Genomic DNA, 60,948 nt, shown 5'->3' on the forward strand with positions numbered 1-60,948 from the left:
TCTTCCTGCTTATACAAACGCTGTGTCCTTAATCTCATTTTACATATTGCTTCTTACAAAATCAACAATCAAAGCTTAAAAATAGGAATTTGTCATATTAAAAAAAAGCAACCCCAGTAAGCCAATAACTCTAAAAAGATCAAGAAAAAACGTTAATGTGTTCAAACTCTACACAAGGTTAGTTTATTAAATAAAAACATATCTGCCACATTTTAGGAGAATAAAACATATGGAATAACCTCATAATTTTTCTTATATGTACTTCTCAGTATCTGACATAAAACTCTAAGATAATGTTTTGACCCGTCTCAGTCTATCAATAACCAGTGTTGTGGTTGGACCAGCCCTGGCAGTTCTTATGATTGCAAGACGCCCTTCAGCAATAACCATCAGGAAACTTTGAAAAAGTAAAGGTTTATTCTACAAGACCTGGAAATTACACAGCACATCTGAAGCCCCACAGTGAAGTTGTGGGGAGAGGGAGACAGAGACACAGAGAGAGAGCCCCCTGGGGTTCTGCTTTTGTTAGAGTTGAGGGTGGGGGCCTAGGGTTTCACAGGCTCACTATTGGTGAATTTGAAACACAAGAGTTGGAATTTGAAGCCAGGGAAGAGAAAAAACAAATGGCCCAAATGGTTAGTTATTGAAATCAACCAAGACCTCTAAAACAAAGAAGCCTCAGGAGGGGAGGTGCCCTGGCTTTTTATCTAGTCCTGTGGCTGACAATGTGTTTATTTGAGATAGCTGTCTTTGAATTGGATGCCTCTTTGAAATGGATGACTCAGCAATCAAAGCTTAAGTCAGGCACTGGTGTTACCAAAAAAAAAAAAAAAACCAAAAAACTCTCAGGGCTTGCATTACAGATAGTTTCCCAACTTTGACCATTCTTTCACTGTATAATGATGACATACATGTATCTCTGAGAGAAATGAAGTAGTTGCTTGTCAGTCAGTTCCTGAAGCAGAGGGTTCTAGTAAGTGAGTATAATAGAAAGCAGCCTTTGGGTAGGAGTATGAAGAGGCATTAAACTGGATTTATACAAGCCAACACTATAGGCTGATCTGTATTAAGCTGACACAACGTCCCTAGTAGAGAAGTCATTTCCAAGGTAGAAGTTAGGATGATAATTCAGGTTCGGGGAGTCACAAGATCTACAATTGAAAGATTGGAAGACATTGACTTTATCATCTCTGGAAAAGAATGGTTTCTGGCTGCTGGTGGGCTTACAGCAGCTGTTTTGAGAGTCACAGCAGAGAGACCTGTCTTGGTGGTGACTGGGATAACAGAGGTCAGTGGGTAGTCAAAGTAGCAGCTGAGGTAAGAGGAGCCACAGGATAAGAGTGGATAGACTAGAACTTCTATAAGAGAACAGGAAGAGACATTTCCAGCCCAGCAGGAGTAACATGTTACTATATCTAATTCATCTGTTATCAACATCAGAGTGTGTCTGAATGTTCCCTGACGGCCTAGAGTGCTTATGTGCTCACCGGGTGAGTGTGATGTTCTTGACAGCCAACTTCAGTATCCTTCTACACTACAATTTGCATAAGAACACCTCCTTTGTGTGTTGTCTGATTCCAATCAAATAGATTAACACCATCATAAGTATGCTTACTTTTATTTTATAGCTAAAAGCCAGTTTTCAGTTTTGCCTTAGACGTCAGATAATTGTTGAATACTCAGAACAGTTGGTCATCATTGCCGGCTTAATTTGTGACTCAGAGGGTCATCTCTAGGATGCTGAGCTATAACTCTTTTCTTTCCTCCATACTAACAGTATTATATTTTATTGCAATTCTTTTCTCAGTCATTCCTAATGTGCTTTGCCATATTATAAAGCACATACTTACGTTCGGTAACAACTAATATGTGTGATATAAATGGTGCATAAAAGACAAAGATATCATTGCATGATCATGATACTCCATAGAATCAAATGAGTTTTCAAGAAAAATAATTTCTCTTGGCTCTCTTTACCAGTTGAATGAATATATGCTTCATGTAAGTGGACTTAAATTATATTAGCTAAGAAGATGGAAATTTCAGCCCAAATACTTTTTAAAAAGTCATCTGCTATCAAATTTATAGTGTGTAAATTTTTAATGGCCCCTTAGGGGCTGTTTATAAGCAGTAAAGCAAATACTAAATTATTTTCTTCAAGCATATTGAAAATTGCTGAACAAATAAAAAGTGGCAGAGCAGTGTTACAGATAGTCACATTTCCATATTATGTGAGGGTGGGTTTTACATCTAAAAGTCCTCAGCTAACATAGATATAGCAGTGTAGTGGCTCGCAGAGCAGATGGACAGCACGGAGGCCAAGAGTTAAAGGCAGTGAGAGAAGACCATCCAGAAGAATCAAAGTATAAAAGAAACATTCAAGGGGCTGGCCCCGTGGCCAAGTGGTTAAGTTCACGTGCTCCACTGCAGGCGGCCCAGTGTTTCGTTGGTTCGAATCCTGGGCGCGGACATGGCACTGCTCATCAAACCACGCTGAGGCAGCGTCCCACATGCCACAACTAGAAGGACCCACAACGAAGAATATACAACTATGTACTGGGGGGCTTTGGGGAGAAAAAGGAAAAAAATAAAATCTTTAAAAAAAAAATACACATTTAAAAAAAAAAAAGAAACATTCAAAAGAACATGAATACCCACAACGAGAAGGACCTGCAACTAAGATATACAACTATGTATCAAGGGGGTTTGGGAAATAAAGCAGGAAAAAAAAAAAAGGAACATGAGTAGAAAAAGCATTAAGGAAATGCTGACTTAGCTTACACTCAAGATAAAAAAATTATAAAGGAAGTTGATTAAAACATGTTCATTTGCATATTTATGATGTTTAAGGGGGGAATGGAATATACTATTGTATAGTTTACTGGATATTCAAAATGTTTAGGAATTGAGAGGATAAATATTTAATTTTAGGTTATATGAAAGAACATGATGTTTATGGCTCATCCAACCAAAGAGTTAGGTTAAGGGACCCATATGCATTTATTTTTTGAACATAGTTGCATATGTTTGTGGTGTAATAATAGTTAAAATATTTATAGAATGCTTTCTATATTCAAGAAACTCTTCTAGTTGCCTCACATATCTTATCATGTGCTCCTCATTGTAACCTTGTGATAAAAATACTATCATTATCTCTCTTTTACATTAAAGGAGATTGAATTTTTGAGAGGTCCTACAATATGTACAAGACAAATAGCCAAGAAGTGTTCAAGCTTGAGATTCAAATATACATAGTGTTTCTTCAGGTGTCATATGTGATGAGGATTTTAGGCTGGTTAATTTTAAAACTGCAGATGAGAAGCAGGCTCCGAGGAGTGGAATTTGCTTGCCCTTTGATCAGAGACAGCTGCATTTGTGAAGGAATTCTCCATGCCTCCCTCTCTGTGCCAGGAGGAAGGGGGGATGGCCTTATCTCTGGAAACTCTTAATGGGGAAGGCAAGAACTTAAGTTGTTTACTGTCTGGCAACCTCATGTAACTGACCCCCCACCCCAAAATCCTCCTTTGTCTTTAGCTGAAGATGATATTTGAGCAGTGACTTCTGCCATTTACTCAATCAGGTTTGATTCTTATCTAAAAGTTGTGGGACCGCCAAATGGCCGGACCCTACAGGCATTGATACCATTTTAACTTTTTTACATATCCTTTGTCTTGTAAAGAGATAACTCACATACCTATGCCTTAAATTTAGCTCTAACCCTCAACTTGGGGCAGCAGCAGAAGCAGCAGCAGCAGCGGCTCCTCCTGCCCATGGGTCCTTGTCCCCACGCAGCAGCTCTGACTGCCCAAGGGTCCTGTCCCCATGCTGGCAGCGGCAGCGGCAGCGGCAGCAGCAGCAGCTCCCCATGCCAGCAGCATCTCTGACTGCCCGTGGGTCCTGTCCCCACACAGCAGCTCTGACTGCCCATGGGTCGTGTCCCCATGGCAGCAGCAGAAGCTCTGACTGCCCATGGGTCCTGTCCCCATGCTATTCTATACTATTCTCTAAATAAAAGAGCACTACTGCCAGATCTTAAGAGTCTAAGAAACCTTTCTTTCGACTCCTCGGCTTACCGACCCCGCATCAATATGCACAGGTAAAAAAAAAAATTCTTAAGTACTCTAAGGAATGATCCTGAAGGGCAAAAACTCAGAAGATCCTCTAGGTGGAGAAACCAAAGTGGGGACCCAGAGTGTGACATTCTGATGGCCAAGTGATACTGTTACCTGAAGGACAGCGTGGGAGCCCAGGCACAGGTTGGGATGTCAGTTGGTTAACAGGACAGCCCTGACTCCTCTGTCTTCTTAATGGGCTTGATCCTTTCCCACTCTGTACCTACTAGAGAGGAGCTATCCTAGCTCTAGTTGCCTTATGGGAAGAAGGAGTTACTGCCAACAATCAAGTAATGACTTATCAAAGAGGCCCAGCCATTGAGGAATCATGTGCCTGTGAACAAGCAGAAGCTCTTTGGACAATATCAGTTCAACAGAGTTTCAGCAGCTTGAAGGTGATGTGCCTTCATTCTCTACTCATATTGGCAAGACTTCAACATTCAACAGACAAAGATAATACCTTTCAGTGCTCATTCATTTTGAGTTTCAAGACCATGAATAAGCAATTTTGTTTGACATTCCCAAGAGAGTCATGATAAAGCAATGATTGATACTGCTACCCCCAAGAGTAGGATCTGATGGGCTAATGGGTGCTAGGTGGCACTTTGCTTTCATATCATGTTTTTCTAACTTTTCAGTGGCTCTCATCATATGCTGCAGTGATTTATAGGGGTTTATCCAAAGCAGTGGCTCAGCAAGCAAGGACTCCTTTGAGGAAAGTTTGCACATTTTTTTGCCTGTTTTACTCTGACATGATATAGAATCAGTGAAAATTTAGGCAAGAAAATATATTAAATTAGATTTAAGTAAACTTTGGAAAACAAAATTTATTTTTCTCTATGTTTGAAAGAGCACCGGTTGTTTTGCTTATGCTTCAAATAGTGATGCCCTTTGCATAAGTTTGGAATCTCAGTAACGCAGACCAAAGGTTATTCTATGCTCCTCCTACTCTCTAAAAGGAGATTAACAGGTGAACAGTAATTGCCGAAGGTATGATAATTACATCGTACATCAAAGGACTGTGATCAGAAGGACAAAGATGTCTGACGCATAGTACCTTCAATAAATTCAAATGCTAAAAGCTCCACTCTATATTACATAATGCTCATATGCATTTATCATAATAGCCTTATGAATTGACTATTTTCAATTTTCAGATAAAAAATGTAGTGAAGTGTTAAAAATTATTTTAATACAAACTTTACAAAGCCAGAAAGTGAGACTAAGTCTGTTTGTCTCCAGATATTTCGTTACCCAACCCTACCTTTTGTGTTTGTCAAGCTACAATATAAAATTCAAAAAATGCTGAGGACCAAAGGTGTGATGTAGATGAAGTGAAGTTTCATTAGTAAGTTCTTTAGCATTTAAAATCCCTCAGAATATAGCATTAAAATGGAGGGAAGGAGGGGAATATTTCAGGCAAAGTATTAAACCACAGGACAAAAGATACGAGGCAGGAAAGTAAAAGGCAAGTCATTTTAGAATTCACAACCATACGCTTTTTCTGTCTAGAATTTGAAAATGAAGAATTTGCTGATTAGAATTTCGTCTCATGACTCCAGTAAATGTAGGCTGCCGGTCCAAGGCCTCCCTCTACACATGTTGACCATCGACTAAGAGAACATTTCCACGTCATTCTCTCAGAATGAAGTCTGCAGCTCCGGACGATGGACTAAATGTGGTTTGACTGTTTTTTTCTGCTTTTCCTGGTACAATAATAGACCATGAAAAATCACCCCAAAATTATTGAAGCTAAAGCTTTTTTCCAGTTTGGTTTATAAGCTGGAGAAGATGAGCAATCAATGATACCTCTTCACCTTGCAATATCCAGAGGACACAGAAAGTGAAGTCCCCTGAATCAATTTTATAGTCAAGATATTAACCTCTGTGGTCCTTTGCCCAGCAGAAAGAGTAAGCTGTTAAAAACACCGAATCAGCCACTACTCACTTTTTTTATGATTATGAGTGTGGTAACAGCTTCTCCTTCAGTTACATGACTGGGGTTATTTTGCTGTTAAAGTGCCAGACAGGGAGTATACCCAAGACAAATTTAGGTATTATCCCTTTGCAGAAATTCCCTGAAATAAGGGCAATAACTTATTATGTGGAGTATAGATTTCAACTAAAATTGATTTCGAATAAAAATTTCAATATTATCTGGCCTAAAGAATTTGGAAAAAATCATGCTCTGCCTCTGTGAACTCCACTGCAGAGAAAGGGGGGCGGGTAACTGTAATCTTCTTTTCTCCTTTTGGAAATTCGCAATATGCTTAAGCATATTTAAAAACTGTGAAAGGGGGGAGAAAGCAAATCTGACTAATTTGGTTAGTCCAATATTCCTTGGGTAAATATAAACTTTGTATCTAATCTGTTTATATCTCTTAAGACCAGGAATTCCATATCAACCCTTAGCAGGTTAAGAGATCCCATACATCAGTGATAACTATATGTTGTCACTTTGAGAGACTCTACTGTGCCTATATGAATCTTCCAGAAATGCCCATTTTAAACCTTATCTCACATCTTATCAATCAATAGTCTACTCATGTTCTTAACATATGGTTAATTTTCATTAATCATTTTTTGAGATAATTATCGACTCACAGATAGTTGCGGAGATAGCACAAGAAATATTTCTTTGAAACTCAGAACATCCAAAAGATACACCAGAATACATGCATTAATGAAAAATAATAGAGTACACAATTTTGGTGCCAGTAAGTTAAATCACTACAACTCTCATTTTTCTCTGTTTTTTTTCTACTTGCTTATAAGAATCTACTTCATTACAAAGGTAATCCTTGAACTGAAACATTACTCAGATTAAAGAAGTTTTTAGTGAATTGATCAAATGGAAGAGTTAATGGAAAAAGGCTACGTTTCTCTAAGTAGATGGTTGTTCATCCTATTATAAGGGGTATCTTAAAACAAGTACAATTGATCCAGGGAAAGACCACCATCCAATAATGGAATACCCATATTTGACAATAGTGTATCGTGTAGAGAAGGTTCAACATCACTAGAAGCTTGTATACTCTTGGCACTAAAAATTTGATCATGTAGCAGTTTGATGAGTAATCCATATATGCAGACTGCTTGGTGAGACATACAATTTACAGAAGAAAGTAGGTTGGGTGGCAGAAACAGGGTCTACAACCCAGGAGTGGCAACATGTCAGCAGTTTGGTGGGGGCTAGAGAAGGCAGCCATTCTTGGGTGGCGTGCCTCAGTCAACATAGGGGGTAATTGGAGAGTAGGGGTATATACAATACAGGACCAGGGCCAGAGTGAGGTGAGTTGGAGCCTAGGGTCCAACATTTAAGGAGACAATCACTTACACAACCCTGACAGTGAGTGTCCTCTGAAGAATAAGACATTAGAGTAAACCAAATTGATGGGATGAGAACAGACATAGCAGGACACTAGGAAATCAGAAGGTTCCTAAGGGGACAGTAAGGGGAATTCCCAGAGCAGCAGTATGTAAGACACGGTAAGACATGTGACTTCCTGTTGAATAGCTGAACAAAGTATTTTGAACTTGAATGACAACTCACATTGCCTTAATTTAGAGTGCAGTACCTCTCAAATTATAGTCTGCATTCCTGAACTCTGCCCTGTGTATCCCAGCATTTTATTAAATTGTTAATTGCAACTGAATGAGTCCCCAGTCACATAAATAAACACCTTAATTTTTCTACCCAAGAATAAAACAAGCCCAAAGAACCATTCCCGCATATTAAGTGGGAAGGTTATTTTTTAACATTGGCATCTTGTCACTCCTGACACAGAGCTCAGGCTTTCTCAAGCATCTCAAGCTTCTGTCTCTATTTCTGGATCTGTAGAGTTGGACAATCTCACTTTTAATTATAATTTTATTTAATTATTATGTAATCTCTTACCTCTCGCTGCCCAGATATTGTAGTTTAATAAAAAAAGAACTTGTAGTTTCCCTCTCCAAACTCCACACTATATTCTTCCAACCAATTGTGCCATTGTTTCTGTGGTTACCTCTTCCTGAAGCTCCCTTCACACCCACCATTCACACTGAGATAATGGGAGAAAATTTGAGGCTCTCATTAGATGTGGACTAACTCTTTAACAGCAAAGGTCTTGGTCTTTTCTAAGCTGCCAGTATTTTTCACCAAAGAACTCTAATGCAAAGTTAAAGCTCAAGACATATTTAGTGAGCTGAATTCAGAAAGTTGATACTTAGTTATGACTGAGCAGACTGACAGAGCTTGAGAGGCAAGTGCCCCATGTCACTCTCAGCTTTTTCTTGCTCAATTATAGAACCCAGCCTTCTCTGACAGTCTCTGTCACCGTCATCCAACTTGGTCATCAACCTGCTGTTACCTGGTGCCCAAACTCAACAGGACGCTAGAGTGTGGATGTAAAGAAGAACAGAGTATACATCAGAGGTGAAAAGTCACAGAGAGAGACAGAGACAGAGACAAAGGGAGAATAAAGAAAAGCAAAGAGAGGTGAGAAGAAAAATGAAAAAACAGTTGGAAATTAGCAGTGATGAGATAGTAAGAAAAGATTACTATGCAGAGAATGAAGGATGCAAAGGGTATTCCTCTTGTCTGATCCCTGAAATCAAAATCTTGACATAATACTAGTAAAAGTTTAAATATTGAATGTATTCTAACGTATTCGTTTCCTGTTCTACCCTTTGCTTCTTTGTTCCAATTTTTAGCCTCTCATCTCAAAGATTCCATTAGAAAGGGGGAAATTCTCCTAGTCGTTCTAGAACTAGATTCTTTGTCACTGAATACTCCTTCCTTCCATCTTGGGATTGTTCTCTGTTTTAAACAGTTGTCTCTACTCATCACTCCTTGTAGGACCTGGTGCCTTCCTTGCTTGAGGTCAGAAGCTTCTAGTTCTATTAGATTTGCTGAATGCATTCTCCAGACTTTCTCACTGGCCATGCTACCATGATCCCTTTGAATTCGTTTTCCCAATGGTTTCTTTAGTTTACATTTTACTCATTCCACATTATTTTAAGAAGAATTAGCAGTCCTCTCTCAATGCTAATAGCAATAATTCAGACTCATAGGCTCTTTTTGTCTTACTAAAAAATTTTAAATGCCTATTTACACCAAAGTCAACGAGTAACTCTGCATGTAGATAATGCATTTTTATTAATTATAACTTGTTGGACATGAGTGACAGATATTTTATTTTAATTATTTTAAACCAAAAGAAGACTTTATTGGTTCATATAAGCAAAGCGCCTGAAGGACTAGTAAAGCTGGCTTAAGATATGATGGGAACCAGAGGCTCCTGTGTCGCCAGGAACTTCTATGCCTCTCTTCCCTGTTCCTCTGCTTTCTATCTCTTGGGCAGGTTTCTGGACACAGAGGACCTGGTTCTCACACTTGCATGCTTACCTCTTTCTTGTCTTGAGTATAAGAGAAAAGAGGCCCTCTTTTCTCAGATTCATTTAGAAAAACTTGAGGAAAAGGGATCCAGGAAGACAAATCAATAAACACTCGTAGCACATGATTGGAGTAAATGATAATCTTTGATAGTTATCCTCTGATTCATGGAGAGTTATTACTAAATATGTTATGGAAAATTTTAACTGAATTCTGACACTACCTTTAGTCTCTGAGACAAATAACTTGCTCAAGTTAAAAATAAACACAAAATGTGTCTTGTCTCAGTACTGAATAATATAAAAGCACGAGATTCAGAACACTGAAAATAATCTAATCTTATCTCCAATTCAATGCAGAAGTCACTAAAAAATGGATGATTCATCTTCTACTTGTCAAGGGACTTAATAACTTAAAAAAATTACCCTTGTCATAATAATCCTATAAATTTATAATTCACAAATATATATTTCTTTATTAACAAGGCAACATATTTCTTCCTATAACTCTTTCCATTCCTCACAATTTTAAACTTTAAAACTCGTCTATCTGTCTCTCTCTCACACACATGCACAAACACACACACTGAATAACCCATTTTCCCGTGTATTTGAAGAACACCATAATGCCCTCCAACTTCTAACACTTAATATTTTCTTGCCTATATATTGGATTTATTCAAATATCTTATATAATAGATTTAATTAGTATTTTTAACCTAGCTGACATCTTCTGGACAAACTCTAATTCAATATTGTTTTGAAAACGTAAACTCAAAATCAAACACGATTGTCAGCATAAGATGTTCCCATTGAAAACACAATGAGAATATTGACTCCATTGTGGGCATATTCTCAATAATACTGTTAAGCCTCCTACCAGCTTTTTTGGTGGAAGACATGTACATTTGTTAGCTCTTAGGCAGTGGAAGTGCCCAGTGGTTTCCCTACACACCAGGCCAGAAGCCATTGCCTAGGGAAATGGATTTCCTTGGGAAATCCAAACCCCTTTCCTAAGGAAAGTACTCCAAAAGGCTGTAGCCCCAAAGATAAATCACAAATCAAACTCAGAGAACCAATAAAGAGCAATGAGAACATATCAGATGCAAGAGTGCATAAGTTTATTAGGTCAAGCAAAACTGAACTTCCATACATTTTGTAAGAATTTATGAAATTCTGAATCAGTTGTTTCAAAATTACAGACATTGGACTCTATATTTTGGTGATTTAATAATTTCACTATCTGAAAGAAGTAGTCCATAAGCCAGCGCTTGATACCAGAGAAAAGTTGGTGGTGAGAGGGCTTAACTAAGATTATTGAAAATCCCTATGATAGTAGCTCTAAGCAGAGGCTAAAACATTGTGCTTAAAAGGTCTGAAAACTCAACAAGTTGATCTACAGAAGGCTGATCTATAGCTTGGCCTATAACAAGAAAGCTGGCAGCTTCTAGAAGGCAAGTAGGCTGGGCTGGAGAATCTAGATCCATAGGCCAGGGAAGGGAAGCCACAGACTCCATAACCCAGAGGTCTGAAGACATTGGATCCACAGCCCAGTGAGGAGGAAATTCTCAATCCATAGCCCAAGAAACAGCCTCTGCTGGATCCAAAGCTCAGAGATGCAGCATAAGTTGACCGGCAGGGACTGCAGAGACTGGAGGTCCTTGGGCGGTAGCAGGATCTCTGGCAGCAGCTGGACACCACACAGGACATCTGGTGTCTGGCAGGCTCCCATCAGGTCTCCCCATAGCCACTGTAGAGAGAGGAGCCCGGCTAGCAGGTGCTGGGAGAGCGGACGTCAGTGCTGTAGACCAGGTTGCTGGGGTAGGACAAGCCACAAGAGATGCCTGGGTTCTGCAGGTAGCTCCTAAGGAAGCAGGAGAAGTTTCCAGAGCAGCAGCTGTAGGACATGGTGACAGGAGAGGTGAGTTCAGCTGAGTTACAGTGAGAAGATTCTCTGAGTAACAATGTCATGGTTTCGACTCCAAGTTATATGCACTCTTAGACCTGGATGTGTCATTGTCCAGATGCTCCCTCTTCTTGCTCACCATTTTATACAAGAATACCTGTCTAGGTTATTGCTTAAGTTCACCTTATCACAACTTCACGTACTTAATTTTACTTTAATCACTCTGATACACTTAAGAGAAGTTTCTCAGTTTCTTTCCCCAGGAATTCTTTTTTGTTTGACCTTCAAAGTTATACGTCATCACATTTACAAATATCCTCCACCTTATTATTCATGTGTACAATGTGCCCTTGTCCTACTAATGGAATTACATAAACTTTTTCTGCCTTTCCTTTAAATTATTAGCAACATCAGAGGTTACTATTCAGAATAGTTTGTCCTTTTTTCCACAAGCATATTAGAATGGATTTCTCCAAATACCTGTGTTCAATAGTCTTAACAATCCATCAGTTGAAACTTTTACTCTTTTTCTTTTTGAAATAATCCACGCAATTCCTGATATCCATGAATTTAGCTTAATTAAATTGTGGATTCATTGGCAAAGCACTCAGCCTGCCTTTTCTGTGATGTGTGTGACTTTCTCATGTCTTGATCTCATGATCAGAATTAAGGAGTACAGACATCGTCTTTGGTATTCATGCCAATGGCTTCTTTAAAGGGAATAGAAGCCTAAAAAGCTTCCCAGGAGGCTATTCATTTAGGAAACAATAACTACAACCCTTTGAGTGGGACTTTAATGAGAAGTCTTTGCTAGAATGAATTTCTCTGCATGTTTTCTGATGAGCCTTTCTTTCAGTAGGCATTATTCTCTGTTTATGCCCTAAATAAGCTCATAATTTTTTGTTTTGTTTTGTTTTTTAATGGAAGGACAGATTCTTAACTTCAATTATTAACTTATACCTAAAATAATACTTTGGTAATAGTGAACATTTTTTAAAGCAACTAACTTGAAGTATTAGAGCTATATGGGTCTTTAAAATCCTCTGGTCAATCAATACATAGAAAAATTATGTTTCAGAGAGGTTCAATAAATTTCTCCTAATTTCTCAGTAGGATAGAAGCAAAACTGAAGTTGGACCATGGTCTCCTTATGCAGTCAAGATTCAGACACTCAAATACAAGAAAGAAAATTCAGTTTTAATTTGTCTCCTAAAAGAATCTATTAAGCTTATTTATACTAAGATACAAAAGCCTAATAAAGGCTTGTTTACTTCTCTTTGGAATATTTGCATTGAACAGTGTTCAAGAGGAGAATTCCATACATCACTGATCTTTATATATTTAAAGTCTGTTTTCCTTTCACAGCCCAAAAAAGAGAAAAGAACCTGGATAATCTATACTTAGATTAATGGAAAAAAGAAGACAAAGAAGTTCTTCCTATCTGGTTGTACCCATTTGTCTTCTTTGGAATATGACGTTTTATTTGGCAAAACTAAGGGAAATGGCATTCACAATGGTCATTGAAGACAGAGCTCCTTAACTACCTGAAAATTAACTTGCTTTATTTCAAAGCACACTGCTTCAGAGCACTTAGCTACTTTGTTTTATGATTATCTCTCCCATGCAGAATCCAAAGTGTGGTATGCATAACATGAAGTGCCCTTGTGCAATACTTAAACCATCGCTCTGTTTCACTGAAGTAAAGTAAGCTATGCTTTATGAATAGACACCTATTAAATTTACTGAAGAAGTATGTGCCATCCCCAACACATGGGACTTCTTATGATGCCAGTCTTTAACTCCTTTAGAATGGGTGGTACTTCTCTCTTCCTATTAGAAGTTGATTCTGTTAAAAAAAAAAGACTTTCTCACATCTACAAGTTCTGGCTTTTCCTGGCCAGCTCCCTATGTCTGGAAATTAATATTAAAATAACTTGGGAACAAGTCAATTCCAATTAACACTCCCCCAGTCCATTCCTAATGAGGTGAACACTTTTCATTAGAGTGCATTTGTGCACTTTGTACAAATGCTAATGAATAACTCATCAATGCTAATAAATGTTTCCCTCTGAAGGGAAGAAAAAGCACAACAAAACTAGAGTCGCTGTAATAGTCCAGAAGTGGATCCTGGAACTAATAAAATATTCTGTGTGCTCTATATACACAGTCAACGTGTTATAAGGAAAAAAAAAAATCACTCTCTGGATATGTCAGAGGAAAAATGTGATTTGGGATAACTTTTTTTTTTTATTTTAGAAATTGAGGAATACCCACACTACTGCATTTGAGGACCCACTAAACACAACTAGTTTATGATCTGAATTCCTTGAGTAGTGGTTGTTTTTCCAGGTCACCTTATTCTTGCAGCTCAGTCTTCAAGGTGACAGTCTCTTTTTGCAATGTTTGTGGAGATATTTAAATACCTTTCATATTAGGCAAATATTTTAGGGAGTAATCAAAACAGTAGAAGTCCATATGCTCCAGGCTAGATATTTTTTCCTTCCTGTTCACTTTTCTTTACATCCTCAAAACTATCTTCTCTAGACCTACCAGGGTCTTCTACTGCCCCGTCCCCAAAGATGCTTCTTTATAACGACTGTTCTTTGGTAAGATTTTACTTTTCAAATTCTCTTACCCAGGGGGTGATCTGTCTGTTAAACATTGTTGCTAATCGTGGGCTGAAAGACTCATTTGTGGGTAAAGGACTTAAGGGAAACCACTCTACCCGTCTGCTCTGGCCTCTCTCCCAGGCACTGGTGCAAGTCAGCCTGGGCTGCTGTTCCCCAGAGGTCACCTGTCCATTGTTAGAGATTCATCTGGGCACTGACATTCCTTTGGTATCCCTGCAGCTTTTCCTTGCTTCAAACTCACCCATGTTATGCTTACAGAACCGCATCATCCATAATTTTTATTTTAAATGAAAAGGCTGGTGTAGCTGATTTCTAAAGGACTCTGCTTACAGACCTCTCTGATCTTCTTACACTTGCATTTACCCAATTCATTTCAAAAATGGAAAAAATAAAGAAAACTATATAGAGTAATAAAGCAAACTCTAGGGTGTTTTTGTGGAATGCCTAAATTCACAATTATTACCATTTCATCATATTTGCTTCATCTCTCTCTCTCTCCTTCCTCTCTCTCTCACTCTCAGTTAAAGAAATAAAACGTTACAGATATAATCCTTTTGTGGGCCAACCTCAGTCTCATTCTCCTTCCTATCTTTCTAAAGACATAATAGTAACGCATTCAGTTTTGAATGGCGTTCCAGGGAACTTTCTTGATGCATATTTATAGATTTATACAGTTTATTGTTTTGTTGTTATTGTTTTAAGTTATAAGAATGCAATCTGATTGCACATATATTTGTAATTTGCTTTTGACTTAAAAATTATTTAAAAAATAAATCTATGTTGATATTTATACATTTGTGCATTTTTTTAATCATTACTTTAGTAGCACTTTTAAGTGCCGGGTAATTTTCTAGCACTTTATTACAAATAGTAGCTCATTTAATCTTCCTAATTGTCCTACTCTGTTATTCTTCTTATTTCATGGATGATGAAGCTGTGACAATGACAGGTTGAGTTCATTGCCCAAGGTCATTCATGTAGTAAGTAGCAGAGATGGGAGTTGAACCCAAATACTAACACCATTGTCAGAGTTTGTGGAAATAACCACTTTATTATCATATAAAGCTTCTTCTCTATTACAACTTTATAGAATTCTACCAAACAAAAATACCACATTTCATTTATCTGTTTCCTTACTATTTCTGATTTCTTTTCTTATTTTTTTTAAAGATTGACACCTGAGCTAACAACTATTGCCAATCTTCTTTTCTTTTCTCCCCCAAACCCCCAATACATAGTTGTATATTCTGGTTGTGCTATGTGGGATGCCACCTCAGCATGGCCTGCTGAGTGGTGCCATGTTCATGCCCAAGATCTGAACTGGCAAAACCATGGGCTGCAGAAGTAGAGTGTGCAAACTTAACCACTCTGCCATGGGGCCGGCCCTATTTCTGATTTCTCACTATCACAAACTGTGTGACAAGGAACATTCTTGAGCATCTGTCCATATCTAGAGTTTCTCTCAGGTATACATTTAGAGGTAAAACTGCTAGGGATGTGCAATTTCAATTTTAGTGTAGTAATTCGAATCATGGCTTTTGGATTCAGACTGGCTGGATTTGAATCCTGACTACTGGTTGTAGAACCTGGACCCATTCGAGTTTATTCTTTTATAATTATCTTTTCGCTATGATTCTATAGAGTCATTTCTCCTTTTAATTTTATTTTTAGGGCTTCTTTGTGTATTCTTTATCTTAGGCCTTTGTCTCCCATATGTTTCAAATACACTTCTCCAGTTGGTTGACTATTTTTTTTTAAGTTAACTTTATCAAGGTACAATTCACACATAATGAAATTCATCTCTTTCAGGTGTACAGTTCAATGAGTTTTGACAAATGTACACAGTCATGTAACTACCAACACAATTGAAATACAGAACATTTCCTTTGCCACCCAAAGTTTCCTCGTGCCCTCTTGTGTCAGTCTCCTCCCACCTCATATCTGAATTTCTGTCCCTGTAGTCTTTTCTTTTCTGAAATGCACTGTAAATGGAACTTTACATTATATAGCTTTTTGTGCCTAGTTTCCTTCACAGAGCAAACTGCTTTCGAGACTCATCTATGTTGTATATTTCAGTAGTCCACTCCTTTTTATTGTTAAGTGGCATTTCACTGTATGGATGTTATCATTCACCAGGTAACAAACATTTAAATGATTTCTAGTTTCGATGATTATGGATAAGTCTGCTATAAACATTTACATGCAAATCTTTTTGTAGACATATGTTTTCATTTTTTCTTAGATAAATACTTGGGAGTGGGATGACTGGTTCATATGGTAACTGCATGTTTAGCATTATAAGCAGCTGCTCAACTGTTTTCCACAGTGGCTGTACCATTTTGTATCCCCAACAGCAGTGTATGAAAGTTTCAGTTGTTCTACATCCTCAACAGCACTGTGCGTTTATTATTATTATCATTTTGCCTACTCTGGTAGGCATGTAGTGGTATCCCATGTAATTTCAATTTTCATTTCCCTAATGATTAATAATATTGAACATCTTTTCCTGTGTTATTTGCCTTCCATATCTCTCCTTCAGTGGTATCTGTTCAAATCTTTGGATCATTTTTAAGTTGCTTCTCTTTTTACATTTGATTTGTAAGAGCCCTTTACACAGCCTAGATTCAAGTCCTCTATCAAATATGGGTTTTTCAACTATTATCCCCAAGCTTGGGGCTTGCCATTTCATTTTCTTATCAAAAATTTTAAAGAGTAGATATTCTTAATTTTGGTTCAGTCCACTTTATCAAAAACATTTGGAGGCCAGCCTGGTGGCATAGTGGTTAAGTTTGTGCACTCCACTTCAGCAGCCAATCCACACTGCCCATCAAGCCGTGCTGTGGCGGCATACCATATGCAAAATAGAGGAAGACTGGCACAGTTGTTGCTCAGGTACAATCTTCCTCACGAAAAAAAATTTTTCTGGTGTATTTTGCAAAGCATGGGTCGAGGATTTGTTTTTTTTTTTTTTTTTTGGCATATAGATGCCCAGTTGCCTCAGTACCATTTGTTGAAAAGACTACCCTTTCCCACTGAATCACCAAAAATCTTTTGTCAAAAGTCAATTAATCATATGTGCACAGAACAGACCCATTTTTGGAATCACTCTTCTATTCCCTTAATGGATATGTCTATCTTGAGGCCAACACCACAGTGCCTTAATTACTATAGCTTTATAGTAAGACTTGAAGTCAGATTGTGAATTCCCAAAAGTTGTTCTTTAGTTTCAAAATTATTTGCCTATTTGAGTTCCTTTGCATTTCCATATACATTTTAGAATGAGTTTGCAAATTTCTATAAAAAAAATCCCTGATATGATATTGATTGGGGTTATATTAAATCTACATTCAGTTTGAGGAGAATTGGCATCTTTACAGTATTGGGTCTTCAGTTCCACAAAATGATGCATCTCTTCATTTATTTAAGCATTCTTTAGTAGCTCTCAGCAATATATTGTAGTTTTTACTAAACAAATCCTGCATATGTTTTATTAGATTCATAACTGAATATTTTGTGGGGTTTGGTGCTATTTTAAATGGTATTTTAGAATCGTAATTTCTATTTGTTCATCACTTTTACATAGAGTTACATATTTTTTTGGTACATGACTTTGTACCCTGAAATTTTTCTAAATTTTTTTATTAGTCCTAGTAGATTTTTGTGAATTACTTCAGGTATTTTGTATAGGCTATTGTGCCATCTGCAGATAAAGACAATATTCTGTCTTCCTTTAAAATATGCGTGATTATTTTCTTTTTATCTCATTGTACTGGGTGGAACCTCCAGTACAACACTGAATGGAAGTGATCACAGCAGACATCCTTGCCTTGTTCCTGATTTTAGTGAGGAAAAGCGTTCAGTCTTTTTTTATTGACTATGATGCTACCTGCATGGTCTTGTAGATGCCAATTATCAGACCGAGAAATTTCTGCTCTAAACCTTGTTTGCCAAGAGGTTTTACCACGAGTGCATGCATGGTGATTTTTTTCAAATGCTTTTCTATGTATTTATTGAGATGATTACATAGTTGTTTTTTTAATCCTGTTGATGTGATAAATTGCACTGGGTGATTTTGAATATTAAACCAACTTTATATTCATGGGAAAAACATGATCATGATGTATTATACTTTTAATACAATACTAGATTAGATTTACTGACTTTTTTCTAAGGTTTTTCTTATGCCTATATTTATAAGGGATATTGGTTTGTAATTTTCTTATATTGTCTGTGTCTGATTTTCTCTTAGGGTGATGTTGACTTTATAAAATTAGTTGGGAAGTGTTTATACTTCTCTTTTCTGAAATATTTTATGTAGAATTGAGTTTTTTAAAAAATATTTTGAATAATTTTCCAGTGAAGCCACCTCAGCTTGGAATATTCTTTACTGGAAGGTTTTTAACTGCCAATTCAATTTCGTTTATAGGTATAAGCCTATCCAGCCTGTCTAATATTCTTGATTGAGCTGGTAGTTTGCATCTGTCAAAGGATTTTCCCATTTCCTCCATGGCATCCCTGCAAGTAACCTCAGAGTCCAGCAACAGTGGTCACATGAATTTGCTGGGGCTGTAGAAAAGGCAGAAATTGTGGCCACCTGCCTCATAACCACAAGGACAGCATAAGCCATTGATGACCACTTTGGCTAGAAAGAAAGGCAGGTTCAATGCTATTGGTTGAAGCAAAAACTGAATCCACGAGAGATGAAACCAACAATCTCATATTTATTATCTCACTCTATTTTGTCTTATTTTCATGTCAATCATTTCTGCCACAGTACTAATATATCTGTCCTCTCTCAGGTGTTCATTCAAACAAAATTTTATTGCTTTTTTTATTCAAAGTATTTTAAAGAAATCAAACATCTTTTGAATCCTATGAAACTCAATTTCCTCAAAATGGAATACATGCTCCAGTTGAACAGAGGCCCCAGTTTTCTTCTCTCCATCATTTTGCGTGGACATGCATGGCCCTTTTCTCCCTCCTTGCTCTCAGTGCCTCACTGAGCAGTGTGTTACTAAGGTAGCAGATTGCATCTGAAGTGAAGATTATTCCCTGGGTACTGGATGGATCATTTATCTGGTGGAGGCTAGTGGAAGTCCTCGATCTCCAGTTCACTTGTCAGTTGATAAACACTACCGACTCTTCTAAAAGGATTGGGAAATATCCAACTCCTCTTCTGTTTCCAAATATAGTCCTCAAATCTTCATCTTAAAAATTTTCAAAGATGTGCATAATCTAGAAAAAAATCTTAAGTGACAAGAAAGGGAGTCCAGTATCATGTTGAACTTCCATGTTTCTTATTCTTTTGTTTGTTTGAATTCAACACTGTAGACAAAACAAAAATAGAGCCTAACTAGGAATTGAGTAAAGCACAGAAATATCTCATAAAATTAGATATCTGCCTACCAAGGAAACACCAATGTGTGAAACAAATGTATTACAATGCCTGATTTCTTACACTGATGAAGACGAGCTTTGGTGTATTATGATGGAAACAACACTGAATTACAGCAGTTTACTTTAGGCTATTACATATGTCAGAGGCAAGAGTAGATGGTCCTAACAGTTGCAAAATTCTGTGACTCCAAAGTAAAATTCGTGTTCTGATAATTCAGTCTCTATAATGAGTTTCCATGACTACCTTTTGTTGTTTATTTTTTGTTCTTTGGCTGGTTGTGAAGGAAAAAGTACATTCCCTCCCTAGTGAACTTCAAGCAAGATTCAAGAAGCACAAGGACAATTGGGTTAGAGAGAGTACCTCTGAGAGCAAACGTTAAGGAAATTATTTCTTTGAAGAGTGTATTAGAGTTCTCCAGAGAAACAGAACCAATGATATATGTGATATATGTGGATGTGTGTATAGTTAGAGACAGAGATTTATTATTGAAAATTGGCTTATGTGACATGGGAGCTGGCAAGTCTGAAATCTGAAAAACAGGACAACAGGCTGGAAATCCAGTTTGATGTGGCAGTCTTGAGTTTGAATTCCATAGGGCAGTAGGCTGGAAACTCAGGCAGGGTTTCTATGTTGCAGCCTTGAGAATTCCTTCTTCTTCAAGAAACCTCAGTCTTTGCTCTTAAGGCCTTCAACTGATTGCATGAGGCTCACTCACATTAGGGAAGGGAATCTTTCCTACTCAAGATCTACTGATTTAGATGATAATCACAGAAACATCTGGCTTGGTGTTTGACAAACAACTGGACACCAAAGCCTAGCCAAGTGGAAACATTAAAGTAACCCTTACAGATGGTTATGAAGATATTAAGCAATATCAGAATATCAGGCATTAAACAGTGTTCGAAAACAATTATTTAATCAGAAAAATATAACTATTTGTCACTCTACACCTTTCGTTTATTTATTACTTCTTCACTTCAACAGTATTAATAATATGGAACTTGCGAAAATCTCAGTATCTTTAAATCATCCCAGATTAAGTTATATTTAAAGTTACAAGCTTTGAAATCTCAACAGCACTTAAGAGAAAAAAAAAGAAGCTCTCAACATAAGTGTTTCTGAAAAGGTAAATCACCATCTGAGAAAGATTTTAGTCTTGTTTGTATGTGTAAGAAAAAATGTTTAAAAATAGTCACAAACTCTACTCCATACCTCATCATAATGATGAGGTTCTTTATATTTATTTACCAAAAAATTTACAAATTGACTTCCTATAATATTGAAATGTTTGTTGTAATAGTTTTATGAACCCTTGACTTTGACACATGAGACTATGGATCTTTGTTATAGAGAGCCACATTTGTTAAGATGTATTTGTTCACTTAAAGTTGTAAAGTATGTTTGCCATTTGGTGTAGGATGTGAATTTTCGCTCACAATCCTTGTAATTATTAATATCTTAACCATGACATCACTGAATTAACTATTGTTAACTCATTCAAGCAGTGTGAAAGCCCTAGAAAGTTCTTTGAAACTAGAAACATAGCTAAAAGCATTCCTAGTTCTTAAATATGCAGGTCAAATAGGTTAGAGAGTCTAATGATTAATTTTGGAACACATGCAGAATCTTAATTTTCTCTCTTAATAAAATCATGATAGTGGACATTATTTAATAAGCATTTAATATGGACCAGGCATTGTGCAAAGCATGAGACATCGTACATAAATTATCCTATTTAACTCACAGTGGTTCTACAATAATTTCCATCCCCTTATAGATTAGCTACAATGAATAAGAGACTAGGTCACCATCTTAACTTTATCAAGTTTGCACTCTTAACCATACTGCCTCAGTTACAAGGAAGATGGATACAGATGGTTGGGAAGATAGAGAGTGAAAGATTGGAGACAGGGTAAGGAATGAAGAAATATTAGGAGAATAAATAATAAATACTGTAATAATTAGAGTTGGAGCATATTAGGAACCTGGTTTTTGCCCCAGGTATCCAATTCTATTGCAAAGAAATTTTAATTAGACTATTATCTATGCATTATTAACCCAAACCAGAAAAAACAATACCTAAAGTCTACTGCAACTTGATGCACCACCCGAGGCTTCAATGATATCAAAAATGTTCTATATCTCCAAAAGGAAAAACACAATTTTCCATCTCTATTCTCTAACTTTTTACAAATCCTTGCATCTTTCCTGAATATCTCCCTCTTCTTTTGGCTCAGCTAAACTCCAAAGAGTTGAACTTTAGATCCACCTAAAACAATGCTTCCCATGGAGCCTGTTCTAGCTTTTCTCTGACAAGATCCCTTTGGTTCAAGGATATTCATCAACTTAACACTATTCTCTGAGCTTACCCTGAAAATTACTTCATTTTAATTTCCAGTTTATGTGCCATAGATTAGGAGCATACAAAGCCATAAAAAGACAAGTTCAGGACTACTAACAATCACAAGCAAGCTAATATAAGAGACAGCATCAACACAAATACTAAGAAGTTGAGAAAGCTTAGTCCAAAAAGTCTTCCTGGGTAAAGAGAGATCAAAACAAAGGCTATGGAGTAACACAAAAGTTAGATGGAAAAGAAAGAAAGTAGAAGGATCAATAGATACTTTTAAAAAAAAACAACTATGCCAGGAATTTTATACCTACAAACTAACTTAATTCTCCTAAGATATCCACGCCATTATCATTTACATTTTCCAGATGCAGAAGCAGAGACAAAATTAGTAACTTATATTAAGTCACTTCTTGTGAGTAATGGAATTAAGATTCAAGTTCAGCTTTGTCCTACTCCAAATTCCATTCTTTTCTATTCACTAATTCACTTATTCATTCTACTCATTCCATTTGCTTTCATAAGCATGAGTTTCTTACACAAAATAAGCATTTATTAACTTTGAACAGATGGGTTGATATATAGATACATAAACAAATGAGCAAATTAATAAAATCTATGAAGTCACAACAGTCTGAACTATTAGTACCAAATCTGTCCCAGAATTCTCCCAACTATGACTCTGTTAGGAGCCTGAAATACATTTCTGGATGACAAGAACTATATTATCTGACCTTAGGCTGAATTTAGATTCTGCTTCTTTGAGATAATGCTTAGGTCACAAATGGAACAGCTAACACAAAAGAAAGATCATTTCTCAGCACATTTCTTAAGTTGTACTCTTTGCTTTATGTCTTGAGGGATGCGGAGAAGCTAATCATTGCTTGGGCTTTTTAAAAAAATCTTGCTTGGGGCTCCAAGTTTTGATAGAGACCAAGAGAAGAAAAAAATAGAAAAAAGAGAGAGAATTAAAAATCTAACTATAGCAGTGACTCCAATATCTGGGGCACCTGGCTTGCATATGCTCCTGACACTCTATAGCTTGCAGTTAAATGTTGTTTCTTAAGGGAAGCAGGACTAATGCTTTTTCATGCCAAAGAAAACTAACTAAAGGCACACAGAACACACTGAAATAAATAAGTAGAAATAGGAACCCGATTTCTATGTTACGTTAAGCAAATTATTGTAAAATAAGCTGGCATCTTTCTATTCCTTTGTGACATACTGGAAAGAGGTGATCCAGAAGGTAGGGAAAATAAAATGTGTTCTAAGAAAGAGACAGGAAGAGGGAGTGGAGAGAGAGAGAGACAGAAAGAATTTCAGAAGTAACAACTTTCAGATTTCTAGTTGTAGCATAGGTTATTGGTGAAATAAAAAGCGTCAGTTAGTGATGGAAGATGGCTTTTGAAGTTCTCATCTCTTGGAAATTGATAGGCAGCTCCTGAGTTGGTGGATCTAGAATTTCCTTAGCAATAAAGTTTTAAAAAATTATTTGTTTGAGATTTTAGAAATTCAACATGCTGATTTGTAGACCTCTCAACACAAATTGGTTAGGAATAAAGCGACTGACCTCTTCTGGAGAAATAATAGGAGAGTTGAAAGAGCCCAATCCATTCCTAGAAGTAAGGAAAGTCCCCGATCCACAGCACAGAAACTGGAAACCACAGAATCTACAGCCCTAAGCTCATAGTCACCTCCTCTGGATAGACTGATGAGGAAGGGTGCTCATAAGTGGGCACAGGATGGCTGGAAGATTCACCGGTGGCCAGCAGAAACTTAGCAGACACTGGGCAAAGGGAGTCAATGCGGTCACTCAATTTCTGTGAAGGGAGGACTCCCCTCTGAAAGATGGAGGATCTATTTATTTGCTAAGGCTACCATGACAAAATCCCACAGACTGGGTAAACAACAAAAATGCATTGCCTCACAGGTCTAGAGGCTGGAAGTCCTAGATCAAGGTATTGGAGGGTTGGTTCCTTCTGAGGGCTGGGAGGGAAGCTCCAGGGTGATCTCCTTGGATTATAGGCAGCCATCTTCTCCCTACATATCTCAACATCTTTTTCCTTTTATCCATGACTATCTCTGTGCTCAAATTTCCCCTTTTAATGACATCAGTTATATTGGATTAGAGTCCATCATATTGACTTCACTATAACTTGACTACCTCTGTAAAGACCCCATCTCCCAATAAGGTCACATTCTGAAGTACTGTGGTTTAGGACTTCAACATATGATTTTTTGGCGGCACAATTCAACTCATGACAAGAGGCAAGTAGTCATTAAAAGTAGAAAAAGAGGCACATTAGACTTTGATTAGATATTGTCTCCCAACTTCAATTTTCTTTGGGTTTAATGAGGAATTGGAATGAATTTTCTCCTAAAGAACTTTATAAACCCTTACCATTGGGTGTGATATATGAAGAAAACATCCTGGTAAAGTCCTCTGGGATTTCACTAATCAATTATCTAATTAACGTGAAATTGATTTTCCCCCCTCACAGACATGGCTGAGTATGTTTTATTCATTTACTTAAGAGACACCCATAATTCCTTTCTTATATATAGGATGAAGGTGGCTATTTTCATGGTCAACAATCTGGTAATCACCATTCGACTCAGTAGGATCCTCGCCACCTCCCACTCCCTCCCATCTCACATTGACAAGATACCATGCTCTTTTATTTCCGTTTCCTAAGGAACCAGGCAGTAAAATTTCAGTTCATGAATTGATAATCATATATTTTCAATTGTCAACAAATAAAAATAGTAAAGTCAATATGAAGAATGCCTGCATTCATCTCTTTAATGCAATATTTATTGCTGAAAGTCCACTGTGAGCCAGAAACTGAAAAAAGGATGTCATCCCTGTCATCTAGGTCCTTTCAGTCTGGTACATTAAGATGAGATGTACGAAGCTGGAGATTCCTAAAGCACTCTATGGGAATGACATGCTAATTGCTACAGAGGCTAGATACATACAATCATGAACACATTTTCATTGGTACTACAGTTGCAGGTCATCTTGGAATTGTTTGCCATTGGGAATATTCTATTAAACAGACATTATAACACAGATTTCAAAATTTAAAATGGGAGCTGGAGACTTGTCATTCAATGATTTCTAATGTAAAATTAAATAAAATACCAGTAAAACCAATTAAATTTAGAGAATTTTAAAAGAAATGAATAGAAATACGTAACTGCTTTTGAAAAATAAATGTAGAGGACAGTTAATTATACTAAATCAATGAAACAAATAGAAAACCTTCCTTGGTTTGAGAGTATTACCAGTTTAGAAAGCTAAACAAAGATGAATGGTTCACGAAATAAATATAAAGAAGTGGGGGGAAAAGAGAAAATAAGAGATGAATGGAAATGAGAAAGAAAGGGAAATTAGAGAAGAAGGATGAGAGAAGAAACACAGTCTGTGAGCACATTAAATCCTTAAGTTAGGAGGTCATTTGTCACTGGTTTTGAAACGCTGATTGGTGTTGTAAAGGTTCAAAATAGTTGGTTTTCTATATTGGGGTAAGGTTGTTATGCTCTTATTTTTAAGTAAGAGTATTTTTTGAAATCCCAGGTTTCTCATATAATTATAAGAATTTTGCTCTTTTGCCAAAGAATGGCCCAGACAATAAAAATGTACTTAAGATATTTGCAGCAGAGATGCTTAAATTTGATAATTCGGCGTCACTTGGGAAACGTCTGTTTATTTGAGCAAAGATTTACATGTATTCCTTACTAACTGCCAGGCAGTACTCTGAGTACTTTACATATTTTACCTGATTAATTCTCATAAGAACCCAGTGAGAGAGGTACTATTATCCCTACGTCACGGATGAGAAAAGTGAGGCATGGAGCACTCAAGTCAGTGGCACAAGATCACAATGCTGGAAAAGACAGCACCAGGGTTTGCCCTGAGGTGTTCTGACAGCAGAGCCCATGCCTTCAGTCCCTCAATTACAATGGTCGGCCCCTCCTCAAAACTGCTCACTGTGCTGGTGGGATTCTGACATCTTTACAGGCACAATTTAAACTCACCAGAGTTTAAGATCCTGAGCGATCAAACACGCTCCACTCCACAACACCCTGAGATTACCTTATTTGTTTGTTTTAAATTCCAAATCTTTAAAAATAAATCAAATCCTGGTATTAGGCTGGTTAAAAAGTCGATATCAAGAAAGATAACAGGAAAGAAGGAACTCTGTGTATAACACTTCCCTAGGAATAGATGGGCTCGACTATGTTTTATAGCCCTTAAACATCCTCGTCAAAACCTTAGACTACTTTGGATGGGACAGAACTTGCAAGGGAATTACTCTCTGGGCACCATATCCCAGCATCATAGAATTTGAGCAATAAAATGGGAAAATGAGCAAACTGAGTTAAGCAGTTTGCACTGCTAGTAAGTGAGAAAACCAAAACAAGAATCCCAAATTGGGTTTCCCAGATTTGGAGCTCCTCCAGTTGTCTCTAACAGACACTGGGATATCATCGTCTCTGCTGTCTGTGCCTCCAAATATCCACCCACTGCACTGCTCAGCCAACTGAGCACTACTTAACAGTGTCTAGTCGAAAGAAAATCCAATTCCATTCCTGTCTATGGCTCCTGACTAATTAAAGGTACACAAGCCTCGGAAACAAAGAAACCTCAAGTATCCTCTACTTTCAACCCCTTGAAAATCCAGAAGCACCTTGAAATAAAACCTGTTCCTCTTTGGCTTCCTTTCTCCTGCTCTCCTGTCCATAGCATCCCCTCACCAGAGATGGAGGGAGTTCAATGACAGAAAGCTCGCCCAGCCCTGTGTTACTTTCCAGAGGTTAGATGAACAAATGCAGAGTAAATATGGGGTTGCCTTCCGTATGCCACTCATCACGACTTTATCAGCAAAGACTTTGGAAAAAAGGAAATGAGGAAAGGGAGGCACCAGGACCAGGAAGAGGCCAGACCTCCTCAAAGTGTCAAGGGAAGAAAGCTGTTCACACTCCCATGTCTTCTAGCATATGTTCTTTTCTCTTATTCCACTCTTTCCACTAGGCCAGGACTTGACACTAGCTGGATAAATTCAAGCCCCTGCGTCTTTTCTGACCCAATGCTGAGGCTTCCAACTTCTGGGCAGAAAGCTTCCAGATCTGTTGGAGATATAGCCAACCTTCATTCAGCTGCCCAATCAAAGAAAGAACAAAGAAAATGCAGTCACTATTTGCATACCTTTCGTACATGCGTTATTTAGTTTAAGACATCTGCTATCTAGCTTCCTTTTTCATTCAAACGACATGTATCTGTGGAGTGCCACGGACTGTTTCAGTTCCACCCACATATTCCACATGCCATTCATCTGATTTCTAACTCCAAAGCTCTTTTTATTCTGCCTCCCAATTTTAGCTATCAGAATCTGTCAAAATTGCTATTCTTCTCTCATATTTATAGTGAGTCATTACTAGTCATCATGAGGCCATCTGCACACTGTCACTGGGTAGTGACACGCAGCCTTTGTTCAAACCCAAAGATGCTGCGTCTTGCAGGATGGATATTAATGCTACTAAATCCATCTTCAACATTCCCAAATAACACCATTCATAACAGCTATTATATCTGCGCAATAGCATGAAGAGAGGGTGCGGCATATTATTAGCAAGAACTACCCATTACAATAGAATTATGATGTTATAAACAGAAAATAGATTTCCTTTTCGCTCTTTCTAATGTTGTGCTTTATATTTTTTGAAAGACAGTTCTTGTACAGAGGTGATTACAATTGTCAGGCATGTAGAATGATTTCTATGAGCATCTCCTGAGGGCTCCTGGCTGGATGTTAACCCTTTAACTGAAGAGAGGGCTCTCCACCATTGGTGGTATATCAGAATCACATGTGGAGCTCCTTCAGGAGGAGTTTGAACATCTGTCTTTTTATAATTGTTTATTTATTTGCTGGTTGGTTTGTATATTCTAAAATGACCCCTTGTTAATTCTGTTGCGTATTCAGAAGTAAGACACCACTGATTTAAGCCTTTGCCTAGTATATAAAAACCAACTCAAGTTCTGCTGGCATATAAAGTATTTTAAGTCAAAGGATCATAAACATAAGTGATGTGGTCCAGTTGACTTGTGATTTATGTCATGATTGGTGTTTTATATTTCAATCCATCAACATAGACACATTATATTTTCCTATTAAACATGGAAGAACATCCTTCAAGTGTGCAAGGGAGTTTGTTATCACAAACTGTCTTAAAACCCAAAGCCTCTCAATTCATCTCTCATTCTCCCATTTATGATAGTGACATTAACTAACACAACAAAGTAATGGCTCAAGCTTGATGACTAATGGCAACTGAAATTTGCCCTCAGACCTGGGAAAAAAGGGGAGTGGTTGGAGCTGTAGGGAATTATAGAGAGCACACCCCATAGGAATGGAGGAGCTGGAACTCAGTTCCAGGCAACTGCAAGGAAGGGAACCCAGGGTAACTAAATTTTCAGAATTTTGAAAAGAAGTCAGAAATGCATATTTTATGTGAATTCTTTTGATTTTTAGATATTGGCAACTAATTTGGAGTTTAATAAAAAGCCCATGGAGGCCTGCACTTATGCAATGAATAAACCTACATGGGCTGGATTAGATAGAGGACCTGAGGGTTTGTGATCTATTATTTAAACTGGTATCATTCACGACCACATTGATGTGAGGAGGGTTAGAGATGTACAGTTAGGAGAAGGGCATCATTGCATTCTTGGGAGGGCAGCCAGGAGGTCGTGTCACTGTAGACAAATTTTGCTGACTTTATTATCTTGATTAACACTGGTCCTGCCTGTAGTGAGCAAAAAGTCACTCTTACTTTGGATAAGACAACGATTTTCAAAAAGTTCTTTGGAAAACAGAGATCTGAGAAAGACAAGGACTTCACAGCATGGCATAGGCTAGGATTTTTATCGCAGTGGCTAGAGGCTCATAGGAAAATTTTAGAAATTTAAAAGATCATAGGATAAACTTTTAAAAAGTAGTTGTTTGATGTGACTGCAGCTACTTCATCATTCCTCTGACTTCTAAAAGCCCTCTATAGGGCTTCCTTTCTTAAAATTGCAATTAAACGTACTTTTATATGGAGAAAAAGGTGATAATTTAAGCACATGTAGTATAATTTTATTGTATTTTTATGAAATAGAGTTGTAACTCAGTGCCATAAGCCACAGCATTATGTTTCTTGAGTCCCTGATAATAAATATTTGACCTTTGGTGTTTGTTACATCAGTGCAATGTACATCAGTACATTGATTAATGTACATCAGTACGTCAATTGCTTGAAATGGTCAGGAAACGTATATACTCAAAGAATGTGAGAAATCTGTCAGACATTTTCATTTTTTCTTTTTACTTGATGTTAAAGAGGACCAGAGACAAATAACAAAAGCAACAACAAAATACACTAACGTAATTATTAAAAGTCAGAATAGGGACCATTCCGGTGGTGTAGTAGTTAAGTTCCTGTGCTCTGCTTCAGTGGCCCGGGGTTCACGGGTTGGGATTCTGGGCATAGACCTATACACACCACTCATCAAGCCATGTTGTGGTGGCATCCCACATACAAAATAGAGGAAGACTGGCACAGATAGTAGCTCAGCGACAATCTTCCTCAAGCAAAAAGAGGAAGATTGGCAACATTTGTTAGCTCAGGGCCAATCTTCCTCACCAAAAAACACAAAAGTTAGATTGGTACTATGGAGAGAAACATTATCATGGAAGGTATCCTGAAGGGAGATCTGGGGACTCCAGGTAGGTCCCTGATATCTCAGAAAGAATGTCACAAGCACATATTCAGAAGTCTCGGGCAGGCATCTTAGGTAAGGACAGACAGATTTAACCAATAGAGCTTAAGTGTGAAGGTTCTCTTGAGGGTTCTTTTGCCTAACCTTTTCCAAGTCTCCTCCAGGGAGATTTGGAGGAACCTACTCCTCCAGCTGTCCTGCTGTAGCATGACTGTCACTTCTTTGCCCTTGTGGTAGTTCTAGCACAGTGGGTGGATCCAAAGAGCTGCCTGTACTACCTCTAGTCCACAGAAACAACCCGATGAACCTCAGAAACTTAGGGAGCTTTGAACTCAAGAAGAAGGATTCAAACCAGGACACTGCTCTACTATATGCTAGGAGGCCACTAAAACTTAGGGACCACAGCCATTTGAAGATGATTCTCACACAAGTCCCCAACTCCCAGAGCCAGCACACAGGGATGGAGAGGTGAACCAGGGACACCTGGCTGGGCTAGGCATAATCCCAGGCTTGAAGCACTGACTGAGAAGAAGCAACAGAATGTTACTGATATGGCATTACTAATAACAAACGGCGATGTTGAAAGAAACTTTTCCACGTCATCAAAAATAATTTAAGTATTTTTTATATAAAATTGTAGAGGAAAGACTGATTTATATTTTATTCTTTCTACAGAAAATCATGTTGACAAAATTAGTGTCATATGTAGAGGTGATCAAAGACTTTGCAGCCAAAAAGTGTAAGGGAAATGTTAGAGATGATGATGCTGCTATCATATTATTGTCTTGATTTTGTGACATTTGTGTTTTTTGTCAACTTGTAAGTTTTTATTTGTTAATATTATTTTTGTTCTTAATTGGCATTCATATTTACATCTACTATTCTATTCACAATATTGTATTCTTTTTCTTAAAGAAAACCCCCAAAATTATAAACATCAAGATTTTCAGACCATGGATCCACCTCTAGTAAGACAGTTGGGACAGAATAGTGTACCTCAAGTAGGGAGAAAAACAGGATCTTCCATGACCTTGGAAATGCTCAAAAGGCATTCAAAATTTTGAGGTGGGGGGCCTAGAGATGTTATAGGAGGGTAGATTCCGGGATGTTTTACAAATATAAATGTACACTACAAAATCCATGAAATAAGTTCATTTTGAAACAATTTTGATTTGATTGATCTAAGAAGTAGAGGATCCATAGGTCGTCCAGTGGGAAGAAGAAAATCCTGACATTTCTGTCCCTCTCTCCACCACTGTCATTTATTTCCTCACCTCATCTCAGTAGGGCTCCCACTTTGTTTTTATTCATGTGTCCATGATGATCTCTTCTTGCTTTAGATTTGATTTCATTTTTCTAAACACTAAATTAAAAAATTTCTTTTTCAGCATCATGCCCATTCCTAGTCATCTCTCTCAATCCTTTTGGCTTACTTTTATATGCTCCCTTTAGACTAGACATAGTAAGAATTTCTAATAGTAACTAACAGATGGAAAGTTACACTGGAGAGTGTGAATCAATGGTTTGATATAGGGGCAATGTTCAGAGGGTTCCTCATCAAGACCAGATTTCTGCCTCTTGGCCACTGGCACTATAAGGAGAGGACTACATTGAAATCTCCATTCTAGGAAGAAAACATTCCTTAGCCAAAACAGGATCAGATGTACAAGTAGTCATGGCCACAGAAAATAAGACAAGTTTCCCTGGCCATGATGGACTAGGCATTAATTGCATACCTTCATAGCATTTGTAACATAGATGTAATTCATTGACATAGAGCTATAAAAATAAACTGAGTTCACCCATAAATGTAAGATGAAGGTTGTTAGCTAATTGTAACTACAAAGAGGATTACTGAGTTACGTGTATGCAAATGAGGGAGTTCAAATATGGAAAAGATGACACTATAAAATACCACACCCATTGCTGAGAGTATATAAATATCACAGTCCAGGAATGACATTCAAACTCAAAATCTTCTCACTGTAACTCAGCTGACCTCACTTCTCCTGTCAACATGTCCCACAGCTGCTGCTCTGGAAGCTTCTCCTCCCGCTCCCTTGGGGGCTACCTGAGCTACCCAGGCTCCTTCTGTGGCTCTTCCTACCCCAGGAACTTGTTCTACAGCACTGCCTCCCCCTCTCCCATCACCTGCCAGCTGGGTTCCTCTCTCTACAGTGGTTGTCAGGAGAACTACTGTGAGCCCATCAGATGCCAGACTTCCTATGTTGTATCCAGACCTTGCCAGACATCCTGTTACCACCCAAGGACCTCCACACTCTGCAGTCCCTGTCTGACGACTTATTCTGGATCTCTAGGTTTTGGATCCAGCAGTAGCTGCTCCCCACGCTGTGGATTTAGAAGCTCCTACTCACTGGGTTGTGGCTCCAGTAGCTTCAGACCCCTGGTTTATGGAGTTCGTGGTTTCCCTTCTCTGAGCTATGGATCTGGATTCTGCCGCCCATCCTACTTGACTTCTAGGAACTTCCAGTCTTCTTGCTACAGACCAACCTGTGGATCTGGCTTCTACTAATCATCTTATTAAATTTCTAATCTTGTTATCCAATACCCTCAATGCCTCTACTCATAAACATCATTACCTTTGTCATCTACAGAAAGAATTATCCTCTTACTTTCTGATTGTCAAATTCTCACCTTGTCTATTGCCCTAAACACTGGCTAAAAGGCCTCCCTAAAAAGTTCTATAATTAATATACTAACTCAAAATAAAGTCTAAAGTCTGCATTGGAGATGGAATTCATGTTATTGGTTTTTATTCCAAAATTGTTTGAAAGGTTCAATCATTATAATCTAATAAACTTATTAGTTCTGATATCCAACTGTGTTTGTTGTTTTTAGTTGTTTATTAACTAGAGTTTTAATTCTGATAGATGAAAGAGATATTATGAAAAGACCAATATGCACATGGAAATAAGTTTTGAAATCCAAAGAAGTTGGGGATTTGCACTAATTTTGGGAGACCTCAGATATTTTTCTGACTCAAACTATAGATAGTGGAAAACTATTGTTTGAATATATAGGCTTTTATGAATTAAAATCTCAAAATCAGGAATTAGATTGAGTCCCTCATAAGATGTGTGTCCTCAGATAGACATAATTACAGATATAGTTTTATATAACTATAGATACAGGTGACTATATAGATACAGATATAGATAAATATATAGATAAATTTATAAATATAGATGAATATATAGATGATAGAGATATAGACACAGATAGCCTAATACCCAAGGAAAATTTACCAGACCTCAAGAAGTTAAGAAATGACTAAATCCAAAAGATGTATCATGTAGTACAAACAAACTCACAAGAGATTCAGTAAATAGAAATATTAGACATAGAAGTTAAAATTGATATGCTTAGGAAATAAAAGGATAGATTGAAAATTTTGGCAGAGCACTGGAACATATTAAAAGAACAAAGCAGAAATTCTAAAATTGAAAAATGCAATAAATTAAATGTAGAATTGGTGAATAGATTAAAAACAAATTATACACATCAGAAGAGAATTAGTTATTATTCCCTAGAATTTGTTCAAACTAAAAAATTAAGAAAACTGTAAGAATATTGAATGGAGTTTCAGAGAATATGGAACATAGAGAATGTGCAAAAGTCTAACATAATTTCAATTGGAGTCCTGAAACAAGATTGTGTGTGTGTAAGTGTGTGTATGTACATATGTGTGTATGTATGTGTATATATATTCAATGGAAAATGAACAGCTATTGACAAGTCAAGATATCACCAAATCCAAGAAAAGTAACATGTAATATAAACAGATACAGAGAGAATTTTCCAATAGAGGAACAACATTAATTCACAAATTCAAAAATTGTTACAAAACTCTTGCATGACAAATACGAGGAAAGACCTACACCTTGGTGCATTGAAGTAAAACTAATAAACAAGAAAGAAAAAGAGAAAAATTTAAAGCAATGAGGGGGAAAAAGATGCAAGTTACCTTCAAAAAAGCAACAATAAGCAGCATCCTGGGCACAGATATGGCATTGTTCATCAGCCCATGCTGAGGCAGCAACCCACATAGCACGACTAGAGGCACTCACAACTGGAATGTAAAACTATGTACTGGGGAGCTTTGGGGGAAAGAATAAAAAAATAAAGAAGATTGGCAACAAATGTTAGCTCTGGTGCCAATCTGTGAAAAAGAAAAGCAACAGTAAGATTGGCAATTGAATTCTAAAAAGATAGAAAAAGGAAGACAGGAAAACAATTAAATATACTCAAATTTCTAAAGAAAGAAAACTTGAAAACTAGAACACTTGACTTGTGAGTATCTTTCAAAAATGAAGGGAAAACATGGACATCTTCAGGCAATCAAAAACTTAGAGATTTTGTCACTAGCCTTCCAGCACTAAAATGGATAACAAGGGTTATACATAGTCAAAAGCAAAATGATCCCGGAATATAGCAAAAAGAAGTAGGAAGGAATGAAGGGTAAACAAAAGATATATACTCGGTAAATTGCCTATCAAAACATGGAGCGAATAGATATCAATATACAGAAACATATATGAAATTAAAGTACCAAAAATCCCAACATAGTAATGTATATATTGGGGTGATGATAAATGGCCTTAAGATTTCTGACATTCTTGTACAGGAAACAGCAAAAGTATTAATATACGTTAGCAAATCAACAACGCATTCCGCAATGTCTAAGGCAGTATTGTTCAAACAGAACTTTCTGTGATACTTAAAATATTTTTATCTGCACCTTCCAATATTTGATATCCATCAACTACATGTGTCTGTTGTGCACTTGATGTGGTGAATATGACTGAGGAACTGAATTTTAATTTAGTTTAAGTACTGTAAATAAAACTTGATATATGTGGCTAGTGGCCACTCTATTGGATGGATTTAGAGTGACTTCTAAAAGAGTAATAAAATAATGTGTGTTATTCTGGAAGACTGACAGGATGATTGTTAATAAGTATCTTGCTTTATGTATAATACACTTCTTATCATATAGCAAACTTTGAGATTAATAAAGCAGAAGTAGCATTTTCTGTTTGCTTCTTTTGCCTGATATATCTTTTTTACTTTTCCCTTTTCTGTTTCCTTATATTTAAGATAACCTATTATAAGTAGAAAATAGTTTTGAGTTTTAGCCCAGTATGATATTCTAAGTCTTTTATATGGATTATTTAGTCATATTACATTTAACTTAATTATTGATGTATTCAAGTTTCTGCCTACATATTTACTATTTTATTATTATTTGATCCATCTTCTATGTCCCTTTTTATCTCTTTTCATGCTTTTGGGAGAAGGCAATAAAATGGTTTAATGCTACATTTTTACTCTTTTAAGTTATTATTTTTTCCAAGCTTTTAATTTTTAAGCAATTTCTTAAGAGATTTTTAATGATCATTCTTAATTTATTACTGTTCACTTCTACCTACATATTAAGAATCACAAACCATTTTGTTAGTATTATGCACAGTGAGTATTTAGACATAATTCACTTATATTTCAGTCCTCTTTTTCCCACTTGCAATTCTAAGTTTCCTTCTGAGATTATTGTCTATCTAACTGGAGAAAATCCTTCAACATTTCTTTTTCCTCAGCTTTGCCTGACATGCAGAGCTCTACAAAAAGAGGACATTTGGAAATTTTACAGTGAAAAAATAAGCTTAAAGAGGTAGAGTAGGGAAAAAGTATGTTTTACAATGAAGGAGGAAATTGTATGAAATAATTTGAAGTTAAAAACGTCCAGAAAGTACTGCTCGATGGGAGTTATTCTACAAGAGAAAGCTCCCCAGACAAATTGTAAACATAGAAGACAAATATGACAGGGTATATACAAAAAGTCATAAATTGTACCAATTTTGAACTTTTTAATTTGAATTACAAAGAGATGGAAAAACCCATAGAGTCACTAGTTGTCTCCCCTCATCTCAAGAACATTTGACTCACTGAATCTTTTCATATGTGCACAAGTTCATATCCACTGAGTGTGTGTCAGATTAGTCTTCCTTGGTCATTTTGCCTCTAAGCATTTGTCCTGGCTTATCTCTGTGCCCTACCATGTTTCTCATTAAATTTATCTTATCTATTTTCCCCTTCTCAAAGTATTTGAGAATTATATATATATATTACATACATATTATGTATATTATATAATGAAATATATGGGAAATAATTTTAGAGTATGAAACAAATTTAGGGAAAAAAATCACTGGAGAAAAATAGGGTGTCTCAGTGATGAGAGGAAAGCACACTTCTGGGCATCAAAAGGCATCACTCACACAAGCCCACCTCTCCAAGATTGTGAGACATAGCTGAACTACCTAATGCATAGATATAAGCACAGAGAAAGAGGCAACATGAGGAGACAAAGGAATACATTCCAAATCAGGGAATAGGACAAAACCCCAGAAAAAGCACTAAAAGAAGCAGAAATAAAAAATCTACTGGACAAAGAGTTCAAACAAAATGTCATAATGTTACTCACTGATCTTGGGAGAGGAATGGATGAACTCAGTGAGAACTTCAACAAAGAATTGGAAAATATAAAAAAGAACCAACCAGAATGAAGAGTACAATGCTAGAAGTGAAAAATTCACTAGAGGGACTCAATAGCAGAGTAGATGATATAGAAGAACAGATCAGTGAGCCGGGTAAAAGACTAGAGGAAATCACCCAAGCTGAACATATAAAAAAAAAAGAACTAAAAAGAACGAGGACAGACTAGCGGGCCTCTGGAACAGAATCAATTGTACTACCATCCATATTATAGAAGTCCCAGAAGAAAAAGAGAGAGACAAAGGGGCAGAGAATCTATTTAAAAAATAATAGCTGAAAACTTTCCTAATCTAAGGAAGTAAACAGGCATGCAGTTACAGGAAGCAGAGAGAGTACCAAGCAAGATGAACCCAAAGAGGCCCACACCAAGAAGCATTATAATTAAAATGTCAAGAATTAAAGACAGAGAATCCTAAAAACTAAAAGAGAAAGGCAACAAGTTATATATAAAGGAAACTCCATAAGGCTATCTGCTGACTTCTCAGCAGAAACCTTACAGGTTAGAAGGGAGTGGCATCATATATTTAAAGTGCTGAAAGGAAAAAACCTACTGCCAAGAATACTCTGCCCAACAAGGTTATCATTCATATGGAAGGAGAGATAAAAGAGTTTGCCAGACAACCAAAAACTAAATGGGTTTATCACCAAGAAAACAGCCCTACAAGAATGCTAAAGGGACTTATTGAAGTGGAAAAGAAAAGACCACAAATAGGAATAAGAAAAATATCCAAAAAAAGCAATAAAATCACTGGGAAAGGCAAATATACAGTAACAACCACCTATGAAGATAATATGAAGATCAAAAGACAGAAGTACAAAAGTTATCTATTTCCATGACAAGAGAGTAATGACATACACACATAAAAAAGAGGTTAGATAGGATATCAAAAACATAAAATGTGGGGGCCCGCCTGGTGGTGTAGCAGTTAAGTTCGTGCCCTCTGCTTCAGCAGCTCAGGGTTCACCGGTCAGATCCCAGGTGCGAATCTACACACCGTTAATCAAGCCATGCTGTGGCAGGTGTCCCATATATAAAATAGAGGAAGATGGGCACTCATGTTAGCTCAGGTATCATCTTCTTCCAAAAAAAAAAAAAAACCAAAAACATAAAATGTGGGATGAAGGGAGAAAAGAGTAGAGCTTTTAGCAAGAGGTCAAACTAAAGATATCATCAGGGCTGGCCCAGTGGCACAGAAGTTAAGTTCGCACATTCTGCTTTGGCGGCCTGGGGTTCACCAGTTTGGATCTAAGGTGTGGACATGGCACTGCTTGGCAAGCCATGCTGTGGTAGGTGTCCCACATGTAAAGTGGAGGAAGATGGGCATGGATGTTAGATCAGGGCCAGCCTTCCTCAACAAAACGAGGAGGATTGCCAGCAGATGTTAGCTCAGGGCTAATCTTCCTCAAAAGGAAAAAAAAAGTAAAGATACCATCAACTTAATATAGATTACTATACACGTAGGTTATTAAATATAAATCTCATGGTAATCACAAACCAGAAACCTATAATAAATACACAAGAAACTAAGGAAATCTATAATGAACACATAAAAAACTAAGGAAAAACAAACACAAACGTAATACTAAAGAAAGCCATCAAACTACAAGGGAAGAGAGCAAGAGAAGGAGAAAGGAACAGAGAAGAACAACTAAAACACCCTGAAAAAAAGTAGCAAAATGGCAATAAGTACGTTCTTATCAATGGCTACTTTAAATGTCGATAGATTAAATGCTCCAATCAAAAGGCAGAGGGTGACCAACTGCATAAGAAAACAAGACCCATATATATGCTGCATGCAAAAGACACAATTCAGACCTAAAGACACTCCAAACTGAAAGTGAAGGGATGGAAAAAGATACTCCATGCAAATGGCAATGAAAAGAAAGCTGGGATAGCAATACATCTATCAGACAAAATAGACTTTAAAACAAAAACTGTAGCAAGAGACAAAGAAGGGCACCACATACTGATAAAGAGAAAAATCCAATAAGAAGATACAACATTTATAAATATGTATGAACTCAACATAGGAGCACCTAAATATATAAAGCAATTATTAACAGACATAAAAGGAGAAATAGACTGTAACACAATAATAGTAGGGGACTTTAAAACTCCACTTACACCAATGGAGAGATCATCCAAACAGAAGATCAATAAGGAAACACTGGTCTTCATTGACTTATTAGACCAGATGGACTTAGTAGATATATACAGAACATTCCATCCAAAACCCACTGAATAGACATTCTTTTCAAATGCACATGGCACATTCTCCAGGATAGATCACATATTAGGCCACAAAACAAGTCTCAATAAATTTAAGATCAAATAATACCAAGCATCTTTTCTGACCACAGTGGTATGAAACTAGAAGTCAACTACAGGAAGAAAAGCAGAAAAGCAGAAAAGCCAGAAATATGTGGAAATTAAAAAACGCTACAGAACAATGATTGGGTCAATGAAGAAATCAAAGGAGAAATCAATAATTACCTGGAGACAAATGAAAATGAAAATACAACATGCCAAAATTTATAGAATTCAGCAAAAGCAGTTCTAAGAGGGATGTTTATAGCAATACAGGCCTACCTTCACAAACAAACAAAAAACTCAGATAAACAAGCTAATAGTACACATAAGGGAACTGGAAAAAGAGGAACAAACAAAGCCCAAAATCAGAAGAAGGAAGGAAATAATAAAAATCAGAGCAGAAATAAATGAAATGGAGGCTAAAAAAAAAAACAAAAGAAAAAATCAATGAAACTAAGAGATGGTTCTTTCAATACATAAATAAAATTGACAAACCTTTAGATAGACTCACCAAGAAAAAAGAGAGAAGGCTCAAATAAATAAAATCAGAAATGAAAGAGGAGAAATTACAAGGGACACCTCAGAAATACAAAAGATTATAAGAGAATGCTACAAAAAGTTATACAACAACAAATTAGATAATCTAGAATGGATAAATTCTTAGAATGATACAGCCTTCCAAAAATGAATCAAGAAAAAAGAGAATGAGAATAAACCAATCACAAGTAAGGAGATTGAAACAATAATAATCAAAGACCTCCCAAAATATGAAAGGACCAGATGGTTTCCCTGGTGAATTCTACTAAACATTCAAAGAGGACTTAGTATCTATCCTTATCAAATTCTCAAACTATTCCAAAAAACTGAAGGGAAGGGGAAATTTCCAAACTCATTCTATGAAATCAACATTACCTGGACACCAAAACCAGACAAGGACAACAGAAAAAAAGATTACAGGCCAATACCACTGAGCAACATTGACGCAAAAATCTTCAGTAAAATAGTAGCAAATCGAATAAAACAATACATTAAAAAGATCAGACATCATGATCAAATGGGATTTATTCCAGGATGCAGGGATGGTTCAATAGCCACAAATCAACCAACGTTACACCACATTAACAAAATGAAGAATCAAAATCACATGATCATCTCAATAGATGCAGAGAAAGCATTTGACAAAATACAGCATCCATTTATGATAAAAACTCTAAATAAAATGGGTATAGAAGAAAAGTATCTCAACATAATAGAGGCCATGTATGACAAACTCACAGCTAATACCATTCTCAGTAAAGAAAAAATGGAAGCTATCCCTCAAAGAACAGACAAGGACAAGGAACCTCAAAGAACCATACAAAGATGCCCATTTTCACTACTCTTATTTAACATGGTATTGGAAGTCCTAACCAGAACAATCAGGCAAAAAAAGAGAGAAATAGATGGGATCCAAATTGGAAACGAGGAAGTGAAACTGTCACTATTTGAAGATGACATGATTTTATATAGAGAAAACCCTAAAGAATCCACCAAAAAACTTTTAGAAATAATAAATGACCACAGTAAAATTGCAGGTTACAAAATCAACATACAAAAATCAATTGTGCTTCTAGACACTAACAACAAAGAGGCAGAAAGAGAAATTAAGAATACAGTCACATTTAAAATTGCAAGAAAAAGAATAAAATACTTAGGAATAAACTTAACCAAAGAGGTGAAAGATCAGTACACTGAAAACTATAAAACATTTTTGAAAGAAACTGAGGAAGACACAAAGAAATGGAAAGATATTCCATGCTCTTGGATTGGAAGCATTAACATAATTGAAATGTCTATACCTCCTAAAGCAATCTGCAGATTCAATGCAACCCCTCTCAAAGTTCCAATTTCAGGTTTCACGGAAACAGAACAAAAAATCCTAAAATTTATATGGAAAAGCAAAAGACCCTGAATAACCAAAGGAATCCTGAGAAAAATAGCAAACTGGAGATATCACACCCCCTGATTTCAAAATATACTACAAAGCTATAGTAACCAAAAGAGCCTGGTACTGGCACAAAAACAAACACACAGATCAATACAACAGATTTGAAAGCCCAGAAGTCAACCCACGCATCTATGACAGCTAATTTTTGACAAAGGAGCCAAGAATATACAGTGGAGACAGGAAAGTATCTTCAACAAATGATGTTGAGAAAACTGGACAGTCACATGCAAAAGAATGAAAGTAGACCATTATCTTAGACTATACACACAAATTAACTCCAAATGGATTAAGGAATTGAATGTAAGACCTGAAATCACAGCAAAGGAAATCAACAAAATGGAAAGAGAGCCTAATATTGGGAAGAAGATATTTGCGAACTGTATATCCGAATATCCAAAATATATAAAGAACCAGTACATCTCAACAACAGAAAAGCTAACAACCAAAGTAAAAAATGGGCAAAAGATCTGAACAGATCTTCTTCTCCAAAGAAGATATACAGATGGCCAACAGGCACATGAAAAGATGTTCAACATCACTATCTATCAGGGACACTACAATGAGATACCACGGCACTCCTGTCAGAGCAGCTATAATTAACAAGACAGGAAATAACAAGTGTTGGAGAGGATGTGGAGACAAAAGAACCCTCATACACTGCTGGTGGGAGTGCAAACTGGTGCAGCCACTATGGAAAATAGTATGGAGATTCTTCAAAAAGTTAAGAACAGAACTTCGATATGATCCTGCTATTCCACTGGTGAGTATTTATCCAAAGAACATGAAAACACGAATGTGTAAAGATTCATGTACCACTATGTTCATTGCAGCATTAGTCACAATAGCCAAGACTTGGAAGCAACCTAGGTGCTCATCAAGGGACGAATGGATAAAGAAGATGTGGTATATATACACAATGGAATACTACTCAGCGATAAACAATGATGAAATCCAACCATTTGTGACAACCTGGACGGACCTTGAGGGTATTATGCTAAGCGAAATAAATCAGAGGTAGAAAGTCAAATACCATAGGATCTCACTCATAAATAGAAGCTAAAAACAACAACAAACAATCACTTAGAGATAGAGATTGGATTAGTGGTTACCAGAGGGGAAGCAGGGAGGGAGGAGGGAAAAGGGATGACAGGGCACATGTGTATGGTGATGGATGGTAATTAGTCTCTGGGTGGTGAACATGATGTAATCTTCATGGAAATCAAAGTACAATGATGTACACCTGAAATTTATAAAATGTTATAAAAAATATAAAATGAAATAAAATAAATATAAAAATATGATTGACTGCCTAGAAAAAAATAAGGTGTCTCTTTTCCACTGACATAGGAAAAAAATGATTTCACCTCAATCCCTGCCCTTAGAGCTAAGCATCCCCCAGCCAATATACAGGCAAATGCACGGTGAGTCTCGGCCAAGGAGAATAGTAGGGGCTTTCCTGCTCATGATTAGATGGCATTAATGACATATAGTCATAGAATTCTGACAGTGGAATAGTTCATTGGTTTAGTGCTATAACAACATGATAAATTTACACACAAATATGAGTCGGAAGGAATTATTCATCTTCAATTACAGAAAATATTATTGAATTACACATATGGAAATGACAAATTCCAAGCATGAGAAAGATGACTTTCTAGAATGCCACACTCATGGCTGAGAGTATAAAAATGCCCCAAGCCAGGAGGTGACATTAAATCTCAGAATCTTCTCATTGTCACTCATCTGAATTCACCTCTCCGGTCAACATGTCCTACAGTTGCTGCTCTGGAAAATTCTCCTCCCGCTCCCTTGGGGGCTACCTGTGTTACCCACGCTTCTCCTGTGGCTCTTCCTACCCCAGCAACCTGGTCTACAGCACTGACTTCCGCTCTCCCAGAACCTGCCAGCTGGGCTCCTCTCTCTACAGTGGCTGCCAGGAGACCTGCTGGGAGCCCACAAGATACCAGACCTCCTATGTGGTGTCCAGCCCCTGCCAGAGGTCCTGCTACCGTCCAAGGATCTCCACAGTCTGCAGTCCCTGCCGGTCAACTTATGCCAGGTCTCAGGGTTCTGGGTCCAGCAGCTGCTGCTCTCTCGGCTATGGATCTAGAAGCTGCTACTCACTGGGCTGTGGATCTCGTGGCTTCAGACCCCTGGGTTATGGAGTCTGTGGCTTCCCTTCCCTGAGCTATGGATCCAGATTCTGCTTTCCAACCCACTTTGCCTCCAGGAGCTGCCAATCATCATGTTATAGACCAATCTGTGGATCCAGCTACTATCAATAAACTTGCTGAGCATTCAGAAATTTTGAGCAATATGTCTAATCTCCAAGCAGTGTCTACTCATGATCAGATTCAGAGCCTTTCATGATCTTCGGGAAAAACTATCTGATCAGGTGCTCTTCAACATCTTTCCAGCCACAAAAACTGACCAAAAAACTGCCTCTAACCTATACTGAACTTAATGATTAATTCTATTGGGTGAATTAATGGAATTGGTGGAATTGATGAAATAAATTACTAAATCAATTAATCAAATTCGTGTTAATGAACAATGAATTAATGCTAATTAATTAATGTTAATGTTAATTAATTTTATACACAATATAAATAAAAACACAGATGAATACAATCTAATAAACTCACTCATTCTGGCTTCCAAATATGCTGTTAATTCTATTGTTAGTTTTAATTGGCTAAGTTTTATTTTATGTTTTTGCTTTTTGGGGGGTATTTAGATTAAATTTCACTATACCACTGTGAGTAAACTTTGGAAACTTAATATATTAGTGGATTCAAACCGATTTATTTGGAATTTTAAACATTTCCTTGTTAAAACTGCTGTTTTATGGAATACTTAGGTTGCATTTTTAGACTTTATGTGAATAATAATTATTTATGTGAATAATAATCTCAGGAAGAGTATTGAGCACACTTCCTTCAAAGGATATGAGGCCTTGATGTTTGCTGACCAAAGGAGAAAAACAAGCAACTTGGAAAATACAACTGAGTGGGAAAAACTATAGGCTGTCTGCAAAGTTCATATGGCCACTAACAGAGTGGTGTAGGTCCATGCCCAGGAACCAGATCCAGGCCACTGAAGCAGAGCACACCAAACTTAACCACTAGGCCACTAGGGCTGGCCCTGTAATTAATTTCTTAACAAGTATAAGGAGGAAGTCAATTATCCTTGGTGAGAATTAATTAGGTTCATGAAATGTGGTGTTTCACTTTCTTGTATCTAAGAGTCAAACTAAACGTGGCAGAAAGAAACAAGCCTTTCATATCAACAGAAATGGTTTCATTCATATCTCAACACACATTTGCAGACCCCTTGGTTTTATGTTGATATTCTGATATTTTATAGACCAAATATTTCAGAAAATAATAACATGCTAAAATGGGTAATATGTTGATAAAGTTTAAAGCTGATAACAAAAAAACCAGTATCTTTATACAGAGATAAAGAGCAACGTTCAAAGAATTTTCCTATTCAAATAATAATTTTCAGCTAGCAACAAGAATCATGAGGAACACACATGCCAAGAACTACAGTTATTTTACACTCAATGAAATGAAGACTCAAAGTGGATCAAGGGTTTGATTATAGGTCCCAGTCCTATAAGGAAATCAGGATCCAAGATTTCATGACAGATGGGGACTAATATAAGAAGTAAAGACACAAGCAGTGTGGGAGAGAATAAGGAGAATTTTGAGAAGATGAAATAAAATCAACAAATCAGAGAGGCATAAAGATCTTGTGTTCAGGGAATTATTGGAAATCAAGTTACAATTCGTATGGCATAGCAATGGCAAATCAGGCCGGAGATGTTTAATAGGTACCTGTCACTTCATTGTTTGGATATCTTGAGTTTGGGATCACATTAACCTTGGGATTCATCTTCTCTTATTCATACTATTGAAAGTGCTTTCTGCTTGATCGCATTCACTCTATATTCCACCTGTTTAAACATTTTTAAATACTTTATAAAATAAAGCTTTTGTTAAATGTTATGTAAAATAATGTATTGTTATATTTACCTATTTTATTTTTTTATTTATTATTTATTTATACCAACATTCATGTTAAGAACACAATTTAACATAATATAAACATATATAATAAACAAACTCTTATATCCTCTACTACAAATAATGAAGCAGAGCATCTGGTAGGTGTTTTGGGTTCTGGAATGAACAGACTCCCCACCTAGAAATACTTCTCTGGCCTATCTACACAGCTTTAGTTAGGCCAGGGGCAGGAAAGGATTCTGCAGGTCTAGGCTCACATGCAAGCAGCTCTATTGGTTATGCCAAACAATCTGGCAGATGATATGGTGTTGATGGTATCTGTGGTACAAAAAAAATGCAGAGTGAAGTTTGTGGCAAGCCCCAGTGGGAGAATCCCAATGCAGGCAATTGAAGTTGTAGAACAAGACCTTATAATCTGCAGTGGAGAATTAACATATCTTTGGAAAATCAGCTCCCTGGATACCACTTGGACCTGGTTGAGATATAAAACTTGACCATGGGACAAGTGACCATGCATCTGTAGCTGTCCATCATGAGCAGGGTTCTGGCAAACCCTCCAAGTCACAAAGTAAGGTAGACTCAGTAGCAATCCATTGCAAGATGGAAATAGCTCATACAGGAATGAACATAAGCAGAACAAGAAAGCAAGGCTGCATGAGCAGGACCCCAGACCCTTATGTCATCAACCAGGATTGCACTACCTCTCCTTTCTCAGATCACATGTGTGGTCACATTGGTCCTCCTGAAAGAGGAGCGGGAAAGCCCAGCTAGGTTTGCAGATGAACTGGCTTGTTAAGTGGATGTCTTTAAACACTGTGGTGAGGAAAATATTTTCTCTATGAGCAGAATTTTATGTTCAGCACCTGGTTATCCACTTTGCATAAAAGAGGAAAAGAGGCTCCAGTTGATGATGCATCTAGATTCCTGGACAGCGGCAGTTGGCCTGACCAGGTAGTTAGGGACCCGGAGAGAACAATATTAGAATATTGAACCAAGGAAATCTGGTGTAGAGACATATGGATGGACATATGTAAGTGGGCACAAAGGGTGAAGATCTTGGTAATTTGTTTTTAATGCCCACCAGAAAGCATCTCCACAGAAGTGGAACTAAAGAGTCAAACAGACAAAATGACTCAACCAGTTTATGTTAGCCCACATTTGTCAGCAGTCCCCACAATGGCAAGATGGCAAGATGAGCAAAAGAATAACGTGATCACAGAGACTATGAATGGGTCCAATGGCACAAGCTCTTACTTACAAGGCTGATATAATTAATGTTACTTGTGAGTGTGTAATCTGTCAGCAACAGAGGCTAATGTTAAATTCCCAGTATGGCACTATTGCTCAAGGAGACCAACTGGCCACTCGGTTACAAGTTGAACATGGCCTCCTGCTCTGGAAGGATCAGTGGTTCATCTCCAAACACACAGATACCTATTCAGAGTATGAGTCTGCTTTTCATGTTTACCTCAGCAGCACCATTATCAAGGACCTAATGAAAAGCTTGATCCGCAAGCATGCAATTCCTCACAATGTAGTATCCAATCAGGAAATCCACTTCACTGTAGAAACAGTGTGAAGTGGGATCCACAGGTTTTATCAAAAACCACATCATCCTTAAGCTATCTGCCTCATGGTGCATTAGATTGGCCCACTGACAGCAAAGCTGAAGTGTTATCATGGAGGCAATAGCCTCAAAAGACTGGGCTCCAAACAGTCACTTGTTATCACTCCCAATGATCCAGTTAAGAACTTTGTGCTTTCTATTTCTGCAACCGGAATTGGGATAGAGTCCAAGTTCCCAGATTTGCTAAGGGACATACCAAGGGTCTCATTGAACTACAGCGATGGCTCCTGCCTAAGAACTTTGGGCTCCTTGTTTTCAAGGACTAGCAGGCAAAAAAAAAAAAAAAAAACGAAAAAGAAAAAGAGTTGCCATCTGTTACACAATGAGGGTAAGGGGGTGAATGTGTGTGGAGCTCAGTTAATCTACTTGGATGGCTCCTGGAAGGCTCCTGGAACCACCTGTCCAATCTTAGATGTGATTTGTCAAATGCAGCAACTCTAGCAAGATAAAGGTATGGTTATTCGGGTTCAGGAATAAGGGCTTGGGTAACACTATCAAGAAATCAACCAAGACCAATAGAGGTGGTAACTGAGGGTGAGGCAAATTTATAAGGGATAATGAAAGAGGGAGATGATGAGCACCAATTGCAGGTCCAACATCAAATGTCATGACAGGGACTGTGTTTCAGCCCCCTGACCTCACTCTTTTATATTTCCCCTCGGAAAGAGAGGCGTACTTTTCTCTGTTGGCTTCTTCGGGGTCTGCTTCAGCTTTCAAGCCAAGATCAAGTTTTTTCTCATGGCAGCCCCTGATCAATGATTGAATAGGTGGGAGAACAGCTTTTTTCTTTCTTAGGTGCTACTCTCGTACAAACTTTTTGTTCCCCGTTTCAGTGTCCGCCTCCTGAAGAGTTCAACTAGCAAATATTCTCTCTAATCTTTCTTAAAATTTAACATTTCCTTCTAAGATTATTTTTCTTCAGCCTAAAGAATTTCCATTAATATTTATTTCTCCAATATAATGAACCCATTGGAAATGAACACTCAGTTATTATATTATGCCAAGAAAAAATAAAATGAAGACTGGGTGACGAAAGAAAGATATTTTATATTTTGGGAGGAAATTACAGGAAAGGAACTGACTTTGAAAATACACAAAACTTATACATAGTCTGAGCAGTGGAAAACCTGAGTTGTTCTAGGACGCAGATCCCAGGTGCTTTTAAAATTTGGATGATGTAAATGAATATGTAAGAAAAGACATAAACTATATTTTCAGTTTGTTTTAAATGGCATTTAAATTAAAAGATCTATATGCTAAAAGTAAGCAGAAGAGATACCTGAAATCTCTGTCACGTCAGTCCCTTTTCCCGATTTCCCACATTATCACCGTTACCCCACTCCCTCTTCACATGGCCCAAATCAACCTCCTCTTGTGACTCCATCTCAATTCAGTCTTCTTGAGTCCCTTTGCCTTTAAATGTTTTCCTGATTCTTTTCTGTTTCTAGCCATTTCTCATTATGTGCTATTTTTCTTCCCTCCATTAGGTGTGAGAAGCACTGGGTAATAACATGTGATAGATGGAAAATAAATTTGGAGAATGTGAATCAGTGGTGACAAGTAGAATCAATCATTAGAAGCATCCTTATAAAAAAACAAAGCTATGCCGCTTGACAGAGTAGAAAAGTGACAGAAAGAATCCCAGAGCAAAGCAGGAATAGATATACATGGAGTCACGGCCATAACAGGATGAGGATGACTGACAAACAGTCCTAGAAATTCTGAGATAGGAATGATCACTGGCTTTGTGCTATCATAACAAATTATAGCACGCATAAATACAATAGGTAGGAAGCTAGTCAACTACAATTACAGAGAAGGTTAATGAATTACACATATGCAGAAGAGGGTGTCGAAATGTGAGAGGATTGCAGCTGTACTGTACCATAGCAATTCATAAGAGTACATAAATTACCCAGTCCACAAGATGACAAACCTCAGAATCTTCTCATTGTGGCTTATCTGAACTCACATCTCTTGTCAACATATCCCAAAACTGCTGCTCTGGAAACTTCTCCTCTCATTGCTCCCTTGGGGGCTACCTGCGCTGCCCAGGTGCCTCCTGTGGCTCTTCCTATCCCAGAACCCTGGTCTACAGCACTGACCTCTGCTCTCCCAGCACCTGTCAGTTGGGCTACTCTCTCTATAATGGCTGTGGGGAGACCTGCTGGGAGCCTACCAGGTACCAGATATCCTGTGTGGTAGCCAGCCCCTGCCAGAGGTCCTGCTACAGCTCAAGGGTCTCCACACTCTGAAGTCCCTCATGGTCAACTTATCCTGTTTCTCTTAGCTTTGGGTCCAGCAGTGGCTTATCTCTGGGCTATGGATCTAGGAGTTGCTATTTGCTGGGCTCTCAATCCAGTGGCTTCGGTTCCCTGAGTTATGGAGTCCTTGGCTTCTCCTTCTTGAGCTATAGATCCAGTTTCTGCCACCCAATCTGGTTTGCTTCTAGGGATCTCCAGCCATCTTGTTACCAACCTACCTATCCATCTGGCTTCTACTGATCAACTTGTTGCATTTCAATACTTTTAAAGCAAAGTTATCAAATGTTCATCATGTTCATTATTCCCAGTGGCAACTATCTTCTTAGTCTTTGATCACCAGTTCCTTACCTAATCTCTTTCCATCAGGCACAGGCTAACAGACTGATTCCTGAATCCTCTGAATTTGACGACAACCCAATAATATTATGGGTATTATTATTATTACTGGGTAATAGTAATTACCCAGTAAACAGTAATAATAATAATTACCCAGTAATATCAGCATTGCTGATGGAATTCATGCTAATTTATCTTCTGCCCCAAATGGTTAAAAAGTTAAATGATTAAATTGAATAAACTAATTCATTCTGGTGTTGAAATATTCTTATGTTATTGTTTATACATTATCGACCAGAGTTTGTGTTGTATTATATTAGCTTAAATAGAAGCTCAAATGAATCTGGGAGTAAATTTTGGAAGTCTAAAAAGTTGTGGATTTGATCTAATTTCTCTGGGCTTTGGATATTTGTCTCATTCAAACTATAGTTACTGAACCTGAACTTACCTGTTCTGTACTTTAGAGTTTTATGAATGAAAGTTTCAGAAGCAGGATATACATTGATTCCTTCGAAGAACATGGATTTTTACCTACGTGGACAGAGAGAATATGTAACTGTGAAGTTGACAGATTCATTGGGAATTTCATGAAGAAGAATATCATTTATGTTTACATAGTTAGGATAATAAGTGAAAGAAAAACTAAATAAAAGATCAATTTAAAAATACATGTGAGCCTTAAATAAATTCTAATGAGGTTACCCAATACTTACTGTTAAAAATGACCAGACTCATGCGTCTGATGGTGAGTTTCCAACATATTTCACTTTTTCGCATATATGGAAAGATAGAGGCAATGATTCTCACTGGGAAGGGTACAGCTTCAGAATGTCTGCGGTTCCACATCGATGCTTTCCTAAAGCCCAAACTAAATATAGATGAAAATAAAAACCTCTTTATGTCAGCTGACTTGATAATTTCATTTGGATCTCAACATAAAGTTGGGGATACTATGTATTTATTCTTTTGGTAATATTTTCAGCTTTCACAGGCCAAGTTTGTAAGGAAACCACATGAGATTAAGATAAATAGCAGGTTACTAAGGAATAAAAACTAATTACAAAAAGACATTGTCCCTGAATAGTGCTGAAATCAGGATTCAAAGAATATCCTATTCATTATTTCTTTAGGCCCTTTAAATCACATGAGTCCTTATATCTTCCTTCACAGGAGAAAAGTAAGCAAGTTGGTGGGTACAGATGGAATGCAGAGAGAAAGAATAAAATTTAATTACACTGCTAGGTCTGTACATGAAATAAAAACTAAACATTAATATGACTTGTGGTTATACATTTAACAAAAATACTAAATATAAAGCTTGAATAACTTCCATTAAGTTCGTCACAAGTTGGCTGGTAAAAATGACCAAATCCCCAAATCCCAGTGAATATTTTTCCGTGGAATTCATTTATTTACAGTGTGTAACATGGAGGCCCATTGTGCTTGCTATAAAGATTTTTGCTTCAAGATATTTGAATTTTTACCTTGTATGTTTTCGAATGGCTCAAACTACATGTGGCTGAGAATCACAAACCTTTATGTCAGCAAAAAAGTGGAGGTCTTTTATTTTTATTTTTTATAGTTACATGCTAATCTTTTATAGTCCACATAGTCTAGAAAACCATACATTGCTATGTCAGATACAATTTGATAAGGAGACAAATTTAATAATAAAAAGACCTTGTTTTTGTGTTGAACTAAATAAATATTTAAAGAAATTTTCAAGTTATTATTTCTTTAGAATTTCACACAGCACTCAGATGAAAATAAATTTTTATGTGCTACATTAAGTACATTTCTATTTTTACTTTTTCTTTTTTTGCTGCAGAAGATTAGCCCTGAGCTAATATCTGTTGCCAATCCTCCTCTACTTTTTCTATGGGAGTCACCACCAAAGTGTGGCCGATGAGTAGAATATGTCAGTCAAAATCCAAAGCCACAAACCTGGGCTGCCAAAGTGGAATGTGCTGAACTTAACCACTACGCCATGGGTTTGGCCCCTGTACATTTCTTTTAAACATGAGGCAATGGAAAATCAGTGAGTTAAGGTCTGGCATAAGATTCCAGTCCCACAGACAAATCTATATTCACAATTTTGCAAAACACCAGAAGTAGTATAGAGTGTAATATAGAATGGAATAGAGGAGGTTTGGGAAGGTACAAACAAATAAACAAAGCAGAACAGTAGAAAGTTATCTGGTATTTTTGGGGTACATTTGGACACTTAATTTACAATGGAGAACGTATTTGGTAAATGGGGCTAAGCACTTGTAATGGCTACATACTACTGCATCATTTTAAAGTCTGAGTTTTGAATGAAAATAACCATAGGGTCCATATCTACCTGTTAGTCTTGCTGGACAGATTTCTAGTAATAATCCTTAATCCTCATTGCAGATTTCTTGTCTATTCTACACCATTTTTCTTTTTTTAAAGATTGGCACCTGAGCTAACAACTGTTGCCAATCTTTTTTTTTTCTCATTTTTCTCCCAAATCCCCCCCAGTAAACAGCTGTATATTATTAGCTGTGGGTCCTTCCAGTTGGGGTACGTGGGACGCCGCCTCAGTGTGGTATGATGAGTGGTGCCATGTCCACGCCCAGGATCTGAATCAGTGAAACCTTGGGCCTCCGAAGCAGAGCGTATGAACTTAACCACTTAGCCACGGGGCCGGCCCCCAGACACACCACACCATTTTTCTTATATCATAAAATAAACACTTTTATTAGCCACCCTTATGTAGAGAAATTTAACATGATGTTATTTACCACATACAACTTTTGGCAGCAGCTGACTGGGTAGTTCAAATCACCCCTATCAATAAGAACCTTAGTAAAACTGGGTAAAATAACCTGTGCATTAACACAGCAGCACTATCAGGTTGAGAACTGCCGACTCAAAATTAGGAGAGGTTTTAAGTCAATACAAATGTTGATAATTGGGCTGGTTTCTTCCTAGAATCATCTACCGATTTCAAAAATGCTAATAGTCTCATGGTGTAAATGAGCAGAATCAGACTGCAAGGCATTCTAAGAAGCTGAGAATACAGGTAAACATTCTAGTCTTTTGAAAACTATGTTTTTGAAACATTCTACACTTTCAAAGATTCTCCTAGAATTTTAAGTGTAAGCAAACACAGAATATGCTTTATAGGAGGTGAAGCCAATCTTTGAATTGCATCAACCTTGATGCTATGAGATTATTCATAAGCTTATGCCAGGTTGCTACATCCAAAGTAAATTCCTCTACAAATTGTCACATTCAGAGCATCAAATTTTCTATAGTGATTGATTAAAGATTACCAAGGTTAGGGGCTGGACCAGTGGCACAGTGGTTAAGTGCACACATTCCACTTTGGCGGACCAGGGTTCGTTGGTTTGGATCCTGGGTGCCTGGAACATGGCACCACTTGGCAAGCAATGCTGTGGCAGGTTTCCCATATATAAAGTAGAGGAAGATGGTCACAGATGTTAGCTCAGGGCCAGCCTTCCTCAGCAAAAAGAGGAGGATTGGCAGCAGAAGTTAGCTAAGGGCTAATCTTCCTCAAAAAGGAAAAAAATTACCAAGGTTAGAAAAAGGCAAGAAAAGACCAAACCAAGAGACAACAGAGAGTACAAGCAAATCTATAGCAGAACCAGATAATGGGCATATTAGAAACATATAGAGAAATGATTGTAGTTATTAATCTTAAGGAATTACAGACAAGTTTAAAAATTTTGACAGAATCCTAGAATATATAAAAATGAACGTGAAAATCATAAAAGTATAAAACACAATAACTAAAATGAACAAAACTCAAATGAACTCAAACAGTCTGAAACTATGGGCCAACCTCCCTGGCAGCTGACATATAGAATAATGAGCTCAGGTCAGAAGATGACAACATATCTAGTTGGAGTATCAACCAAGTCAAGGTGCAGTTAAGCTGATTAAAATTGGGGTCAGTGCGGGGTTAACTCAATTCTTCGAGGCATCTTACTGATAAGCCCTGTAACTTTATAACATGCAGAAGAAAGGACTTGCATTCTCTGGAAAAAATTAATCAAAATATTTATACACCTTCTAAAACTGAATCAAGAGGAAATAGGAAAGCTACCAATCGCAAGTAAAGATATTGAAACAGATCTCAAAAACATCCCCCAAAACAAAAGTCCAGGAAGAGATGTCTTCTCTGGAGAATTCTACCAAGCATTCAAAGAAGATTTAATAGCTATCCTTCTCAAAATACTCCAAAAGATTGCAGAACATGGTATGCTTCCTAACTCATTCTATGAGGCCAAAATTACCTTTATACCAAAAGCAGGCAAGGAAAACAAAGAATTAAAATTACAAGCCATTATCATTGATGAAGATAGATGCAAAATCTTCAACAAAATGTTGGCAAACAGAATATACCAATGCATAAAAAGGATCATACACCAGACTCAGGTGGGATTTGTACTAGGGATGTACTGGTGGTTCAACATCCACAAATCAATCAATGTGATACACTACATTAAGAAAATGAGGAGTGAAAATCACATGATCATCTGAATAGATGCAGAGAAAGCATCTGACAAGATCCAATATCCATTTATGACAAAAACTCTGAATAAATTGTGTAAAGAAGGAAGGTACCTTAACATAATAAAGGCCAAATATGACATACCCACAGTCAACATCATACTTAATGGGGAAAAACTGAAAGCCATCTTCCTGAGAACAGAACAAGACAAAGGTGCCCACTCTCATCACTTCTATTCAACACAGTACTAAAGGTTTAGCCAGAGCAATAACAAGAAAATGAAATCAAGAGACTCAAATTGGAAAAGAAGTGAAACCTTGCTGTTTGTGGATGACATGATTCTACATATAGAAAAGCCTACAGAAGTCACCAAAAAACTATTAGAAATAATCAACAACTACAGCAAAGTTGTACAGTAAAAACTCAACTTACAAAAATCTGTTGCATTTCTGTACACTATTAATGAACCAGCATAAATAGCACTCAAGAATGCAATCCTATTTGCAACTGCAACAAAAAGAATAAAATATCTAGGAATAAATTTAACGAAGGAGATGAAAGATCTATACAATGAAAACTACAAGGCATTGTTGAGAGAAATTGTAGAGGACATAAAGAAATGGAAAGATATTCCATGCTCATGGATTAGAAGAACAAACATAATCAAAATGTCCATATTACCTAAAGCAATCTACAGATCCAGTGCAATCCCAATCAGAATCCCAATGGCATTCTTCACAGAAATAGAAGAAAGAATCCTGAAATTTATTTGAGACAACAAAAGACCCCAATAGCCAAAGCAATCTGGAGGAAAAAGAACAAAGCTGGAGACATCACAATCGCTGACTCCACAATGTACTATAAAGCTATAGTAATCAAAATGGCATGGCACTAGCATAAAAACAAACACACAGACAAATGGAACAGAATTGAAATCCCAGAAATAAAATCACACATCTGTGGACAGCTAATGTTCGACAAAGGAGCCAAGAACATACAAGAGACAAATGAAAGCCTCTTCAATAAATGATGTTGGGATACCTGGTCAGCCACATGCAAAAGAAGAAACGTAGACCATTATTTTACACTATACACAAAAATTAACTCAAAATGGGTTAAAGACATGAATGTAAGACCTGAAACCATAAAACCCCTACAAGAAAATTTAAGCAGTACACTCTTTGACATCAGTCAAAGCAGTATCTTTTTGAATACCATGTCTACTCAGGTAAGGGAAACAATAGAAAGAATAAACAAATGGGACTTCATCAGACTAGAAAGCTTCTTCAAGGCAAGGGAAAACAGGATAGAAACAAAAAAAAAACCCACCACTTGGGAAAAAATATTTTCAAATCGTATATCTGACAAAAGGTTAATCTACATACTATATAAAGAACTCACACAATACAACAACAAAAAATCAAACAACCCAATCAAAAAACGGGCAAGAGACATGAACAGACATTTCTCCAAAGAAGATACATGGATGGCCAATAGGCACATGAAAAGATGCTCATCATCACTGATCATCAGGGAAATGCAAATCAAAAGTACACTCAGATATCACCTTACACCTGTTAGAATGGCAAAAATAACCAAAACAAAAAGGAACAAATGTTGGAGAGGTTGTGGTGAAAAAGGAACCCTCATACACTGCTGATGGGAATGCAAACTGGTACAGCCACTATGGAAAACATTATGGAGATTTCTCAAAAATTTAAAAATAGAAATGCCATATGATCCAGCCATCCCACTGCTGGGTATCTATCCAAAGAACTTGAAATCAGCAATTCCAAAAGTCCTCTTCACCCCTATGTTTGTTGCAGCATTATTTACAATAGCCAAGACATGGAAGCAACCTAAGTGCCCATAAACTGATGATTGGATAAAGAAAATATGGTATATATATATACAACAGAATACTACTCAGCCATAAAAAAGGATAAAATCATCCCATTCGCAACAACATGGATGGACCTTGAGGGTATTATGTTAAGTGAAATAAGCCAGATAACTAAAGACAATCTCTGTATGACTCCACTCATATGTGGAAGTTAAACATGTAGACAAAAAAAACAGATCTGTAGTTACCATGGGAAAGGGGAGGTGAGGGGTGTGCACAAAGGGTGAAGTGGTGCACCTACAACATGACTGACAAACAATAATGTACAACTGAAAATTCACAAGGCTGTAAACTATCATAATCTCAATAAAATTTTTTTTAAAAGATGGATATAATTAATAAAAATATGGGAAAATTTAAGAGCTATGGATATAATAATTAAAAAAAACCTAATAGATATCCTCAGACAAGAAGTAAATGGTTTGAGGTAAAAACAGGATTAAGAGAAAGTTTGACAAAACAGCTGCTGGCCCAGTGCCAGAGTGATTAAGTTCGCACGCACCACTGCAGGTGGCCCAGTGTTTCATCAGTTCGAATCCTGGGCGCGGACATGGCACTGCTCATGAAACCACGCTGAGGCGGCGTCCCACATGCCACAACTAGAAGGACCCACAGCTAAGAATGTACAACTGTGTACCGGGGGGCTTTGGGGAGAAAAAGGAAAAAATAAACTCTTTAAAAAAAAATTTGACAAAACAGAAGTGAGGATAAGTGAAGTTGAAGATGGATTTTCTAATAAAATATTATCCAATCCAAGCTACAGAGAGAAATAAAGATTGACAGAAAAGACAGAGTAAGGATTTGGAAACTTACCGTAAAACATCAAGCAATATAAAAACTATGTGACAAAAGTTCCAAAAAAAAAATTAGGCAGAAAAAAATAGAAAAATTATAGTTAAAAACTTTGCATGTTGGATAAAAAATAAACCAACAACAGCAAGCAAACCAAAAAATATATCCAACTCACAGATCCAAGAATTCCCGAATCAGAAGAAATAAAAAGAAACCCAGATTAGGCACATCACTGTTAGTTGGTGGAAAAGCAAAGATAAAAAAGAAAACCTTAAAAGTAGCCAGAGGAAAAAAGAAACATTACATGCTGGAAAATAGTAATAAGAAATACAGCTAATTTTCTTAGAAGAAAAATGAAATGTTACCTTTAAAAGACTTAAAAGAAAAAAAGTCAACAGAGAATTTTATATTAGTTCAAAATCTCCTTCAAAAATGAAAGACAAAAACATGTTCAAAAAATTTGTATCCTCAAAAATTGTCTATAACATTATTCATTTGACCCTGGCTAACTTGATTAGCAATTTCCAGAAGAATTTTTATCATAAATCGATGTTGGATCTTGTCAAATGCTTTCTCTGTGTCTATTGAGGTGATCATGTGGTTTTTATTCCTCATTTTGTTAATGTTTTGTATCACATTGATTGATTTGTGGATATTGAACCATCCCTACGTCCCTGGTATAAATCCCACTTGGTCATGCTGTATCATCCTTTTAATGTAGACGTATTCGTTTCGCCAACATTTTGTTGAGGACTTTTGCATCTATGTTCATCAGTGATATTGGCCAGTAATTGTCCTTTTTCATGTCGTCCTTGTCTGGCTTTGAGATCAGGGTGATGGTGGTCCCATAAAATGTGTTAGGAAGTGTTCCATCTTCTTCAATATTTTGTGATACTTTGAGAAGAATAGATATTAAAGCTTCTTTAAATGTTTCATAGAATTCTCCAGAGAAGCCATCTTGTCCTGGATTTTTATTTTTTGGGAGGTTTTTGATTACTGTTTCAGTCTCTTGTGATTAGTCTATTCAGATTCTCTCTTTCTTCTTAATTCAGTTTTTGGAGGTTTTATGAGTCTAAGAATTTATCCATTTTTTCTAGATTGTCCACTTTGTTGGCATATTTTTTCATAGCATTCTCTTATAGTCATTTGTATTTGGTATCCATTGTAATTTCTCCTCTTTCATTTCTAATTTTGTTTTTTGGAGCCTCTCTCATTTTTTCTTAGTGAGTCTGGCTAAGGATTTGTAAATTTTGTTTATCTTCTAAAAGAACTAGGTCTTAGTTTAATTGATCTTTTCTATGGTGGGTTTTTTTTTTTTTTTGGTTCCAAATCATTTATTTCTACTCTAATTTTTACCATTTCTCAACTTTTACTGACTTTGGGCTTTGTTTGTTCTTCTTTTTCTATTTCTCTTAGGTGTAGTTTAAGATTGCTTGTTTGGGCATTTTGTTGTTTGTTAACGTGGGCCTGTATTGCTATGAATTTCCCTCTTGGCACTGATTTTGCTGTATCCCATGTGAGTTGGTATGGTTTATTTTCAGTTTCATTTTTCTCCAGACATTTTTTGAATTCTCCTGTAATTTCATCAATGACCCATTTGTCTTTCAGTAACATGTTGTTTAATTGCCACATCTTGGTACCTTTCCCAGCTTTTTTATTGTACTTGATTTCTAGTTTCATAGCATTATGGTTGGAAAGGATGCTGATTTCAATCTTCTTAAATTTATTGAGGCTTGCCTTGTTTCCCAACATATGGTCCATCTTTGAGAACGTTCATGTGCCTTGGAGAAGAACGTGTACTCTGCTGTTTTTGGATGGAGTGTTCTGCATATATCTACATCTATTAAGTCCATCTGGTCTAGTGTTTTGCTTAATTCCACATTTTCCTCGTTGACATTTTGTTGCATGATATATTCATTGATGTAAGTAGGGTGTTCACTTCCCCTACTATCATTATGTTGTTGATATCTTCTTTTAGTTTTGTTAATAGTTGCTTTAGGTACTTTGGTGCTCCTGTGTTGGGTGCATATATATTTATGAATGTTATGTCTTCTTGATGCAGTGCCCCGTTTATCATTATATACTCCTCTTCTCTGTCTTTCATTGCCTATTTTATCTTGAAGTCTACTTTTTCTGATGTGACTATGGCAACATCTGCTTTCTTTTGTTTGCCATTAGTTTGGAATATCACGTCCACCACTTCACTCTCAGCCTGTGTTTGTCTTTAGAGCTGAAATGTGCTTCCTAGAGGTAAGATATTGTTGGGTCTGATGTTTTAATCCATCAAGCCACTCTGTGTCTTTTGATTGGAGAATTCAATCCATTTACATTTAGAGTGATTATTGATATATGAGGGCTAAATGCTGCCATTTTATCCCTTGTTTTCTGGTTGTTCTGTATTTCCCTTGTTTCTTGCCCCATGTATTTCAGATCGCCTATTCAGATGGTAGTTCTCTAGGATAGTTTTATCAGTTTTCTCTTTATTTATGATTTGTGTCTCTGTTCTGATTATTTGTTTAGTGGTTACTGTGAGGTTTGTATAAAAGAATCTCATAGATCAGACAGTCCATTTTCTGATTGCCTCATTTCTTTTGTTGAAGCAGTTTCCATCCCTATCCTCTTTCCCCTTCTAAGTTATTATTGTCACAACTTATTCCATTTTGTGTTGTGATTTTATAGTTAAAATGATGAGATTATACTTTTTTTTTTTCAGGAAGGTTAGCCCTGAACTAATATCCACTGCCAATGTTCCAGTTTTTACTGAGGAAGATAGGCCCTGAGCTAACATCTATGTCTGTCTTTCTATGTTTTTTTATACATGGGACGCCTGCTGCAGCATGACTTGATAAGTGCTGCTTAGGTCTGCATTTGGGATTTGAACTGGTGCTTCCTGGCCATGGAAGCAGAGGGCATGAACTTAACCACTGCACCACCAGGCTTGCCCCAGATTATAGCTATTTTTTATGCATTTCTTTCCTTTATCTTAAATGTTATAATTAAGTGTTTTCTAAGCAGTTTTGAAAGAGAGCTGCAATTTTCAGGGTTTTTTCTGCCTATGTATCCCCTTGATCAATGGTTTACAAACACTTTCTTCTTTTTTTTTCAGATATGAGGGCCTTCTTGATCACATCTTCTAGGGGAGGTATTCTGGCAGTGAACACCATGAGCTTTTATTTATCCAGGGAAGTTTTTATTTCTCTATCATATCTGAAGCATATTTTCAATGGATAGAGTATTCTAGGCTGACAGAAGTTCTTGTCATTTCAATCCACATGCTTAGAAGGAATGTATACCTCAGCAAAGACAGAATAAGAAGCATGTGCAATGCATAACAGGAAGAAAAAGAAGGACATTCCTGACCATGATGAGGTGGTCATTAATGTAAAACGGTCATGGAATTTCTGACACAAGCGTAGTTTATTAGCTTCATATTATAACAAAAATTATTATAGCACCCATAAAAACAATATGTAGGAAACTATGCAGCTGCAATTACAGAAATTATGATTGAGTTAATGCTACACAAAGAGGGAGTACAAATGTAGGAATGAGGCCCTCAAAGCTTTCAACATCTACTGCTGAGAGTATATAATGGCCAGAGTCCCAGAGGTAGAAATCAACCTCAGAATCTTGCCACTGTAATTCAGCTGAACTCACCTCTCCTGTCACCATGTCCTACAGCTGCTGCTCTGGAAACTTCTCCTCCCACTCCCTTGGAAGCTACCTCCGCTATCCAGGCTCCTTCTGTGGCTCTTCCTACCCCAGCAACCTGATCTACAGCACTGGCCTCTGCCGTCCCAGCACCTGCCAGCTGGGCTCCTCTCTCTACAGTGGCTGTCACAAGACTTGCTGGGAGCCCACCAGATACCAAACGTCCTGTGTGGTGTCCAGCCCCTGCCAGAGATCCTGCTACCACACAAGGACCTCCAGTCTCTGCAGTCCCTACGGGTCAACTTATACTCGGCCTCTGGGCTGTAGGTCCAGTGACAGCTGTTGCCCAGGCTATGGATCTAGAAGTTCCTATTCACTGGGCTGTGGATCCAGTGGCTTCAGACCACTGCATTATGGAATCTGTGGCTTCCCTTCCTTGAGCTCTGGATCCAGATTCTGCCATCCAACCTATTTTCGTTTTTGGAATCTCCAGCCATCTTGCTACCAGCCGATCTGTGGATCTGACTTCTACAGATTCACTTGTTGAGTGTCCAGATCATTCTGCAGAATCTCAACTATTTTATTCTCACAAGCAACAACTCTCTTCACGGTTTTCCAAAACTAACTGCTCACCCTTTCTTGGGTCACCCAGCTTAGCTTACAAGTTCGTTCTTTCAGAATGTAGAACTAAGTAATGAAGTTGAGTTTTAAATCATATAGTTGCATTGGTGATAGAATTCATCCACTCATTAGACATTGTTCAAAAATTAAGAAAAATCTAATCATCTTAATTAAATAAACACATTTATTCTTGCATCCATATATGTTGTTGTTATCATTATTTGTTACTTATTTATTAACCAGGAATTTCTTTTACTATTTATTGGGTTTGTATATGTAAAAGATGAATTTATTTGCTAAAGCAAGATTTGGAATCAGAGAGGCTGGGGGATTTGAATCAAAATTTTTGCTTTTTAGGGTTTTTTTGCCTCTTTATATAAACTTGGGATAAACAAAATTCTTGAGAGCTTTGAAAGCCTAATCCTTTAAATCACATGACTCCTTGTATCTCTCTTCAAAGGAGAAAGGCATGTAAGTTAGTGGGTACCTATGGACTGCAGCGAGAAAGAATAAAATTTAGTTACACTGCCAGGTCTGTACATGAAATAAAAATTAAACATCAATATGACTTGTGGTTGTACATTTAACAAAATTACTAAATATAAAACGTGAATAACTTCCATTAAGTTTCTCTGATGTAGGTTGGTACAATTGACCAAATCAATGAATCCCAGTGAATACTTCTCCACGGAATTCATTTCTTTACAGTGTATAAGGTGGAAGCCAATTATTCTTGGTGTAAGGCTTTTGATTCAAGGTGTTTGAGTTTTTACCTCTATGCTTTCTAATGGCTCAAACTTCTTTTGGC

The 60,948-nt window shown here is 37.1% G+C and overlaps 3 protein-coding genes and 2 pseudogenes across 3 annotated transcripts; 4 read left to right on the forward strand and 1 right to left on the reverse strand.

Moving 5' to 3' along the window:
- Positions 1-10,591: 10,591 nt before the first annotated feature.
- On the reverse strand, positions 10,592-12,185 carry LOC124231417 (keratin-associated protein 13-2-like; annotated as a pseudogene).
- A 19,311-nt stretch (positions 12,186-31,496) lies between these two features.
- Positions 31,497-32,287, forward strand: LOC124231380 (keratin-associated protein 13-1-like). The gene has a single exon (XM_046648164.1). The coding sequence runs from the start codon at positions 31,555-31,557 to the stop codon at positions 32,068-32,070; it is 516 nt and encodes a 171-aa protein (XP_046504120.1). The 5' UTR covers positions 31,497-31,554; the 3' UTR covers positions 32,071-32,287.
- A 9,867-nt stretch (positions 32,288-42,154) lies between these two features.
- On the forward strand, positions 42,155-42,821 carry LOC124231514 (keratin-associated protein 13-1-like). The gene has a single exon (XM_046648325.1). The coding sequence runs from the start codon at positions 42,178-42,180 to the stop codon at positions 42,694-42,696; it is 519 nt and encodes a 172-aa protein (XP_046504281.1). The 5' UTR covers positions 42,155-42,177; the 3' UTR covers positions 42,697-42,821.
- Positions 42,822-45,679: 2,858 nt separating this feature from the next.
- Positions 45,680-48,573, forward strand: LOC124231537 (keratin-associated protein 13-1-like; annotated as a pseudogene).
- A 10,950-nt stretch (positions 48,574-59,523) lies between these two features.
- Positions 59,524-60,066, forward strand: LOC124231548 (keratin-associated protein 13-1-like). The gene has a single exon (XM_046648341.1). It carries the CDS (start codon positions 59,539-59,541, stop codon positions 60,064-60,066), a length of 528 nt encoding a protein of 175 aa, XP_046504297.1. The 5' UTR covers positions 59,524-59,538.
- The last annotated feature ends 882 nt before the right edge of the window (positions 60,067-60,948 follow it).

Source organism: Equus quagga, chromosome 21 (assembly GCF_021613505.1).
Source record: "Equus quagga isolate Etosha38 chromosome 21, UCLA_HA_Equagga_1.0, whole genome shotgun sequence".
NCBI lineage: Eukaryota > Metazoa > Chordata > Mammalia > Perissodactyla > Equidae > Equus > Equus quagga.

What these genes read in the sequence shown, in the direction of transcription:
- LOC124231514 (XM_046648325.1), top strand. Translation starts at nt 42,178, where the DNA reads ATGTCCTACAGTTGCTGCTCTGGAAAATTCTCCTCCCGCTCCCTTGGG.
- LOC124231380 (XM_046648164.1), top strand. Translation starts at nt 31,555, where the DNA reads ATGTCCCACAGCTGCTGCTCTGGAAGCTTCTCCTCCCGCTCCCTTGGG.
- LOC124231548 (XM_046648341.1), top strand. Translation starts at nt 59,539, where the DNA reads ATGTCCTACAGCTGCTGCTCTGGAAACTTCTCCTCCCACTCCCTTGGA.